This window comes from Melospiza melodia, chromosome 27, assembly GCF_035770615.1.
Source record: "Melospiza melodia melodia isolate bMelMel2 chromosome 27, bMelMel2.pri, whole genome shotgun sequence".
In the NCBI taxonomy this organism is placed as follows: domain Eukaryota; kingdom Metazoa; phylum Chordata; class Aves; order Passeriformes; family Passerellidae; genus Melospiza; species Melospiza melodia.
In genome coordinates this window covers 4,044,759-4,116,559 of record NC_086220.1, presented here as the reverse complement: position 1 = coordinate 4,116,559, position 71,801 = coordinate 4,044,759, and positions in this window count along the sequence as shown.

Genomic DNA, 71,801 nt, shown 5'->3' with positions numbered 1-71,801 from the left:
AAAACAACCACATGAGACCAATCCCAGATGCACCTGTTGCATTCCACAGCAGCAGATAATCATTGTTTACATTTCCTTTCTGAGGCCTCTCAGCTTCTCAGGAGAAAAATCCTAGCAAAGGATTTTTCAGAAAGTATGTCTGTGACAAGGGATGAAATCAGGAATGTCTTCATCAGGTCCCGGTGACCCTCTGGCATGATCCAAGAGACCCTGCTTTGTGATGGATTGACAGTCTAGGTTCTGGGCATTGTTCTACTGGTTTCAGTACATTCCTACAATGGTTCACTCACTCCACTTCCTTCTACAAATGAGTTCATAATATAACAATTAGCTTTAGCTTAAGTGTCTAACAATCATTAACCTATCGTTGGTGCATCTAACTTCAATATGAATTGGTTCTAACCCTCAGCTAAAATCTTAACCCTTTAAAATCACGATTCACTGGCTGGGCAGAACATCTGCAGGAATGCAGGGCTGGCTTCTGAGAGCCTGCAGGATTTTCAATTAAAGCAGTTTCCAGGCAGAGAATTTCACTCAGTGTGGTGATGGCTGCTCTTGGAGGGCTTTATTTTAGCTGGGAGAAGTGACTGGAACAAAACTTCAGTGCCAGCACCTGTGGGAGAGCAGGTGTGGAGGAGTGATTGGGATTGGGCACCACAATGGAAGTATTTAATGTAATCCTCAGTTAAAAAGTAAATTGCCTGAATAGCTACACTCCCATTAGCCCTCTGTGTAAGTAATAATGTTCCTCCCCTCCTTTTTAAAGCAAAGGATGCTCCTATAAAGGCATAATTTTCATAAAACCATTCCAGGGAAAAAGAAAAAAAAAAATCCCAAAATACCCTGCAGAACCTTTTGCGCTTACCCAAAGAAATAATATTTTAAATTATACAAATGATTAGGACCTAATTCAGCATTAAGGGAAATTACAGCACAATGCAGAAAATTGGAGATGCTGGCGTTGATCTGGAATTATGAAAAATAAGCGTGAGCTGCCTGGAGTTCAGCGCTTTCCATTCTCATGCTGCTCTGTTTCTCTCCTGTTTTTCTTCCCACTCTGTCATTGTTTAGTGTGGACAGCTCCAGTCTGGAGGGAAAGTTGCACATGGGAAGTTTGCTCTAAATGAGTTGTCCATGAGCAGAAACAGCCAGGAAAACATCCCAGTGAGTGAGGGGCTGCTCCAGCCTCTGCATGAGTGACGAATGCTTGGATAGCACCAGGAGCTGCTCCGAGCTCCCAGCCTTGGCCAGGGGCTGCTCAGACCCCCTGGTTCATCCAGGGGTCACCAAAGGAGTTGCAGTGGCCCAGGATGGCAGGGAACGGCCTCAAGGTGCTCCAGGGGAGGTTTAGATGAGATATGAGGGAATATTTCCTCACAGAATAGCTGGAAATCACCGGGACAGACTGGGCAGGGAACTGGTGGGGTTCCATCCCTGGGAGGGCTCAAACACCGTGGGTGTGGCACTTGGGGACATGGTCAGTGGTGACCACAGTGGTGGAGATGGGTGGGTGGATTTGGGGACCTTAAATGGTTCAGTGATTCCACGGATCTTCCTGCTTCTCCAAGAGGAGGGTTTGGGGTCTCCTCTGGAGCCATCAGGCCGGGTGTCCTAGGGTGAGGTTATGATGCTGTATCCCCATTCCTGTGTTCTGTTCATGCTGGATATCATGTTCTGTGCCTTCCAGACTGGCTCTGAAGAGCGAATATTTTGTTTTGGTTTTGCTCTCAGCCGCTCCCCCACGGCTGGTGGGACACACAGACAGGGCAGTGCATGGTGCTGCTTTTGCTTTTTGCTTTGCTCTTGCTCCTGCTTTGCTCTTGCTTTTTGATCCTGCTCATTAGTCAGTTTAGCTCAGCAGTCCAAATTTTCCCTGGACTGTTTCTCCTTTCCCTTTTTTGGACCCACTCGAACCTGCTCCAGCCTGGGGCCTGGGAACACCGAGAGTTTGCACCTTGGGCCTAGTGGGGCCTACTCTGGGCAGCAGCTGCCCCAGCACAGGAGGGACTGAGAACAGAGCGACCACCCCCAGAGAGACTTTCTGAATTTGTCATCTTTGTCAGAGCGGTGACAGAGTGGTGTCACCTGGTATTGTTCATTCTGTGTGCTGGGGGTGCTGTGCCTGTTCAATAAACAGGTTCTTTCCACTTCTCTCCAAGGAATCCTTCCCAACCCGGTTGTGGGGAGGGGCCATGTGGGTTTGCTTTCTGGAGGGGCCCCTTTGGATGTTTTCTCCCAATTTTGCCCTAAACCAGGACACTGGGTGCAGCTTTAATTCCCTGTACAGGTTTAGTTCCCCGTGCAGTCCCTGGAAACCCAGCAGGACAAAAAGAGAGGTAACAACCCTGGCAGTGACCATGGGGGCCCAACCAGTGCTGCCTGAGCTGGCCCCACAGGCACTGATATCCCTCTTTCGTCCCCAAGGAAAGCTCCCAGACTGCTCCAGGGCAGGTTTAGATGAGATGTGAGGAAATATTTCCCCACAGAGTGGTTGGAAATCACTGGGAAAAACTGCAGGGAACTGGTGGAGCTCCATTCCTGGGAGTGCCCAAACAACATCAATGTGGCACCTGGGGACACGGTCAGTGGTGACCACGGTGGTGGGGCTGGGGAGGGTGGATTTGGGGGCCTTAAATGGTTCAGCGATTCCATGGATCTCCCTGCTTCTCCAAGAGGAGGGTTTGGGGTCTCCTCTGGAGCCATCAGGCTAGGTGCAGCTTTAATTTCCTGTACAGGTTTAATTCCCTGTGCAGGTTTAGTTCCCTGTGCAGTCCCTGGAAACCCAGCAGGACAAAGAGAGGAGACACCCCCGGCAATGACCACGGGGCCCACCCAGAGCTGCCTGAGCTCGCCCCACAGGCACTGATGTCCCTCTTTTGTCCCCAAGGAAAGCTCCCAAATTGCTCCAGTGCTGTGGCCTCGCTGTGCCCAGCTCGGACCGGGCACTGCCCAGGGGCTGTGGGCACTCATTGCTGGCACCAGAGGGACACCTGGGTCTAGGGGGATAACAAACAGCCTGTGGAGGAGCTGGGAGTCTGCAGCACCACAAATGGGGGCAGGCAGCCCCTGATTCCCCTCCGCAGCTGAAGGAGAATGGGTTTCAGTCCCTAACAATGGATTTCAGTCCCTAACAATGGGTTTCAGTCCCTAAACGTCCCCTCCCTAACTCCTGCGTTTATCGGCGGCTGTGCTAACACAGATACAGCGCCTTTGAGCCGTGCTGATGGGGGATGGCACTTCCATCAATACCTGGTGGCAGTTTTATTGTGCCAGTCTCAGCCGCGATCCGTCCATTGTGCTCACGAACTCAAATGAATGCAAGAATTTATGGGTGCGTCTTCAAGTGCTGCTCCCTTTAATCACGGCAGATAAAGAAATTCCTGCCCGGCAGAGTGGGAGTGTCAGCTGGTTAATGAGCAGGTACTTAGCAGATGCGAGCTGCAAAAATCCTTCACTTCAATGGCTGCAGGTGGACAAAGGGAGCTGCGGGCCAGCAAGGAAGAAAGGCTGCCAAAGGAAAGAGAAAATATCCTCCGCTGGGTGCACTCCGGCAGGAGGAGGGTGATTTGCAGAGCCTGTAATGTAACTGTGCGATATTTTATGGGTTTCTTCTGCCTTTATTGCCTTATTGTGGGATGTGGGACAGCATCAGCTGCTGCAGAGATCGTGGCGCTGATCTGCTGCTCAGTGAGAAGCACCAAAGGTGGGTTTGGGGTCAGAGCGCATGTGGGGACATCAACTCTGGCTGAGTGCTCAGCACATCCCTGTGGGAAATGTCTGCTCTGACAGTGGGGAACGTCCTCCATGGAGAGCTCCTTTCCCTTTCCCTTTCTTTCCCTTTCCCTTTCCCTTTCCCTTTCCATGCCTCCATAGCCAACCCTCCCCTGGTGAAGAGCAATTATGCTTTTGCCAATGTTCCACATTCACTTTCCCCCAAAAGCAGGAGAAAAGCAGTTTTAAAAGGCTGTTTATGAGATGTGAGCAGTGTCAGGAGGAACACCCAAACTCAGGTTCTCATTCAAAGGATCGAAATTGAATTTGCAACAGAGCTAAGGTGTTGAAATGCTCTGAGGATGTCTGTCCTCCTCTGGAAGAAATGAAGAAAGCTTGGGTGTAGCAAAAGCTGTTCCCTCAAACACAGCTCTCAGAGACATCCAGGTGCCTCAGCACATAAAGCACAGAGCCACAACTACAAACAGTTTATGAAATACCTGAGGAGAGAATGCGTCTGAGCGATGTGAGAGCACAATGTAAACAGTCATTAGGATATATTCACCATTGTGCTGCCTGATCTCCAGATGAGCCACTCCAGGAACACTGAGCCTGTCATCTCCCAGCAAATCAAAGCTCACTGCCATCCCAGGAGCCCCCAGAGCAGTTCAATCACCAACAGCTCCCGACAAAACGGGCTCCTCATGCTGCCCCGAGGAATTCAGCTCTACAGAACTCCGGGACAGCCAAACCCCCACAGCAGCGTGAGCTCGGTTTGACAGGTGATAATTAACTGCTGATAATATAATTGCAGTTTTGAGGCAAAAATGGGTTTCATTAAAAACTACTCAGCATTTGCATGGCGTGGGACAGCCTCCTCCAAGCAGGAACGTTCAGAGTTCAGTCGCTGCTGGCGTGTTTACCTCGTGTTGAACATGGATCCTGCAGGGGAAATCCATGGTCCCATCTTCCTATGGAGCTGGAGGTGTTTTGTCACCTTCCAGGGCTTGGATCCGAGGGCTGCAGTGGCCCAGGCAGTGTCCCTGGGAGGGAATTGCTGTGCCGGCCACACCAGGCTCCAGGAACCTGAGGGAATTAAGACAAGTCCCTGGAAGGAGCCCTTCCCTTCAGGGGGGAGGATTGGCTCTTTTCATGGTCTTGGATATCTCAGGGTGGGTCGGGAGCAGGATGTGATACCCTGGGCTGGTTCCAGGGGACTGCGCTCAGTACAGGGGACACAGTTAGAAGGGATCAGCTCATTGCCTCTGCGGGTCTGGGGCACATCCTGGCACAAAGTTACCATTGGGCATTCCAAGTTCCAGAGAGGAAAACAGCCAGGGACCCCTGGGACCCCTCCCTGACTGCCCAGGGATCCTTTAATGCTGCAATTCCTCATGGGCTGCAGCCCTGCTTTGCTTCTGCCTCCAGGTGGGGAGCAGCCAGTGTGGAGCTGTCCCCAGACCCTTCCTGCCTCTGTTCCTGCTGACCAGGGCTGTGGAGCTGTCCCCAATCCCTTCCTGCCCCTGTTCCTGCTGACCAGGGCTGTGGAGCTGTCCTCAGCCCCTTCCTGTCTCTGTTCCTGCTGACCAGGGCTGTGGAGCTGTCCCCAGACCCTTCCTGCTCCTATTTCAGCTGACCAGGGTTGAGGAGCTGTCCCCAATCCCTTCCTGCTCCTATTTCAGCTGACCAGGATTGTGGAGCTGTCCCAATCCCTTCCTGCTCCTATTTCAGCTGACCAGGGCTGTGGAGCTGTCCTCATCCCCTTGCTGCCTGACCATGGCTGTCCTTGGCATTGGGAAGTCCCAGCCTGCTTTTGGGAAGGAGCAGAACAGAATCACAGCTTCTGCTCAGAGCCTCTGGTGCTGCTCATTGCAAAAGAGAAAGTCAAATTACCCAGATCAAGGAGAGAGGCTGTGGCCAAGACCTGAAAAGAATCAGACTCATTAACTTGCAGATTTCTCCACTTTCTGGGTTTCCAAACATGCAAGTGTTCTCTAGTAAATTATGCTTCTCAAAGGTTAATTTTTAATAAGGCAGTAAATGTATTTAAACAATGATTATTAACCAAAAAATGTGTGAGGTTTACAATGTAAGAGGTAATTATCTTCTCCAGAACAGTTCTAACAATGCAGCTCGTTCTTGTCTGCAGTGATCCTTTGGTATTTGTTTAACCTGCAGTAAGACTCTTATTAAACCCAGCTGAAATGGGTGTAACTCGAGGCATCACAGCACATTTCAAGGAAAACAGCTCTGGCTGAACCAAGCTCCTTTCCCTGCCAGTTACAGCTGTCTTTTATGTCACAGTGATTTGTCCCCAAGCTCTTGAGCCCCACCAGAGGCAGCTGCAGAGCAGTGCCCAGGTTTGGCACTTCAAGCTCAGTCCCAAACCAACGAAATCCCCACTGTGTGTCCAAATCCCCTGTTCCCCATGGGCATTTCACCCAGCAGGGCAGGAGCTGCTCCCCTGCTGCAGATGGACCTGGAAGAGTGGAAATATCCCAGTCCAGGGGGATGATCACAAATCCCTCCATTCAGAGACATCCCAGAGCTCTTGCAGCAGAGGGAGGCAGAGGCAAAGCCCTTCCCAGCACCCTCTGAGCAGGAGGCTCCTGAGGGGAGGGGGGAATTTTCCCTGTCCCACGTGTGTGTCCTGTGGTGACCCCACCAAAAGCTGCAGCTCCAGCTCTGCTGGTGCTGCTGTCTCAGCCTGGAGTCTCTGTGAGGGATTTTTCCCCACAATAGCGTCTCTTTCATGGATGATTGGTAATAGAAGTTCCATTATGAGATCACAAAACACTGGGGGATATGTTAATGTGCTTCAGCGTGTAATCCAGAATAATATCATTGCAAGGAATTGCATTTTGTCTGCAACTGAGGCAGCAAATAGGAGCTGCTTCTTTTCCATCATTAATATCCATTGCTGAATTAATGCTTTCCTTCCCACAATTCTGGGTAAAATTGCCCAAATGTGCGTTGTGCTGATTGATACAGGTACAGCCCCATTTGCTATAAACAACCAGCACAGGGAGGGGGTTGGAGCTTTCAAATGGATATTCTGAAGCATTGGGGTTGCTGTGAGAATCTCAACTCCCATTTGTGGGGAGCGCAGAGCACTTGTAACTCCTCCCAGGAGGTTCCACCTGCTTTTCTCTGGGGGAGCAAACCTTTGGGGCTGAGCAGTGCCCCAGCAAGGCCCCTCTGACCTCACCACAGGCTGCTTTGGGTGAGCAAAGTTCTGCACCAGGAGCTTGGACCAGGGTCACACAAGGACAGGCTCTTCTCCTGTGGTAAACTGAAGATGTTCCCTTCTCCTGTGGCCTGATCTGTTATAAATTGAAGAAATAGCCCAAATCCTGTGGCCTGTCTGTGTTAAATTTCAGAAATGCCCCTGTCTTGGTTTGGAGAGACAGGTGCCTGCTAAGGAAGGGAGGAGCCTCCTCTGAAATGGAAAATGTAACCTGCCCCGCTCTCCAAATTGCTATAAAATTTAAATTAAGGGACTCTCAGGCAAAAAAAATTATGGGAGCAGGAAATAACAGTTCTTTTTAGGGAAGAAAATAAAAGGATAAAATAAACAATGCAGTGAACCAAACCAACACTGGCAGAGTCAGAACCCAACCTGACACCCTGTGGGTCAGGCTGGTGGCAGCAGTGCCATTGGAATTGTGGCTCAGCCCTCCTGCAGTGTCAGGGCTGGTTCTGCTGGAGCAGGGATCCTGGAGAAAGGTGCAGTCTCTGCCTCTGAAGATGCAGGGGCAGAGGCAGCTGCTGTTCCTCTGGGCAATCCAGTGCAGAAGCCGTGCTGGTGTTGCAGAATCTCCAGATTCTATCCGGGTAGGAATGCTTGGCTCCTCCCTCTGGGCTCCCATCTCCCAGTGGGATGCTGTAGTTCTTATCAGCCATGCAGGGACATTCAATAGCTGTTATCAGCAGGTGCCTGCCTGGAGGGAGGGGTGGGTGTGGAAGAGATAAGGAAAACTGCCCACTGAACAGAAGGTAACTGCCACACAGATGGCAAATGGAATCCATCTTGCCTTGCAATCTAGGACAGCCTCCAATCCTGTGGCCTGTCTCTGTTAAATTTCAGGAATTCTTCAATCCTTTGGCTGGTCAGTGTTAAATTTCAGAAATGCCCCAGTCCTGGGGCTGTTCTTTGTTAAATTTCAGGAATTCCTCTATCTTGGGACTGTTGTGGTACCAAAGCCCTGCTGGGCTCCCAGCAGCAGCTCCACTCCCATCGATTGGTTCAGCTCTGTCAGACAGAGCCTTGCTCCATAAAAAAACACTGGGATTCTCAGCTGGAAAGCATCCAAGAAAGACTAAAAGCTTTTTTGAGCATATTTTATTATTTTTTGGTAGCAGAATTCCCACTCCTCCTCCCCGAAGTGCTATTTATCTCTCCAATGCAAATCCCATCAATCCATGAACTGTCCAGCCCAACATTCAGGGAGTCCTGCATTGATCCATCCCTGATCTGTGACAGCTTCAGCCATATTTCAGATGATCAGGGAAGCCTTTATCCTGTCCTTGCTCTGAAAAAGCAGCAGCACATTTTAAATTTCCCGTATTCTGTGGACAAACCAGCTGGAATTGTGAGCCACAGATGCTCACTTGACAGATGGACTCCTGGCCATGCTGCAGTGTTTGAAACCTTTCCAAACCCACCAGATTGAATCCTGGTGGCCAGCAGGTTCCCAGGAGGGACCAAAAGATGTGGAAGTTGATGTTTAAGGGTTGCTGAGCAGGAAGAAACCTGCAGAAATCTAATTAGCAACAGGAAGGTAATGAAGAGAGAGGTCTCAGGGAGCAGCTTTGCTGAAAGCTGCACTCTGAGGTGGAAAATAACTTGGATTCACGTAGGTCAGGGAAAAGGTGAGTGCCAGGGGCCAAACACAGCCAGGGGGGTTCTGATATTTCACTTTATCTTAGACGAATCTGAAGTCTGTAAATCTGGGAAGAGGGAAGGGAGGTCAAGCCAGAGCCTTCCTGGTCTGACCCCAGGTGAGAGGTGAACACAGGACTGGGGCAGAGGTGAACTCTGATCTCCTGATATGAGGAGAAGAGTTTGCAAACATGAGAAAACACAGGAAGTTTCTCATGTAGCTATTTTGTACCTGCTGAGGTACCAGCAAATCTTCCCCAAGAACTTTTTTTCTCCTTGCATTTCCTGCCTTTCCCACAGTCTCCTGCTGGCAGCCCATCCCACAGGGTTCACCCTTGGATTCTCTGGTACCTCCACATCTCTGTGGCTCAATCACAGAGTCCCAGAATGGTTTGGGCTGGAAGGGACCTTAAATCCCATCCAGTGCCACCCCTGCCATGGCAGGGACACCTGCCACTGTGCCAGGTGCTGCCAGCCCCAATGTCCAGCCTGGCCTTGGGCACTGCCAGGGCTCCAGGGGCAGCCACAGCTGCTCTGGCAATTCCAGCCCAGCCCCTGCCCACCCTGCCAGAGAACAATTCCCAATTGCCAAGATCCCATCCAGCCCTGCCCTCTGGCACCGGCAGCCATTCCCTGCCTCCTGTCCCTCCATCCTTGTCCCCAGTCCCTCTGCAGCTCTCCTGGAGCCCCTTCAGGCCCTGAGAGGACACAATGGGGTCACCCCAAAGCTTCTCTTCTCCAGGCTGAACAGTCCCAGCTCTCCCAGCCTTTCCTTTCAGGATGTCACCAAACAAATTGAGGGCACCTCTGTGGAGAGGGCATTCCTCTTGCTGCAGATGTTTCACTGTCACTTGGGGTTCAGATGAGTCCTGCAGTGGGGGAGCTCTGCCTTGTGACCCCTCAGGGTGATCATTCCCAAAGGATGGAGCAATCTTTGCCTCAGGAAGGAAGAAAAGATGACATTTTCCCATGGCAGATTAACCTCAATGATTTTTGCATTTGGCAAATTATCTGAGAGTCGATTTAGGACAAGGAGTTTCTGTTATCTCTGTCATGCCTGTGTTAATATTGATGGTCCCCTGTGGGAGCCTTTGGATGTCCAGTGCACGCTCAAGCAGCCTCACTGTGCTCGTTCCTCTCCACATAACCTGACATTTTAAGGGAGGAAAATTTACACACTAAGCAGGGCAATGAGCTGGAAACAGAGAAAAGCAGCTGGGAGATCTCCTAAGGGAAGTTTGGCTACACCCTCCCTCCCCTTCTCAGCACCAGCCACAAAGCTTGAGGCCAGGCCAGGGACCAAGTTTTGATCCCTTTTTAACTGTTCTTGTCTGGACTCCTGCAAAATTCTGGATTTCCTAAAAGACCCAGCAGGAGATTTCCTGGTGGGGAGTTCAGCCCATGAACTTTCTCCAAGTTTGTTTCTCAGCTCCCTGTTTATCCATTAAAGGAAAACTCTTTCAGGCTTGAGGAGTTAATGTTGTTATTTGGGCAATGGCATCATAGAGATAAGAACCATGGAACCACAGAATGGACCAGGCTGGAAGGGAACAGTGTCTTGGTTTAGAAAGACGGGTGTCTGCTGAGGAAGACAGGAGCCTCCCCTGAAATGGAAAATGCAAACCCCCTCCCTCCAAATTGCTACAAATTTGAAATTAAGGGGCTCTCAGGCAAAAAAGTATGGGAGCAAGAATAACGGTTCTTTACTAGGGAAGAAAATAAAAAGATAAAATAAACAATGCAGTGAACTAAAGCAACACTGGCAGAGTCAGAACCCAACGTGACACCCTGTGGGTCAGGCTGGTGGCAGCAGTGCCATTGGAATTGTGGCTCAGCCCTCCTGCAGGGTCAGGGCTGGTTCTGCTGGAGCAGGGATCCTGGAGAAAGGTGCAGTCTCTGCCTCTGAAGATCCAGGGGCAGAGGCAGCTGCTGTTCCTCTGGGCAATCCAGTGCAGAAGCCGTGCTGGTGTTCCAGAATCTCCAGATTCTATCCGGGTAGGAATGCTTGGCTCCTCCCTCTGGGCTCCCATCTCCCAATGGGATGCTGTAGTTCTTATCAGCCATGCAGGGACATTCAATAGCTGTTGTCAGCAGGTGTCCCCTCCGGAGGGAGGAGTGGGTGTGGAAGAGTTAAGGAAAGCTGCCCACTGCACCAAAGATAACTGCCACACAGATGGCAAATAGAATATATCTTGCCTTGCAGTCTGGGACATCCAGCCAGGGTCATTGGTCACTGCTCCCTGCTCCAACAGGGCCATCCTAGAGCACAGGATGTGTCTGGAATATCTGCAGTGCACCTGACCAGGCAGCAGCCCTGTGATGGGAAGGGATTTGGGGTTCTGTCCCTGTACATTGGGAATATCCCAATTCCTTTGCTTGGGGAAGGGCTGAGAAAATCCTTCTGTGGCTAGGAAGGCCTTTCTCCATTCAATAAATCCTGGATCTCTCTGGCCCCTGAGGAACCTCATCCTGCTGCTGACTGCACTTGGGTCAGACATTTCCTGAGGGTGGGAGAGAGGCATCAGGGGAGCAGATAGCCCCTGCCAGGAATGAGGGAGATGTGCAGGCAAGGAGAATGTGCTTTATTTCTCTCCATCCTGTCAGAAATGATTGCCTTTACTGGGATCAATCCAAGCATCCTTCAAAACCTGCACAGAGGACTTTGCTAGATTTATTTTCTTAGCCTGCTTGTTCAAGCCTGTTATTAATCCCCTCGTCAGCTCGGCTCACTGGAAGAAAACAGAGCTTCTTAAAGAGTTCTTACTGCAAATAAATGCCTCATTAAGTTAAACACATTTACCTGAAAACAGTATTTATGTCAAACAGACTAATGAATGCCACTCTGTGGAACACACTTGGAGCCTGCCCAAGCTCAGGTTTCAGGCGCTCTGGGCCCCTCTGAAACACCCACACGGCCAAGAATTCACCTGCAGGGAGAGGGAGGTGAGGAGGGGAGAGCAGGACCCTGGGTGATGCCTCTGCATTGTTAATTCCTATGGTGAAGGAGATTTAGGGAGACAGGAGCTTCTACCAAACCCTGAGAGCTGTACAAATCTACCCAGGCCCTCTTAGGTGGTAGGAGAGAATATTTTTTTTATTTTTAACAGATTTTTTGATTTTTAACATTTTTTTTTCTCATTTTGCCCCTCCTCAAGCATCAAACACTCATTACAAAGGATCTTTCTCAGTGCTTGGTTTAGGTGCTCATAATGGAATTAAATCTGTTCCAGACCACCCTTAGCAACCTGGAGCAGTGGAAGGTGTTCCTGTCCAAGAACTGGATGGGTTTTACAGCCCCTTCCAACCCAAAACCATTCCAGGATTCCATGAAACACCCCATGAAGAAGGGACTGGGAACTCCCTGAAAATGCCCCAGACTTCCCAGTATAAAACAGTATCAAAGGCTTTACTGGGGACTGCCTTTTCCTTGCCCTGCACAGCTGGGGCCACCTCTCCTTGGGAAGAGATGAGCACCTCACACAGAGGCAGGAATGTTTTTAAGAGTTCAGGGAGTGAGGACAAATTCTCTGGTGTGTCCCAGAGGTTGGGGACATCTCCCATGTCCTGAGTGACCTGCAGAGTGTCCTTGGGAAGCAGTTTGGGCAGGGAGATGAGCCAGGATGCCATCCCAGGTTGGGCAGAGCACACTGTGTGTGCCTCCCATGGAGCTGCCATCCCACATTAACATTCCAGGCCACAGCTCTTCCCTCCCTCACACCGAGCTCTGCTCTGAACCCAACATCATTTGAATGCAGCTCAGAAAACCTCCTGTAATTCACCCAAATTGAGAGAGAAGTAGCCAGGAGGGGCTGAAGAGAACGACAGCAGCAGTCTCATACTAACGAGAGATTGTCCTTAGAGGTGTTTAATTGAAGCCTTCTACAAATCAGGCTCAAAACTTGATGCAGCAAGAGCTGCACACCAGGAAAACACAGAGGGTGTGGAGCACTTAAACTGTGAGGTGTGAATGTCAATCTGCACTTGCCGTGGAGCCAGAGGGGTGAGTGAGCCCAGCAATGGACACTGGAGTGGTTCTGATGTGCTGTAGGGAGGTCTCTACACTAAACAGCTCTGGGCCCTATGTGGGGCTCAGGCCCAGCTGCTCCTCCCAAGGAGGAGCCATGAACAGCTCTGCTCTGTCAGAAACACCAATCCACAGAGCCATGATCTATCAGAAACACCAATCCACAGAGCCATGAACGAGCTCTGCTCTCTCAAAAACACCAATCCACAGAGCCATGAACGAGCTCTGCTCTATCAGAAACACCAATCCACAGAGCCATGAACAGCTCTGCTCTGTCAGAAACACCAATCCACAGAGCCATGAACAGCTCTGCTCTCCCCAAAACATCAATCCACAGAGCCATGAACAAGCTCTGCTCTCCCCAAAACACCAATCCACAGAGCCATGAATGAGCTCTGCTCTCCCAAAAACACCAATCCACAGAGCCATGAACGAGCTCTGCTCTCCCCAAAACACCAATCCACAGAGCCATGAATGAGCTCTACTCTCCCAAAACCACCAATCCACAGAGTCATGAACGAGCTCTGCTCTCCCAAAACCACCAATCCACAGATCCATGAATGGGCTCTGCTCTCCCAAAACCACCAATCCACAGATCTACGTGGCTGAACAAGCTGGGAGGCCTGGTTGGCACTCCAGGAAACCCTGGGTAATGGGGTGGTGGCAGTGCCACAGTGCCTGGTGTCACAGGGCCACCCCTCCTGTCCCCTCGTGCCTCATGCTGCACTGAACCATGGAGCTGGGACACCTGGCCCGAGTCAGGGGCAAACTGCTGCTGGCTCTGTCACCTCAATCCCTGAGCAGGACAAATCAGGGACAAACTGCTGCTGGCTCTTTCACATCCATCCCTGAGCAGCACCAGGACCAGGCCTGGCTGACTCCTCTGGGATTTTCCCTCTGGACCATCCCTGGAGGGTTTGAAGAAGGCCGCGGGGCTCGGGCTCTGGGGACAGTGGCCATGGGAACACTTTATCAAGCGCATTGTCAAATCTGTGCTTTAGCTCTCACACAAACCCACCCAGGGCCCCAGATGTGCCCAGGGAGCTGCCACTGCCTGTGCCCATCACCCTGAGGGCCCAGGCCGAGCTCTGGCCTTGACTGGAAATGCCAGGGGGTTCAAGCGGCTCCAAAGCTGAGCCTGGGAAAAGGGCCTGAGCCCAGCCCTGCCCTGGGGTCTCATCCCCTGGTGCAGATCGAGGGGCCAGACCCACACTTGGCACCCCCTGGCTGTGTTCAAGTGCCACCTGATGCCAGCACTTTGCCAACTTTCCCAGGGATCTAAACCAGAAGAACCAGGCCCTGCTCCTGTGGCAGTCCCCATGGAATGTTCACTGGGTGACAGGAGCATTTCTGGCCCCAGTGCTGGGTGACAACATTTGTTCCACCCCACTTTGGCAACTCCCCTGGCACAAGGCAGCCAGTCCAGCAGCCAAAACCTCGGGAGAAGGGAAGTGTGTCACTGTCATATTTTCTGAAAAATCCCTTCGCCAGGATTTCTTCTCCTGGGAAGCTGAGAAGCCTCAGAGAAGAATGAAAACAATAATTATCTGATTGCTTCTCCTGTGTTGTGCTCTTTCAGAATGTAGTCTGGAGGTTGTTTATCCAACAGGTGAACGTTTGATTGGTTTCATGTGAATTGTTTTGACTTAATGACCAGTCACCACCCAGCTGTGGCGGGACTCTGGAAGAAGTCACAAGTTTTCATTATCATTCTTTGTAACCTGTCTGTATCCTTTCTCTATTCTTTAGTACAGTTTTAGTACAGCATAATATAATATAATATAATATAATATAATATAATATAATATAATATAATATAATATAATATAATATAATATAATATAATATAATATAATATAATATAATATAATATAATATAATATAATATAATATAATATAATATAATATAATATAATATAATATAATACAATACAATATAATGTATAAAATTATATATATTAATTATAAGATATATTTTATATTTTATATAATATAATATAGATGATGTAATAATAAATTATTCTCAGAACATGGAGTTAGGTTCTCAATTCCTCCTTAATCCTGGGGACCCAGCAAATACCAGAGAAGTTTTTTGGAGAGGGATTTTTGGGCCGTCTGTCCTGCACTGTTTCCTTGGTTTCAAAGCAGCATTGTCTGAGCAGCAGAGAGGATTGAGGGACCCGAGGAGCTGCCTGAAGTGGCACAACATGACTTTATCACACGCTGACTTCCCCAAGTCCTCGTGGCTGGGCAGAGTGCTGCTTTCCTCCCAGCACGGTTTAATTTGCCCCTCGCTCTCCCTGTGATCAGCCACTCAGCCCTTGCTAATATATCTCATTTCCACAGGCTCTAGGTGGTGTTTAAAAAAAAAAGAAAAAGAAAAATTTGATCCTTGCATGCAAAATATCCTTCTGAGCAAAGAAATAACTATCTGCAAGGCCTAACTGAATTATCCCCTTATCAATGGAAGGAAATAATCCACTTGAAACATGAAGTACAAGTGGAATGAAAAGCCTTTGCAAGTGGCAGGGGAAGAAGGACACAGTGTGAGTCTCAAATAGCTCTGCTTTTCCCATATGGAGAAATAAATTTTTCTTGGAATCATTTCCTCTTTCAGTGCATAATGAAGTTTCTCAATTGCTCACCCTTCCACCCTCCTTCTAATACAATAAAAGGGAAATAATCCCTCTATTTGCAAAAGTCCTGAGAAGAGAGTTCAGGCTGCTTGGAGCTCAGCAGGGGCACCTTCTACAGATGTTGATGAGATTTCTCCTGTGTTTCGCGGGACAGGAGCTGCATTTGCCGATTTGTGCTTCAGGGTTTAATTAATTCTCATTATTTGGGCTCTCCGGTACAGCCCAGCAGATCCCCTCAGCCAAGATATCCTCAAAATCCTGCCTTTCTCCCTGGCTTTGCTTCTCCTTGTGAGTAGAGAAGGCCTGGAGGAAGGAGGAGGTTTATAAATAAAAGCCACAGTCCACATGGATTCCCTTCTGGGAAGGTTAACTCAGGGTTCTGGTTAAAGACTCTCGTTCCTGTCTCTTCCTGTCTCTCTCTCCTGCTAAAGACAATCCTTTATCCTTTGTAATGGAGCTGTTGAGTCCCGTCAGGTCGCATCAGCAGCTCCTGGGAGCAAGCAGGGACTGAGAATTTGGCAGGATAATGACTCAGAGCTGGCAAAGTCCAGCCAGGACAGGGCTGCAAAACCTTCTCCAAAAACAGGGCTGGATCCCACCTCAGCCCGGTGTCCCTGGGGGGCTCACCTGCACATCCTGCCTTTCCTGGTGCTTTTAATTTGATTTTTATTCTCACTATCCAGAGCAGAATTGCAGAGGTGAAAGGTTTCACCATGCTGAGCTTTCCAAAAGCCCAAATCAGGAATTAGCCAGGTTTGCTCTCCAGGAGGAAACCCAGAGCACAAGAGAGCCCATCTCAACACTGCTGGGGGCAGGCTGTAGATCTTGAATTAACAACAGCCCACAGTGCTTATTATTCCTAAAACAAACAAACCAAATTCCCAGATAAATGAAACTAATTAAACATGCTGCTATAAAAATTAAAGCTTCCCTTGTTTGTTTGGGGATTTTCTTTTTGGTGACTCATGGATATTTTGCAGCTTTGTTTTTGTTTTGCCTTTTGTCATATTGTTCTTTTCCAGTGCTGCAGAAAATCTGAGAATGGATTTGCCAATAGACTGCAGGACAGGCCTGGCTTTTGGTCTCATGTGGAGCAAATGTTGTTACTGGGCTTTAGAAGGCTCCATAGAAGTCACAAAATCATGGAATGGTTTGGGTGGGAAGGGACCCTAAAGCCCATCCAGTGCCACCACTACCATGGGAACTCCCCCTGTGCCAGGTGCTGCCAGCCCCAGTGTCCAGCCTGGCCTTGGGCACTGCCAGGGCTCCAGGGGCAGCCGCAGCTGCTCTGGCAATTCCAGCCCAGCCCCTGCCCACCCTGCCAGGGAACAATTCCCAATTCCCAAGATCCCATCCAGCCCTGCCCTCTGGAAGTTTGAAGCCATTTTCCCCTGTCCTATAAATGACAAGGCCATCAGTGGGGTTCATCACTTGGAGTTTGTGGCTTTTCTCCCCTCAGGAGGTGACAGAGCCTCTTTGGGTCTTTGCTGCACTCTGCCTGGTCCGGTGCCAGCCTGTGCCTCAGAACTGAGGAGCAGAGAGGGACCAGGCAGAGCCAGGAGAGCTCTGAGGCAGCTTAAATGGAGGGGAAAATCCCAGTGCTCCCAGACGGCAGCACAAGGCAGGGACTGATGGTATTCCAACCACTGCAACTGGAACGCGACAGACTCCAGGATTCACCACATGGAACATGAATGTGTCACATGCTTGGGGTTCCACAAGTGTAATTTACACAAGTGCAATTTGCACAAGTGTAATTTGCATGAGTGTAATTCACACAAATGTAATTTACACAAGTGTAATTCCCAAGAGCTTTTCTGCTGGGATAAGAGATCGTGTCCCAGTTTCCCGGGATTGCCGGTGGAGCCTTTCCACACAGGAGCCTTTGAGTCACTCCCACAGGAGTGGGGAGTTTTGCAGAGCAGCCTGGCACATTCCCAGTGTGTGAATACCTGTGCTCCAAGGAAAAGCCATGGGATGGGATGGGATGGGATGGGATGGGATGGGATGGGATGGGATGGGATGGGATGGGATGGGATGGGATAGATCCATGAGATGGGATTGGATGGGATCCATGGGATGGATCCATGGGATGGATCCATGGGATGGAATGGGATGGGATCCTTGGGATGGGATGGGATGGGATAGATCCATGAGATGGGATTGGATGGGATCCATGGGATGGATCCATGGGATGGAATGGGATGGGATCCTTGGGATGGGATGGGACGGGATGGGAGTAGTTGGGATGGGATGGGATGGGATGGGATGGGATGGGATGGGATGGGATGGGATGGGATGGGATGGGATGGGATGGGATGGGATGGGATGGGATGGGACGGGATGGGATGGGATGGGATGGGACGGGGCTGCTGGGCAGGGAAATTGTGCATTGGGGAAATCAGAAGAGACCTCCAGAGCCGAGGAGCGGCCGCCCTGTCTCTGCTCTCACACACAGTAAATAGCAGGGAGCTCAGGGTAGCTCAGGGAGCTGTGAGCCATTATCCAGGCTGTGATTAACAGCACTGCTGACAGACGCCTCAGGGCAGCAGGGAAACGTGGCCAGAGGCACTCAGCACTTCAGCACTTGGACATATCCAGGCCATTCCAAACAATCTCTTTTGGCACAGCTGCTGCAGATGGTCCCGACAAGAAGGAATTTGTCTGGCAGACTTGAGGAGTGCTTTTTGTTTGTTCTCTCTCAATTTCATGATGCATGACCTTGGGCTAGTCCTCGGGGTGGGAGTGCAGCTCTGAACTGGGGAGAAAGATGTTTACCAGCACTTACGGACTCTTGAAGATCTGTCACCACGATATTGTTAATGAATGTCACTGTGAGAACTCCAGCCCAGTGCCCACATCAGGTTTGTCGCAGCTCTGCCCGGAGAGGCTGGAGCTGACAGTGAATGAGACCCTGGAGATGCTGAGGCTGACTCAGAGCTCTTTGCACCAGGCTCTCTGTAATTTGGCTCATGCCTGACGGCAGCACTGAAATTCCCAAACAGTCACCAGCCAAGCCAGCCATTATGGGAGAGGAGACTGAAATTCCCAAACAGCCACAATCCAGTCCAGATTCTGGGAGCAGGGACTGAAATTCCCAAACAGCCACAATCCAGTCCAGATTCTGGGAGCAGAGACTGAAATTCCCAGTCACCAGCCAAGCCAGCCATTATGAGAGCAGAGGCTGAAATTTCCAAACAGCCACAATCCAGTCCAGATTCTGGGAAAGGAAACTGAAATTGCCAAATGACCACAATCCAATCCAGCCATTGTGGGAGCAGAGACTGAAATTCCCAAAAGGCCACAATCCAATCCAGCCATTCTGGGAGTGGAGACTGAAGCTCCCAAAAAGCCACAATCCAATCCAGATTCTGGGAAAGGAAACTGAAATTCCCAAAAAGCCACAATCCAGTCTAGATTCTGGGAAAGGAAACTGAAATTCCCAAACAGTTACAATCCAGCCATCGTGGGAGCAGAGACTGAGCCCTGCACAGTTTCTGGAGGCTGATGGGCTCCCCACAGCCAGGCCTGGCTGCTGCTGCACTGGCACTCTGGTGCAGCCCTGCAGCGTGGAAAGGTTGGTGCCCACAGCTCTCCTGGGATTTCTCAGCTCTCCAGGGGATTTCAGCTCCCACCTTTCTGCCCAGCTGGTGGAAAGGAGCAGCACAGGCTCCCCCTGAGCCCCTTGTCCCAGCTGCCACGAGGGACCAGCCCAGCACAGAGCCCCTGAGCCCGTGGGTGTCACAGGCAGAGTCCTGCCCCAAGTGCGGGCAGGGGACAGGGCAGGGACATGTCCGAGGCTGGCACCGCAGCCATCAACACCCTCGGCTGCTCCCGGAATGAATCCACTCTCCCTTCCTGAAATGTGTGATGAGAACTCACCAGAATGGAGATGGGATTCGCAGGTCTGGAGTGGGGTTCATGTTTTAATTAACAGTGCAGGAGAGGGAACAGGGCGGGACTGAAAGTCCATCCCCAGACAGGCAGAGGAGCTTTGCTTTCCCGTTCCATTCTTGTTTTCATTTCCTGGTGCCATCGGAGAGCAGCTCCATCTCATTTTCAGTTTTCAGCCCACAGGGCTGGGAAGAGCTGAGAATGACATCACAGAGTGCAATTCTGTGGCAAAAGCTGGAATATTTCTCATTGATGGTGTCAGCCACGGCCATTCCAGCCAGAGCTGGAATTGATTGCTCAGCCCTGGGATCTGGGGAGTGCTCCAGAGGTCCTGGAAGGAAACTGTGCCTGGATTCATCCTGAACTGCAAAGCACAGGAACCAGGCTGGTCCCTCTCAGGGCTTGCAAGGGCTGTGACAGCAGCAGACATTGCAAACTCTACCTGTAGTGGAGCTGTGACACCAGGAACAGCCCAAATCCATCCAGGATTCAGGGAAACACTGGGAAAAGAAGCAATTTTGGAGGAGGGAGAGAGAGACAGAGGGGAACTGCTGTGGCTGTGCTGCTCCCTGGCCATCCCCACCAGGGACAGTGGGGTCAGGGTGGTGTTATCCCAGGATTGCCCTGCTGCAGCCTCCCCACTGCAGGGTGGATTTTGCTCTGAAATTCTCCATTTCCCATTCCTGTTCTGCAGCAGGAATTTGTGCCCAGCTGCTCCCCACACCAATGCTGTACTTGCAGCTCCATGGTGGATTTCTCCCTCACTCCCATCTCCCTCTCCATTGTAGCGATAAATGAATAAATCTGGGAAATTCTGAGATGCTTTTGAAACCCCATTTGCTGACTCCAGCATTACTCACAAGCTGGATTTTTCTGTTGTTGTTATTTTAAGTGGGTTTTTTGCCCGAGAGAGAGACAGCAAATAATTGAACAAATAGTTCTGAGCTTTTCCTATTTGGCATCTTTTAAAATGAGGGCATTTTTTCACTGCTTTTGAAGTGTCTGTGAGCATTTTCATTGATAATTGTATGAAGATACCAAAATAATCATTGAAGATTTTACATTTAATGAAGACTTTGTTACAAGTAAACAGAAAGTGTCAATAGGATACTAAATAATAACTCAAAAAAAAAAAAAAAAGAAATTTAACAACCATTTAAAAAATCTATATTTTCCTCATATTTTTGGGAAAAGAGCCACTACTTGTTAAAAAAAAATCAATAAGCACAACTACTCCTTGAGCCTCTGATTATCTCATTTTGCAGCAATTTTTGCCAGGGCAGAGCTTCAAAGAGCCTTCAGTTAATCAGGAAAGAATCCCAAAGGCTTTGGAAAGCTGCAGGGTTAACTGAGGTCCCTGGAACTCCAGACAGAGTCATCCCTCCCTCAGGTACATCCAGGGGAGTGAGGGAGGATTGGAAATGGGAGGGCAGGAAATCCCATCCCCTTGCTCCCAGCTCCCAACAGGCCAGGAAAAGCTGGGATTTCATTCCCAAAGGGTTTTTTTTTTCCCACTACCTGTGCTGTCAATTCTGCACCTCCCTATAAACCAAGTTTTTTCTCCAGCAGCGCCTCCAGGGATGGAATCTCTCACCCTGGGCTTGTCCTTCCCTCGTGTCTGAGGCTGGAAATGGGGCTGTGTGTTCTGTGCCCACCTGTCAGAGCTGGGGCAGTTCTCTGCTGTTCTTGGGGCAGTTTTCTTCATCTCTCCCACAGCCAATCCTCCCTGCAGCAGATCTCTGCTGTCCATGGCCACTGAGTGTCCCTGCAGGGCTGATCCAATTCCAGCATCCCATGGGCAGATGCTGCGCCCAGGGCAGGAGCCAAGCATTCCTGCCTGAATGCAATCTGAGCCTGGCACAGCACAGCAGCCTTTGCCCCCTGCACTGCCAGAGGAGCAGCTTTCTGCTGCCCTGCATGGCCAGAGGGAGCCCAGGCCCATCTGCAGCAGCCCTGGAGCTGCAGAGGAAAACTCCCCCCTTGTGCGGGATCCCTGCTGCAGCAGAGCCACAGCTGGCACTGCAGGAGGGCTGAGCCCCCATGGGATGGGGCTGGGACACCCCCCTGACACACAGGGGGACAGGGCCTGCTCTCACACTGGCAGGGCTTTGTTTCGTATTACTGCATTTTTTAATTTCATTTTTTTATTTTCTTTCCTAATATAAAGAGCTGTTATTCCTATTCCCACATCTTTGCCTGAGAGCCCCTTAATTTCAAACTTATAATAATTCAGAGGGAGGGGGTTTTTTACATTCTCCATTTTAAGGAGGCTCCTGCCTTCCTCAGCAGACACCTGGCTGTTCAAACCAAGGCACCTCTGCTGCTCCCACTCCAGGCTCTGGGAGGAATCAGCTCAGGTTTAGGCTGCTCCTGGGGTCTCCATTCAGGTTCGTAAAACAGGAGGAGTTTCCCCACAGTGACAATTCCAGCACATCCTGGAGCTGTGGCTCCCAGAGGCCTCAGGCCTCTCCCTGCAGTGTTCAGGGCAGCCAGAGGCTCCTCAGCCAGGGCTGCATCCTGAATTGATGGAAGTGAATCCATCCCTCTTTTCTTCATTCCCTGGTGCTTCTCCAAGCAGGAATCTCTTGGGAATTGGAACACACATTCGCCCTTCAAGCAGCCTCTCTCAGTGATCTTCTAGACTCAAACTAACCTTTTTGGATGCCCACCTGAGGAATTTCCTCCTGGATAAGCATGGAGCACTTTCCCCTGGAGGAATTCAGAACAGCCCAAGGGGACACAGAGGTTCTGAGGCACCCTGTTCCCATCCCATCCCAGGCGCCAGACAGGAGGAATTACTGCTCCAAATGCATTAAAGGCTTTTGTGTTCCAAGCTGGGAGCCACCGGTGGCTGTGATTGAAACTCCTGTCACCGTCTGAGGGGAGGGAGCAGTGCCAGCCACATGATCATCCATATGCTCGGCTAAATCCACTCCAAATTGATTAAGTTCCGCTGAAGGAGACCTGGAAATCAATCTGTTCAGGCTTGCTTGGAGAGAAACGACAGCCTGGAGGTGACACAAGTCTGTTTTCATCGCCGGCCCTCGTGGGAGCTCACGTTGCACCTCCCATGCCTTCCCCCAGGTGATTCTGCTGAAAGAGATAATCAGCTGCCCTTGGAATCAGTGCAAAATACTTTGTACCAGCCTCGTGCATTTCGGGGGCATTTCAGGCACTTTGGGCTTTCCAGCCAAAACCAAGCAAAAAGGAACAGGTTTTTAGGAACAGAACAAATGTTCCTGGTGTGTGGATGGTTCCCAGAGGGGGCTGGAGTCTCCTCCCTGGGACATTCCAGAGCCACATGGACACAATCCTGTGCCCTGTGCCCTGTGCCCTGAGATGGCCCTGCTGGAGCAGAGAGCGGCACCAGTGACCCATTCCATGAATTTAACATCCCATATTACAGAATTCCATCTCAGCACTCCCATTAATGCCCCTGGAGCTGCTGGGAGTCATCAAGGTCTTTCCAGCTGTCCCACTGTCATTTCCCACCCATGTTTTCTGCTGCTCCAGCAGCCTGGGAGGTGCTGCAGCCTTGTCCTCCGTCTGTTTTCCGCCTGTTCTGACTTCATTTGTTGAATTATCCAGTAATTCATTACAACTAAATTTCATTGGGCTTTTGGCCAAGGTTTCTCATCAAAAATGACATGAAGACAAATATTGTCGTTATTTGCCCAGCTGTGCAGCTCCATTGATATTCCCTGCAGGGCCCAGCCTGTTATCAGAGCTGAGTAACACTGATAATAAACCCATATCTCTCCCCTGCAGAGCATCCAGTGTCAACACAGGCACCTGAGCAGTGTCCAAACCTCGGGGCGGGTTTAATCCCCCTCCACACTCTGTTCACATGGACTCACTCTCTAATCTTCCAATTGAACATTTTTCCAGCCAAACCCAGGCAGTTTTTTAAAGCACAATGTTCCACATGAGCGTGCTGGATTTTGTGTATTCATATTTCAGGCAGGGAAAAGAAAGAGCCAGGCTGCTTCAATAATACATCAGGATCCTGTTCCCACATTGCCAAAGCAGAACATTTGTGTTTGTTTTCTGAGTGACTTTTTGTTTAGAAGTATCTTTATTTCCCAGCATAAATATTCCTTTAAAAATACACAACCAGCCTGAAACATTTCTCATTCATCAAATGAAATATCTTCATTATCCCCAAATGCCTGTTTATGAACACTCCCAGCCCTGGCATTTCTGTTCTTCCCTCTGCACTGCTCAGGAGCAGCAAACACAAACTCTGCTAATGGAATCCACGAGTGCTGCCCGCCCTGGGAAGGAGCAAACAGAGCTGAGTGTGAACACAGGCACTGAATGTTTTTATCATGTTAATGTCAACTCGATGTTTTTATCCCCCGCTGCAGGAGGAACGCGCTGGGGGTGCTGCCTCGGAACAACCTGGTGCTCCAGGAGGAGGGGAGGGCTTGCAATACCCAGCACAGGATCCTTGAAAACCACCTGGAGTGCTCTGGGAGGTGGCAAAGGCACAGGACACGGAGCATCCTCTGCTCTTCCTGCACTGTGAGACTACAAGAGCATCTCTGCTATAATTCGTGCCTCTGATTTACTGCTCTGCTCCCTCTCAGCCCTGGCAGGCAGAAAAGAGCTGTAAATCACCTAAATCCGAGGATTCCCCCCTCCCAGCCAGAGACAGGGATGGCTGTGGTGTCCTCCCTCAGGTAACTCTCATTTCTCTCTGGATGCCTCTTCAGGTAGGGATTTTAAAAGCTTGGTGAGATAATGGGATATTTTAATAGAGATAATCCTCCCAAAACCATCACTTTCATTCCAAACTTTAATGGATGTGCTCCCCAAGCCCCTCCCCACACATCCAACCTAAATTTGTGGGAATTAAAGGATAAAACATCCCAGCTCCCTATGACCAAACCTGCCTTTGCTGGCTCTGATTCAAACAGCCCCCAAGTTTAGACTGAGATTAAATATTTTGTGTGTGTTTTAAGGGGGAAAGATTAATTGAGCTTTATTACCGGTTTAATGCCTCAGCCTCCATTTGCATTTTAAGAGGTGTGATCTCATCCTGCCCCAGCACCCCGTGCTCCGTGTTTACCGCCCAGAATTGATCCCAGCTTTGATAGGCTGTAATTAAAGCAGGCACATGAAGAATTTAATAGGGCTTCTTATTGTGAACAAGGATTAAAGGGGTGGTAGAATTCACACTTAAATTTAATAACTTTGATTAAACAAGGGCACAAAGGGATCTGTCAGTTCTGGCTCCTGTTCTGACCTTGGAAAAGTCACCCGGGCCTAGGTCTGGTCTCTGTAAGCCCAAGCTCTACTCTGAGTGTGTTCTACAGAGCTGGGCTTAACTCCTTTACACCTTGGTCAGTTCTCCTCATCAAAATTGCAAATCCCTTCCAACTGCAGACCTGGCTTTTGGGATCAGTTGGGATTTCTTGGAGTTTTCTCTGGTCAAGCGCTAAGTACAAGGGACAGGGCAAGAGGAAAGAGCCTCAGGTTGTGCCAAGGGAGGATCGGGTTGGATATTGGGAAAATTCCTTCATGGAAAGAATTATCCAGCCCTGGCACAGCTCTCCAGGATAGTGGCTGAGTCCCCATGCCCCTGGAGGGATTATAAAACCTGCGGAGGTGGCCTTGGCAGTGCTGGGTTAAAGGTTGGATTCAATTATCTCAGAGGGTTTTTCCAACCTGAACAATTCCATGGAACATCATCTAACTCAAACAGCAGTGACAAGGAAGAGCTCAGTCTTGTGTTGAACGGGCAACTTTCCATTAAAATGGGGAAAAATTCAGCTTTTTTTCCTTTAAAAGTTACTTCTGTGAATGAGGAACCATGGACTATTTCCTCATTCAGTAACTCCTCTCGCTTTTTGCAGGATTCTTCCAGAACTGGTGGCAAATCTTCAGCTGTGATGTGACACTACACCACAAAGGGGAAAATCCAGCCCAGAATTGAGGGAATGTTTGAGAGCAGCTCAGCAAAAAGCAGAGAAATCTTTCAGCTCAAAATGTGTCAATCTGCTCCCTTCACTTCAAAAATGTCTCGTGGAAACTTCTGGAGCTTAAGTTCAGTAACAAACATTCCCTTCTCTCCCCAATTTCAATGAAAATAAAGGATTGAGCCACAGGGATTTGCCACAGAGGAGGAATCCCAGTTTTTGCTCAACTTTATCCAGATGGCTTCTGCTTTGTGCCCAGAGTACCTGAATTGAAATGAGAGAGGATTGATTTGGGAACAGTTGCTCCATGGGGTGAACAGCAAAAGCTCCTCTATTCCCTGTAATCCTTCTTTTCCTTTTTTCCCCCTCTTTTTCAAATCATGAGCCTTTGATAGGACTGTGTGGTTTGAGGCCATGGATTGGCTTTCTGTGCACTGATTTTTAGGGCAAAATGAAAATCCACACTGGAAGGAACACGGATCAAAGAGCTTTTCCCAAAACAAACTCTGAGTCACTGCTTGTTTGGAGAAAATCAGGAATCATGCCTTGAAATGAACAGGTGGGAGGCAGAGATATCTCCTGGGAAGATCTCAGCTGATTCCTGCCAGGATAGGGGCTGGAATCAGGAGCTCAGGGCAGAGATAAATGAGATGGAGTTTGGTTGCCTCTTGTCACAGCCCCAGCATGGGCAGGTCCCTGATTGTCAGCGATGGGGAGAGCCAGGGAGACTGATTCAGTGATCAGAATCTGATTTTATTGTGGGATGCAAACACTTAGGTACCATTTTGGGGAGACTGGCAATGTGTACTGCAGTGATCAGGTTAAAATCACACACACAAACTTATGCATATAACAACATCTCTTGCTTGCTGAGTTTAATGGGATTTTCTTTTTCTGGTAAATCCATCTGATTGAATCATCTTGCAATCCAGGTCTAATTTTCAAAGTTCCGTTTGCTTTTGCCAAGGCATCCTGTTATCAAATCTCTTGTGTCAGCCAGGTCCAAAGTCCATCATCTGTCTTGTGTCCCCCAATATTCCAACATCTCCCCCTTTCCTTTCAACCAAACATACTCTTTTAATGGCCTTATTAATTAATCTCTGCACACATCGAAAGTTATCATGATGAATACAATTGTTATCAAAATTACCACATACATACCTATCCTAAAAAGAATCTTTTAGTTAAAAACTCCAGCCACCAACAGGCTCAGGCTTGATCTTTATAAACTCAAAACATTCCTGATGGCAGCTGCATTACTGGATTTAAAAAGGCTGCCAGAAGTGTAATTGTACCAAAAGTTTTGATTTTTATACACAGGGTAATAGGGAGAAACATTTTAAGACTGATTCCTTCCCATGTAATTAAAATTAACACAAAAATCCAATTTCACAGAACCCAGGAATTCTAGCTCTTGAGGTTCCACCAGTGGTGTTTCAGGAAGGTAAGGGATCCAATTTAATATGATTTGGTTTGCTTTAAAAACATTTTAGTGTATAAATATAGTGTAAATAGTGTATAAATATTATCATAAAATAGTTATTATTCTATTCTATTCTATTCTATTCTATTCTATTCTATTCTATTCTATTCTATTCTATTCTATTCGTGTAGAAATATTAGTGTAAAATTCTAGAGGAGCTATATTTCCCCTAAATTTTTTGTGTAAATATTAGCGTAAAGTTCTGCAGGAGCTATACCTGATAAAGGGAAATCTTTCCTGAGGGGAAAGCTCAGGTCAGCTTTGGCTCCAAAGCCCACCTGTGGATCCCCAGAGGTTCCTGGGGAGATCACATAATGGAAAACGGGGATTTCAGTCCAGGAGAGCACCTGGCAGTGGTTCAGCACTGCTGATTTCCATCACCTGAGCCTGCCCTGCTCTCATCACACCCCTCCTCTGCAGGGCCATGGGCCGGTGGGTGCCTCTGGCTGCCATCAATTATTCACCTGCAGCAAGGGGGGATGAAAATTTCATGAGGAATTGTTGAGAAGGCTGGAATGCAAGGAAATGGCACGGAAGGGCTGAGATTTAGGGATGCAGCACGAGCCCCTGTCTGCAACCAGCCTTGTTACACTGCTCTGATCATTTGACCACAATGTACTTGTAGAACAAATCTTTTTTCTCTATGTGTGGAAGAACAGCAGTTGTTTGAGGAGTTTAAGATTTGAGGAGTTTAAGATTTGCAGCCTATGAGATTTCCCCACATTTGGTTCCCCACCCTGAGCTCTTTGTCCCTCAGCACAACCTCTCAAATGGCTGAAGGGTTTTTGAGTTTCTTGTAAAAAATGCACCATCATCACACGTGTTGAAAGCAGAATGCTAAGTGTGGTCATTAATTAACTTATTAATTTATGATACAATTAATTTTTAAAATAGATCTGCCCACTTTTACCACTGCTGCATGTAAATGTCCGTTCTGCAGAGCTTAAGTTGAATTTTTTACCCAGTCTACCTGCAGCCTTGATTCCAAATGCACTCAGAATTGACTTGGGGATGAAGAATTCTCTGGGAATAGCAAAGGAAGAAATTCATTTCACCTGCCTACACGAGTCTGTGGATGCACAGAGGGGACAAGAAACCTGTGCCCTGTCACACCCACACTGTTCTGCACTGGGGTTCAGCAGTAAAAACCATCCCATGGGAGCAAAAAGGGCTGAAAGGGACATGGAGCTGGGGAAAGCACCCAGAATCAGGTGATGTGGGGCTGATATTTTTGTTCCTCAATCTCTCATCTCTCCTCACACTGCCATCTGTACAAAGCACACATTGTACATATGGGATTTTTATTCACACGCTTCGGGGAGCTGGATTATTCCCAGTGATTTCAGCTCCTTCCCTTCAATATCTAGGAAAAATAATGCCTTTCTGGAGAACATTCTTGTCAAAGCATCAAAACAATGTTCACTTCCCATTGTTTCTGTGCATTTCTGTTGCACAAACACTGCTTTTCATCTCCCTTCTGTTTCCTGTGCTTCTGCCTGGCTTTGCATGATTGCTGAGCCCGACTGTGCCTGGCCTGGGCACTCTGTGCCCACTGCAGGATCACAGAATGACCCAGGGACTCTGCAGAGCTGTCCTTGTTTCAGAAGGGGCCAGCAATGTGTCCTCTGGGAGGTGCTTCAGTGCTGACCACACTCCAGGCTGAAAATCTTCCAGCTCTGGGCTGGTCCAACAGCACAGGCAGCAGGAGAGGGATTGGGGCTCTGCCCCTGTGCTCAGGTGAGACCCCACCTGCAGAGCTGCCCCAGCCCTGGGGATTCCAACACCAGGAGGAGCTGGAGCTGCTGGAGCCAGTCCAGGGGAGGCTCCAGGATCATCAGAGGGATGGAGCAGCTCTGCTGGGAGGAAAGGCTGGGAGAGCTGGGGGTGCTGCCCTGGAGAGGAGAAGGCTCCAGGCAGAGCTCAGAGCCCTTGCAGGGCCTGAAGGGGCTCCAGGAGAGCTGCAGAGGGACTGGGGACAAGGATGGAGGGACAGGAGGCAGGGAATGGCTGCCAGTGGCAGAGGGCAGGGCTGGATGGGATCTTGGCAATTGGGAATTGTTCCCTGGCAGGGTGGGCAGGGGCTGGGCTGGAATTGCCAGAGCAGCTGTGACTGCCCCTGGAGCCCTGGCAGTGCCCAAGGCCAGGCTGGGCATTGGGGCTGGCAGCACCTGGCACAGTGGCAGGTGTCCCTGGGCTGCAATCAGCTGCCATTGAAGATCCCTTCCCACCCAAACCACTCTGGCATTCACATTCCTGAACCAAGGATGGAAACCAGCACCAAAACCCATTGCAGCAAATGGAGAAAGGAAAGGAAAGAATGATTTCCTGGCTGGTTCCAGGTGCCCCCAGTGCCATTTGCCACAGGGGGTTTGTAGCCTGGCAAGGCCTGGTTAGAGAGGTTTGGGCTGTGCCAGGGTGCCCAGAGCAGCTGTGGCTGCCCCTGGAGCCTTGGCATTGCCCAAGGCCAGGCTGGGCATTGGGGCTGGCAGCACCTGGCACAGTGGGAGGTGTCCCTGCCATGGCAGGGCTGGCACTGGGTGGGCTTTCATGTCCTCCCCAAGACAACCCACTCTGGGATTCTGTGATTTAAAATCGGAGCTGTGGAGGTACCAGGGAATCCAGGGCTGGGAGGTGTTTGCCTGCAAGAACTTCCCAGCCTCGGAAATGAGAAGAGATGGGAGGGGATCCTTTGGGCCCCCTCAGAGGCAAGGCCAGCAGCAGGAGCCCCTGAGAGCCGCTGCCACCCTGGGCTCAGCATTGCCCTGCCCTGGGCAGCCACCAGTGCCACAGAGGAGCAGCAATCTGCCAAAACCTAAATAGAAACATTTCTGGGGAACTGGAGGGGAAAACAACGCCCCAGACAGCGTTTGTGGAGTCCATAAATCCACGTGCTGATAAATTACCATGGAAAGTGCCTCTCACAGACACAGAATCCTGATCCACAGGGGCAGCTGATGATAATGACTGCACAGGTTGTTGCTAGCCGAGCACAACCAGTCTATTTTTCTCTTTTATGACTCTCCACTCTCAGGAATGCATCCATCAGGAAAAGAACTCCTGTTTAATGCCGATCCCTTTGGTGGGCAGCCAAGTGGCAGTGCCACACTGGCTGTGCCTGTGGCTCAGGAGCTGAGCTCAGGATTAACAACAAACAGCTTTGCTGCTCTGTCTCCTGCTCTGTGCTGAGCCCTGGACAAGCTGCAACTCCTTCCTTCCTTCCTTCCTTCCTTCCTTCCTTCCTTCCTTCCTTCCTTCCTTCCTTCCTTCCTTCCTTCCTTCCTTCCTTCCTTCCTTCCTTCCTTCCTTCCTTCCTTCCTTCCTTCCTTCCTTCCTTCCTTCCTTCCTTCCTTCCTTCCTTCCTTCCTTCCTTCCTTCCTTCCTTCCTTCCTTCCTTCCTTCCTTCCTTCCTTCCTTCCTTCCTTCCTTCCTTCCTTCCTTCCTTCCGCCACTTCCTTCCTTCCTTCCTTCCTTCCTTCCTTCCTTCCTTCCTTCCGCCACTTCCTTCCGCCACTTCCTTCCGCCACTTCCTTCCGCCACTTCCTTCCGCCACTTCCTTCCGCCACTTCCTTCCTTCCGCCACTTCCTTCCTTCCTTCCGCCACTTCCTTCCTTCCTTCCGCCACTTCCTTCCGCCACTTCCTTCCTTCCTTCCTTCCTTCCTTCCTTCCTTCCTTCCTTCCTTCCTTCCTTCCTTCCTTCCTTCCTTCCTTCCTTCCTTCCTTCCTTCCTTCCTTCCTTCCTTCCTTCCTTCCTTCCTTCCTTCCTTCCTTCCTTCCTTCCTTCCTTCCTTCCTTCCTTCCTTCCTTCCTTCCTTCCTTCCTTCCTTCCTTCCTTCCGCCACTTCCTTCCTTCCTTCCGCCACTTCCTTCCGCCACTTCCTTCCTTCCTTCCGCCACTTCCTTCCGCCACTTCCTTCCGCCACTTCCTTCCTTCCTTCCTTCCTTCCTTCCTTCCGCCACTTCCTTCCTTCCTTCCTTCCGCCACTTCCTTCCTTCCGCCACTTCCTTCCTTCCTTCCTTCCTTCCGCCACTTCCTTCCTTCCTTCCTTCCGCCACTTCCTTCCGCCACTTCCTTCCTTCCGCCACTTCCTTCCTTCCTTCCTTCTGCCACTTCCTTCCTTCCTTCCGCCACTTCCTTCCGCCACTTCCTTCCTTCCGCCACTTCCTTCCTTCCGCCACTTCCTTCCGCCACTTCCTTCCGCCACTTCCTTCCGCCACTTCCTTCCTTCCGCCACTTCCTTCCGCCACTTCCTTCCGCCACTTCCTTCCGCCACTTCCTTCCTTCTGCCACTTCCTTCCTTCCTTCTGCCACTTCCTTACTTCCGCCACTTCCTTCCTCCCTCCCTCCCTCCTTCTTTCCCTCCCTCCTTCTTTCCCTCCCTCCCTCCTTCTTTCCCTCCCATTTGGTGCTCTAGGAGTGACAAATCCCCTCCCACTGCCTCTCACCCCAGGAATTAGCACAGGAGCTTCCTTCTGCTCCTCTGTTCTCCTCCCTGAGATGGGTTGAGGTGATGAAAGGGGAGCTGAGCAGTTGCTTCTGACCCTTCAGACCTTCTGCCCCTGCTCTGGGTGATTTTTCCAGCCCTGTCCGTGGGGATCAGGAGGAATGTTGGCATCACTGCTGCCTTCACCGCTGGTTTGTTTAATTAACAGCTCTCGTTTTGGACTGCTCTGCACCAAAAGCTCCCTGGCTTGGGTGAAATGGTGTTAAAAACTCTGACAGTTGTTCAGCAGCAGGGTGTCATGTCCAAAAGCACTGAGAAAAGAGCCCTAGCAGGCTGTTCATCAGCCTGCTCTGCCAGTGCTGTGTTTTGGATGGATTTTGGGTGGATTTTGGATGCTGATTCATCACCCCATAGATTTTGGATGGATTTTGGATGCTGATTCATCACCCCCACAGCAGGGACCTGCAGGCCCACCCTGTTTGAAGCCCAACTTGAGCAGCACCATGAGAGAAACACCTCCAGCCCAGTGGCCTCCCCAGCCCCGAGGGGAGAGAAGTGTAAGGACGAATTTTGGGATGAATTCTGGAGGGGCAGCTCCAGCTCCTGAATGCATTCAAAATGCATCCCCAAATTTCCTTCAACAAATCCTATAATCACAGGATGGTTTGGATCAGAGGGGACTTTAAAGCCAGACTCTTTCCACCCCTGCCATGGCAGGGACACCTCCCACTGTCCCAGGCTGCTCCAAGCCCTGTCCAGCCTGGCCTGGGCCACTGCCAGGGATCCAGGGGCAGCCACAGCTGCTCTGGGCACAGTTCCAGCCCTCCCCACCCTCACAGTAAATTATGAGTTTACTTTTCCTTTTATTGGATTTTTCTCTGGCATTTCATATTTTTTTCTTCACCTTCTGCTGTGTGGTCACCTGTATAATTTCTTCTGCTGCTCTGGGAGGGCTGTGAGGAGCTGATGACTTGCAAAGGAAAGCTGTGACTTCCCTGGACACAGAGGCATGAGGAGGAGTGGGGGATGATGATATGGATCATTATCAGCAGGCTTGTAGGAGAATCATGGGAGCTGACAGTGGTGGATTGGAGAAGATGTTTACAAGATAAATAACAGCAACAATTGCATTGGAGCCACTGACTCAGAAATAAGAACAGGGATATTTTTCCAGCCAGGAGATGACACATTTGATGTTGGCTCCCAGTTCCACGTGCACGTGGCACAGCACTAGGGTGAGGCTCTCTCTGCCTGCTGCAGCAGAGTGCTTTGGTTTGATTTCATTTCCAAGCCAAGAGGAGCTCTGGGATGAGCTCCTGCTGCTGACCCTCAGCTGAGGGACACAAACTGAGCTCAGCCTGTGGAGCTCCAGGTCCTGCCCAGACCTGGACAACAAACAGATCTGTCACAGATATATTTTATGAAAAATTATGAGATTTTTCATTTTGAGGAGCTGAGAAGCTTCAAGAACAAAATGTAAACATTGATTATCTGCTGCTGTGGAATGCAACAGGTGCATCTGGGGTTGGTCTCATGTGGTTGTTTCTAATTAATGGCCAATCACAGTCAGCTGGCTTGGACTCTGTCCCAGACACAAGCCTTTGTTATCATTCTTTCTTTTGCTATTCTTAGCCAGCCTTCTGATGAAATCCTTTCTTCTATTCTTTTAGTATAGTTTTAATATAATATTAATATATAATATTATTTATAAATTTAATAATATTATTATTAAATTATAATATTATATATTATAATATTATAATATATCATAAAATAATAAATCAGCCTTCTGAAACATAAAGTCAGATCCTCATCTCTTCCCTCATCCTCAGACCCCTATAAACACAGTCACACAGATCCCTGTGCCAGTGCTCAGGTGTGTGCTGGGTCTGTGCTCCAGCTGATGTTTTATTAAATCCCAGCTGCAGGACAGACAGAAAGCCCAGCCTGGCTGAGGCACAGCTGAATTCTCTGTTTCACAAGGGCCAGAACCTCAGGGTATTTTTTTGTTACCGTTGTTGTTGCTGCTGCTCAAATCTCAGAAGCCAAAGCCAGTGACCCATCATCCCCCTTGTAAACATTCCCCTCTCTGCTGCTCAGTGCTGACACAGGACTGAGCCCTCCAGGCCTCCCAGCTTCTGAATCATCTTTGTTTTCCCTGCAACCTTCTCCTCCTCCCAAAACATCGCTGTGGGCTCAGCAGAGAAGTTAAAGATTGTTGAAATGTAGGAATGAATGGTTTATCTACTGCTGCTGCAGCCTGTCCTGGACGAGCAATTCTTAAAAATGTATTTTTAACATGGCTTTAAATGTGTTTTATGTTGGACTGAACCTACTTTATGTGGCATTTTTTGGATTTGGGATTGCTCTGTTCCATCCCATTCTCTGCCTCAGCTCCTTTTCATTAATTTCACCTCCACAGGGTTAAAGAATGTGTGATCCTGGACAAGAAAGCAGCAAAAATTCTAAAAAATTCTAATTAAAATCCTAATTGATAATCAGGGAATCCTGGAATGGTTTGGACTGGAAGTGACCATAAATCCCACCCAGTGCCACCCCTGCCATGGCAGGGACACCTCCCACTGTGCCAATGTCCAGCCTGGCCTTGGGCATTGCCAGGGCTCCAGGGGCAGCCACAGCTGCTCTGGCAATTTCATTCCATGGCCTCACCACCCTGCCAGAGAAAAACACCCAGCCTAAACTTCTCTGTTTAGTGTGTTTATTACTTTATTATTTATTATCAGGAAAGATCTTACAAAAGGCAAAGCAAATCCAACACGTTCAGCTTAGAAAGGAGTGCTGCCAAACCAGGGCACTCACTGGCTGGAAATGGGTTAAACCCCTGGAGCTGCAGCTCTCCCCCAGCTGGGGCTTGGACCATCTCCTCAGGAGCGGGGTGGGAATTATTTGCCTGGCTGGAGACAGCCCTGGTGCAATTCCCGCTGCTGTGAAGCAGGACATGAGCGAGGTGTCAGTAACAGCTCCTTTGGCAGGAAAATTCCTGAGCTGGAACAGAGCTGACAAATTCTGAGGCAGCTCCGTGCAAAGCAGGATCAGGTTATTGTGCTGAAGGAGCAGGAGTCCAGGGGAGGAGCAAAGGGGCCAATTCTCCTGCAATTCAAATAAATGAATGTTCTCTCCAAGGCTCAGATCCTTGTGAGCAGTGCCTGGAACATCCCGGAGAATGGATGGCACCCCAGGCACCACAGAATGGCCCCCTGGAAAGGTGAGTGACACAGAATCCCAAAATTATTGGGGTTGGAAAGGACCTTTGGGATCACTGGGTCCAAGCTGTGACCTGACACCCCCTGGTCCCAGCCCAGGGCACTGAGTGCCAGATCCAGGCCTTCCTTAAACACCTCCAGACCTCCCTGGGCAGGATGCCCAACCACCATTTCTGGGAAGGAATTCTTCCCAGCCTCCAGCCTAACCCTGCCCTGGTGCAGCCAATGACAGCCCCATGTCCTGAGCCCAAATCCTGGAGGATCCCAGGCCCTCCTGCAGCTCCCATTTCATCCTGTCTCAGAATCTCTGCTGCTCACAGTGACTCTGAGATCCCTACAAGTCTCTTTTCCCAGCCCAGCAGTTGAAGAAGGAGTCAGGATTCCTCGACTCTGGTTCTCAAGGTTGTTTGTTATTTCTTATCTATAACATTCTTTCCCTGGCCTGCTGAGCTCTGTCCAGCAGGTCAGACAGAGGCACACCGACTGCCCTCAGAGGCAGTGTTGTCTTTTATACTAAAAACTACATGTACATTATTTACAATAACTTCTCAATACCTATCACCTGTGTTAGACAGTGAGTTCCTACCTTAAACCAATCCAAAAATGCCAGCATCACACAGAACATGGAGGCTGGGAAGAAGAAAGAAGAATGACAGAGCACACCCAAATTCCTTCATCTTGGGACCCCGAGGTCCCCTTCTAAAAACCCCAAAAAATCTACTTTTCACCCTGTGACAAAGTAACTATTATGCTACTTAGACTCTCTTGACTTGTAATTCTTCATGTAAAGGTGGTAATTTGCTCCATGGGTCATAATCAAAGCCACAGGTGTGTCTTGGGCTCTGTGCCAGGGTCTCTGAGCCCCCTGGCAGGGGCTGGAGCCATCCAGGACAGCCAGAGGGATGTGCTGGGTTCTGACAATCCTGGGCTGGGCTCTTGGTGTTCTGCAGCCCCTGGTGGCACCCTGAGCACTGCCAGGGACTTGCTCTGCTCTTCTGCCCCTTCAGCTGTGGGGAAATAAAGCTGAGCCTGGGCCTGTCTCAGGAGCTCTGCTGTTTGTGGAGATGAGGATGTGAAGCCAGAGGGAAATGTCTTTTCCAACAAGCACCCAGATGTGTCCCTTACAGTTTTGTCACTGGAACTCATCAGCTCTGTTAGAGAACAGGGACCTTGGTGTGGGGGACAGGCAGAGAGGAAAGGCCTTAAAGGATAAGGGTAAGGTCCGAGACATAGAAATTCCCAGTCACTGGAACAAGATAAATTCAACTTATACAGGGAAAAACCAATGAAAGAAGAACTGTTGTACAAAGAAAGAATCAAAGAGGAGTCTCGGGCTAGAAAAGAGAGTTATGGATGTGACATGGCAAAACTTACTGCTTTCATAGTACTGCTTTCAGAAAAAGCCAAGGTAGCTTTAGAAGGAGACAAACAGGAGAAAATGCCCAACTACAGACCGTGCCCCAGCAGTCAGTAAGGATTTCTTCTCAAAACAGTTTGCTGTCTTTCACTTGTCAGTTCTCGGCACAGAGATTGCAAACACGGTCCACACTGCTCAGGGCTGATGAGCAGACTGGACTGGGAGGGAAGGGACCTTAAATCCCACCCAGTGCCACCCCTGCCATGGCAGGGACACCTCCCACTGTCCCAATGTCCAGCCTGGCCTTGGGCACTGCCAGGGCTCCAGGGGCAGCCACAGCTGCTCTGGGCACCCTGGCACAGCCCAAACCTCTCTAACCAGGCCTTGCCAGGCTACAAACCCCCTGTGGCAAATGGCACTGGGGGCACCTGGAACCAGCCAGGAAATCATTCTTTCCTTTCCTTTCTCCATTTGCTGCAATGGGTTTTGGTGCTGGTTTCCATCCTTGGTTCAGGAATGTGAATGCCAGAGTGGTTTGGGTGGGAAGGGATCTTCAATGGCAGCTGATTGCAGCCCAGGGACACCTGCCACTGTGCCAGGTGCTGCCAGCCCCAATGCCCAGCCTGGCCTTGGGCACTGCCAGGGCTCCAGGGGCAGCCACAGCTGCTCTGGCAATTCCAGCCCAGCCCCTGCCCACCCTGCCAGGGAACAATTCCCAATTCCCATCCATCCCTGCTCCCTTCAGCTTCAATTGCAGCTGTTTCACTTCCTGGGGAGCAGCACTGGTGCCTCTCAGTCATGGATTCATTCCTTGGAGGGAGGGAGGAAGGAAGGACCAAAATTGTGCCTTTCTTCCTGCACCTTCCCCCACGTGTCTTTCCACAGCTTTTCCAATTTCTCCTTTAACATTTTAATTAAAAGCATCATCATAATCATAACACTGGATGATGAGTGTGTTTGTGGCTGACTTGAAATAACTCCATCCCCAGCAGATAAACCCCAGTGCTGAACACCCCAGCTCTGCCTTTTAGGATTTATTTTGTCTATGATGTGGTTATTGCAGCCCATAAACAAGAAGCATCCTCAAGATCCCATTATAATAAAACTGTTACAATGCACTGCTTTTTATGTAGGAATTAGGGAATGTGTTTTTGCATGACTGGAAATTTATATATTTATTTCACAGATTTATATGGAGATTTTTTACAGGAGTTTTTAAGTGCAAAACTGCTGTGCTTGGGGCTTGTGAGCACAGGGCCTGTGCTGGGGAGGGAAATGAAAAATCTGCTCCAGAGTCACCTGGGTGCTTCAGAATCCTCGGGGGAGAGATAATTACAGAGGAAATTATTGTTTCCTGAATAGACAGGGATTTCTACCATCCAAAATTCCTTCACTCCACTGAATAAGACCAGAGAGAAAGCAGGAGATGTCCTGGTAGCAACACAGTTTGAGCATCTGGATTTTTGAATGTATTCCCACCTGCAGAGCTGCACCAGGTCTGGGAATTCCATCATCAGCAGCACCTGGAGAGAGCCCAGATGAACCCACAGAGCTGCTGCAGGGCTGGAGCCCCTCTGGAGCCAGGCTGGGAGAGCTGGGGGTGCTGCCCTGGAGAGGAGAAGGCTCCAGGCAGAGCTCAGAGCCCTTGCAGGGCCTGAAGGGGCTCCAGGAGAGCTGCAGAGGGACTGGGGACAAGGATGGAGGGACAGGAGGCAGGGAATGGCTGCCAGTGCCAGAGGGCAGGGCTGGATGGGATCTTGGCAATTGGGAATTGTTCCCTGGCAGGGTGGGCAGGGGCTGGGCTGGAATTGCCAGAGCAGCTGTGGCTGCCCCTGGAGCCCTGGCAGTGCCCAAGGCCAGGCTGGGCATTGGGGTGGCAGCACCTGGCACAGTGGCAGGTGCCCCTGCCATGGCAGGGCTGGCACTGGAGGGGTTTTGAGGTCCCTTCCAGTTTAAACTTTCCTGGGATTCACTGATTCCCTGCAGGATCTGGCATCATCTGGGATCCTTCGGGGTTGCCATCAACCAAGATTTATTTCCAGGTGCTGCTCTCCCACCCCTCATTCCCCACCCTGTCTGCACTTCCAGGATGTCCCAACCCAGGTGCAGAACCCAGAACTTTTCCCACTTTGTTCCACACAATGGGAGATTTCCCAGCTCTGGTTTGTTGAGGGCTCCCTGGCCCTGAAGGAGCCAACAGCTCCCAGATTTGCCAATTTGCTCTGTGTCCTCTCATCCCATGTCCAGTTTATTTATGGGATGTTGAGGAGCACAGGTGTCCTGGGTTGTAAGATAAGTGTGTGTTCTGTGCCCACCTGTCAGGGCTGGGGCAGTTCTCTGCTGTTCTTGGGGCAGTTTTCTTCATCTCTCCCACAGCCAATCCTCCCTCCAGGAGATCTCTGCTGTCCATGGCCACTGAGTGTCCCTGCAGGGCTGATCCAATTCCAGCATCCCATGGGCAGATGCTGCGCCCAGGGCAGGAGCCAAGCATTCCTGCCTGGATGCAATCTGAGCCTGGCACAGCACAGCAGCCTCTGCCCCCTGCATTGCCAGAGGAGCAGCTTTCTGCTGCCCTGCATGGCCAGAGGGAGCCCAGGCCCATCTGCAGCAGCCCTGGAGCTGCAGAGGAAAACTCCCCCCTTGTGCAGGATCCCTGCTGCAGCAGAGCCACAGCTGGCACTGCAGGAGGGCTGAGCCCCCATGGCATGGGGCTGTGCCACCAGCCTGAGCCACAGCGTGCCAGGGCCTGCTCTCACTCTGGCAGGGATTTGTTTTGTATAACTGCTTTTATTCTATTTTTATTTTCTTCCCTAATAAAGAGCTGTTATTCCTGCTCCCATATCTTTTCCTGAGAGCCCCTTAATTTCAAAATTATAATAATTTAGAGGGAGGGGGTTTGCATTTTCCATTTCAAGGGAGGCTCCTGCCCTCCTCAGCAGACACCTGGCTGTTCAAACCAGGTAAACAGGCCAAGGATGATGCCCTGTGGGACCCCAGGTGTGACCAGTGCCAGCCTGGTGTCACCCCACTGTCCCTCACACATGGTCAGGAACACCAACAAGACCACAGAAAACCCTGGAGCATCAGGGGTTCCTCTGCCTGATGCCCTCAGGAGCTGGAACAGATGGCGTTAAGGGGAATAAAGTGAATATTTGTTGCAGAGCCTTCAAATGCCACACCCCAGCAGAACCAGAGCCACAGTCGGGGCTCTGCCCAGATGGCTCCAAGATGGAAGCAAAAGAGACCTTGGTCACAAGAATTCACATTTTTATAAATTCTGCTCCATTTGCATATTGGAATTAATTGTCCAATTCCAGCTTTAGCCCATGCAGTCCCATCCTGCTTGTTTTTCTCTCTCCAGCCCACGGTGTTTGAGCTCTTGGGGCTGAGATTTGGATCATTTGTCCTTGGTGCCCAGCTGGAGCAGGAATTGTTTTGTCTCCCTACTTTGTGAAGAGAGCTTACCAACACTTAATGTGAAGCCCAGACCCACACACTGAAGCAGCATAGAACCTGAAAAATAGAAAAGCTAAACCTGAGATGTTGCTATAGGACACAAAATAAAATGACATGCATGTTGGAACCTCTAAGGTAAGAAGGAGGGAAGTTTATGTTCAGACTCCAACATTGATAGACTTTCAAAAGTGACAGTGGATTGGAGGATGACAGTGCCACCTCTCCAATGACACTAGACAAACCAACAGTCCATCAAATTTTTCCTCCTCTAGAAAAGAATGTAACACAACAATTATTTATAGAACAGTGTGTAAGAAACTTCATTACAAGAATGTAAGCATCAGAAGGCTTACAAGAACTTAGAACAACAGGGGGACACCTGAGTAATCATGGCATCAACCACAGAGCCATGGAATATCTCAGGTTCCACCTGCACCTGGCAATTCCTGTGCAGGGGAGGCTCCAGAGGGAGGGGAAATCCCAGAAACAAACCCAGGGGATCCAGGGGAGATCTGGGCTGGCAGCTCCAGATGTGATTCCCGTCAGCTCTGCAAGCTCACCACTTTGTGTGAGGGTTCTGTGCTTCCCTTTCTTGTGCCCAGCCTGGGGTCAGGGCTGTTCTGAGAGCAGCAAAAGCCACAGGGTAATTCAGGCTCAGGGGAAACGTTCCAGTCAATATTTCAAACCCAAGTGCCAATTTTCGATTAGCTGAGATTTAAAATGTCAGTGTGCATTTTTCCGTGGTCCCTAAACAAGATGGAAAGTAACTTGAGCAGAAACTTCCTGAGAGTTAATTTGCTGTCATTCTCCTGAGCTGTGTCATTTGATTTTTAAAAAATTGATTTAGTTAGCAAGATGGAAGAGAGAATTTAAGAAATATAAATAATTTTGAAATGGAGTAATTTCATCCCCAATTTCCAAAATTTCCTGAAAATGAAGGTCTTGGCTCTGGCATTATCTGGGTAAGGACTGAAATCTTTCATTAGAAATTACATCTTCCCATAAGAGCAAAGTTTAAAAATTCATTATTTCAGTGAAATCCCAGCATCTCATGGGAACTTTTGCTGTTTGGGATGCTGGGAGCGTTGTCCCATTGCATGGAGCTCCTGGCTGTCCTGGAGGAGCTGGGCTGAGAATAAAACAGACAAGAAATAATAATTAAAAAAATAAAGACAAGAAATAATAATTTTTAAAAATAATTAAAAAATAAAACACAGAAGAAATAACCTCCCCCTGCCCTGAGCTGATCCCAGTGGGCAGCAGGAAAGGGATTGGGGTTCTGATGTTGCAATGGGCCCCTGGCCAGGTAATAATTAGCATTGATGCCAGGACTCACAGAAGGCTGATCAATCTCTTTTTTCTATTATTATTATTAAGAAACTTATTGTTTTTATAGACAGTTACAATACAGCTGGACTTGATTGGTCCTCCAATTAAAACCCTTCACCACTGGCTAATTAAGACACCACCCTTTGGTAAACAAATCTCCATAACACATTCCACATGTGCACAACAATAGGCGCAGCAAGTGAAGATAAGAATTGTTTCTCATTCTTTTCTTGGATGATCTTTTCTCACAGCCTTTCTCAGGTGATGCCTGGGAAAGTTTGTGCTGTTCCCTGTGGCCAGAGAGCTGCTGCCACACAGCCCTGGGGATTCCAACATCAGGAGGAGCTGGAGCTGCTGGAGCCAGGCCGGAGGAGGCTCCAGGATGATCAGAGGGAGGAAAGTCTGGGAGAGCTGGGATTGTTCACCTGGAAAACAGAACAGGGTGATTGACTGTGGCCTTCCAGGACCTGAGGGAGCTGACAGGGAAGATGGAGAGAGACAATTTCCAAAGGATGAAGTAACAGGAACCAGGGAATGGCTGCCAGTGCCAGAGGGCAGGGCTGGATGGGATCTTGGCAATTGGGAATTGTTCCCTGGCAGGGTGGGCAGGGGCTGGGCTGGAATTGCCAGAGCAGCTGTGGCTGCCCCTGGAGCCCTGGCAGTGCCCAAGGCCAGGCTGGGCACTGGGGCTGGCAGCACCTGGCACAGTGGCAGGTGTCCCTGCCATAGCAGGGCTGGCACTGGGTGGGATTTAAGCTTTTCCAGTCCAAACCATTCTGTAATTCTGCGTTAACACCAGGACAGTCCACACTCATTTTGTCCCAGAAAACCAGTCCAGCCTGTATGACCCAATATCCATTGGGGCTATGGACTCCATTCCCAGTTCTGGAACTGCCACTGAGTGATTTCCATTGAAGTGAACTCATTTCTCCTCCCATTTGTCACATTCTCAATGTCTGGGGGCAGCTCTTGAAAAGCTTTGGGTCTGTGAAGATGAACTGGGAGGAGCTGAGGGAGCAGAAGGTTGTGGTGCCTTTCAGAGGGCCCAAAACAGGCTGGGAATGGGCACAGAGGCACCTCCTGGAGCCCAGGGAAGGGACATTTGGCTGTTCCTGATCCCTGCGCTTGCCATGTGCTGTGTTTTCTGAGACCCCTGTCCTTGGAGGAAGGAAATGATGAATCTGACTCCATGTTCTCAGAAGGCTCATTTATTATTTAAGGATCTATATTATATTAAAGAATATGAAACTATACTATACTAAAGTATACAGAAAGGATACAGACAGAAGGCTGGAAAGATACCAATGAGAAACTCGTGACTCTCTCCCCAGAGTCCAACACAGCTTGGCCCTGTTTGGCCACTATGTCAAAACAACTCACAGCAGAAACCAATGAAACAATCACCTGTGGGTAAACAATGTCCAAACACATTTCAAAGCAGCAAAACACAGAAGTATGGGTATCACCAATATTGCTGACAGGACATGCCTTGGCTTGTCTGGCCCTGTGGCTGAACCAAACAGCAGCACTGTGGTGTTTCACCCCACAGACACTTTTGGCTGTGGGTGTGTGGTGTTTCACCCCACAGACACTTTGGCCTGGCTGGGTGTGTGGTGTTTCACCCCACAGACACTTTGGGCCGGCTGGGTGTGTGGTGTTTCACCCCACAGACACTTTGGGCTGGCTGGGTGCTGCAGCTGGGCCCGTGGGGACAAGTGCAGGCCTGCAGGAGCTCTGGTGGTGCTGGGATGGAGCTTCCCCCCATAACAGGGGCTGCTCCTCAGGTTTCCCTCTGGCAGAGAAGCTTTAAGGCGATGGTGAAGGAAAGGAGTCGGTTCTGATGGAGGGTTTGGATGCAGAGCTTTATTCTGGCCCACAGGCCTCTGAATGCAGCACCAGCTCCAGCAGAACTCCCTGAGCCCGTGGTTGCTGCTCCTTTGAACCCGGGGAGAGGGGCAGGGAAGGGGCAGGGAGCCACCAAGCAGGGACAGGAGGGGAGGGACAAAGGGACAAAGGACACCTGGATGGCCCAGTGCCCCCCCAGGGGTAGAGGGCATCCTTTGGATCTGCCAATCACTCAATGCCCTTCTGGAATGCCAGGTTCTGAGGTAAACTCTGAAATCACACTGGAACAGAGAAGCAAATCAGATAATTATTGTTTTCATTTTTATCTGAGGCTTCTCCACTTTCCAGGAGAAAATCCTGGGCAGAGATTTTTCAGAAAATGTGATGGTGACAGCCACAGAGGACACACAGGAGAGGTGAGATGAGAGAGCAGGACAGGGCCCAGGAAAACCCCCCAGGATTTGGGGTGTCCAAAGCCAGCAGCCAAAACCCTGCCCAGGCCCTGCTCCAGTGCTGGGAGGGCGGTGGAAGGGCCAGAAAGTGCAGATGAATCATGGCAGGATAATATTGCCACAAATCAGCAGCATGGGCTCTCAGTGCTGGGGCGATGATGGAAATCACTGCTCCAAAGTGATTTATCCCCTCTGATCCATCTCCCTGCACATAAATCACAGGGCCATCCTCCAGGACCCTGCTCAGTCACCCTGGCTGCACAGGGCCTGTCCAGCGCTGGGATCAGGCAGGGAATGAGCAGAGTTCTGCAGCAGCCTCCTCCTTCTCCTCCCTCCCACCACACCTGGAGCTCTTTTCCCCACTCACCCTGCCCATCCCTGGTGCAGGGCTGGAGCCAGGAGCAGCAGGAGCTCCAGGGAGAGGAAAGCTCCAGGTTTTGTTTTCCTGGTGTTCCAGGAGGGAAGGGATGCCTCTGGGAAGCCCCAGGGCAGCAGGAATGTGCAGGAGGGGCTATCCAGGAGCACAGGGACTGTCACATTCCCCTCCTTCCATGTTCCCATCAGCTGATGAGTGCCCTGCTCCTGCACAAAGCACAGCTCAATCTGCCAGGGTGTATCAAACACTCTGAGGGGGCTCCTCTGCAATAAGGCATGGATTCATTTTAGCTGAGCAAACGTGAGAACACCACCACCAAATCTTTGTGAAACCAGAAGGGAGGAATGAGCTCCCCCAGCAGGAGCTGCTGCCATCTCAGCCAAGCTCAGCTGGGGCAGAATCACCTCCTTTGGAAGGGGCCACTTGTAAGAGCTGAAATGAGGGATGTGGGGCTCCAGGCAGCTCTCCAGATGCACTTTATTGTATCCAAGGTGTCACAGCAGTCCAGGGTTGTGAGTGACAGAGCTGTGCCCACAGCTGTCAGCTCCAGCTGCAGGCAGGCCTGGAAACCCTTTGGTTTTGGTTACAATGCATTGTAGACTTTTCTTTAGGTTACATTGCATTTTATACTTTTCTTTGCTGAGCATCTTCATACAGCAGAACCAATCTATACCTTAACTATTATCTACAGCCTATCATAACTGCTATAATTACCATATTCATGTTACTGTTCTCCAATCACTAAAAGTTAGTACATTACAGTTTAAGCCAGAAGTTGTTTTTCAGTTTTCTTGCACTAGAAAATTCTGAGACCTTTTTTATACTTACAACTTTGCTGCCTTGTTTGCCTGTGCTATCTTTCTGCTTGGTAAAAACATCTTCTTGTTTGAGGTGGGTTTATCCTTTGCTCTAAGCCATAAAACCACTTCTAACTAACACACCCTTTGCCTCCTTGGTTATCCAGTGAGACTGGCTCAGCAATTCTTTTCTTCTATATCAAAACTTGCTTCCATCTCTATTCCATTCTCAGGTTCTACATGCAGAGATCTTTCTGCCAAGCACCCATATCTGTGAGACTTTCTTGTCAAACTTTCATCCTTCCCAACAGCCACTGAGTGCTGGACAAGGTGGGATGGGTCAAAGCTTGGGCTTGATGATCCTGGAGGTCTTTTCTACCCTACAGTGTTCTGTGGCTGCAGAGGAGTCTCTGGCAGATGGAGCTGCTCATCCCCTAAAATGAAAGGAGGTCCATTCACTTTATTTTCTGAGTGCTCCGTTGGACTTCCTTTGAATGTTCTACCAGTGTTTGTCAGGGAGAACAAAAACCCTCCCAGGGAGCTCTGCAGCTGCCCAAGGTGGGACAGGGATCAATTCCTGGTCTTGAAGGAGCTCCCAGCTGCCTCCTTCGTCTTCCCAATTAATAAAGAGAAAAGAACACTCAGAGAGATGCTGTGTGCCTTGCCTTGCTCCCTGGGAACCAGATATTCCTCATGTTTCAGTGGATTCACATATTCAGGCTTCTCAGCAGTAACCCTTGAGAAGAAAATTCAACTGTGTCTGCACAGACTCTGGAATTTTCCAAGGGCCATGGAAGGGCTGTGCCTTCAACAAACCCATCAATCACCGTGGGTACAGCACAGGGTGGGTGATTCTTGTCGGCTCTCATTAATTAGAAAAATAAAAATGAAGCTTGGAAAACATTAGGGGAAATATGAATCAAATAATCATTTGAAAATGTGCAGCACAATAAATCCTAAGTGTTTGTCTGACTGAGGGGATTTGGGCAGTTTGAGTGATGAGCTGCAAATTTGCAGTTCATAAAATCATAAACAACTGCAGGAACAAGCACTGAGCTTGATGCATGTGGCTGAGGGGGCAGTGACAGGGACAAAGGCTCCTCTGGAGTTATCTGGGGTCTCAGAGGCACACAAGAGGTGGCAGGGAGCTGAGGAAGGAGCACATCCTTTCAGATCTGCCCAGCCACTCCTTGCTGTCTGTTCTGCCTCTGTCTGGCTGGGAAGACCCCAAACCACCAGGATTTGTGCTGGGGCTGGTGGGTGATGCAGGCAGGAGGGGTCACAGGACCCGGGGCAGCTGAGGAGCAGCAGGACTGGCCCAGATTTGTGTTTGTGCCAGCCCTGCCATGGCAGGGACACCTGCCACTGTGCCAGGTGCTGCCAGCCCCAATGCCCAGCCTGGCCTTGGGCACTGCCAGGGCTCCAGGGGCAGCCACAGCTGTTCTGGCAATTCCAGCCCAGCCCCTGCCCACCCTGCCAGGGAACAATTCCCAATTGCCAAGATCCCATCCAGCCCTGCCATTCCTCTGGCACTGGCAGCCATTCCCTGCCTCCTGTCCCTCCATCCTTGTCCCCAGTTCCTCTGCAGCTCTCCTGGAGCCCCTTCAGGCCCTGCAAGGGCTCTGAGCTCTGCCTGGAGCCTTCTCCTCTCCAGGGCAGCACCCCCAGCTCTCCCAGGGATCATGTGCAGCCTCATCACTCAAGTGACCCCAATACCAGCTGAGCTGAGCTCAGGTGTTCTCCCACCCTCTGTGGCACAGCTTTCAGGCATCCCTGGAGCTTAGCAAAGCCCCAGAACAAACCTGGCAGGAATCCCCTCCTGCCACTCCTCTCTCCATGGAATCACTCACTGGCCCATCAGGACACCCAGGAGCAGCAGAGGACAGCTGGACAGATTGTGTCCACGTGTCCCGTTATTAACTCTGAGATTATCTCTGCCTCTGCCCTCCAGGCCAGGTGTTAATATTTCACTGGAAGTTGTTGGGGACGATTAATTAGGAAAGCCTTATAAATATGATTGTCTGGCAAAAGATTTTGAGAATATGGAAACTATAATCGAGATTGAAATGAAAGCAAGCTTTGAGATCCCTCAGTTACTGGACAACTGGAAAGCAATGGCAGGGCCAGCTGAAGGTGATCCCCTTTGGATCAAACAATCCCCTCTGCTTGCAGACAGGCCCAAGGCTCAGAGCAGACCCTGCCAGCTTGGCAGAAGGGCCCAAAGAGGAGATTTTAGGGTTTAAAATGTAACCCAGTGTGGGAATGTAATGATTCTTATAGGCTGTATGGAAATGCTGTAGGATTTGTATCTTGTGTGAGATTGGTTAGTGAGAATGAGAATGTTCAGCACAGAAGAAGATGCATGGTATTGTAATGGGAACTTGGCTCTCTTCCCCTTCTTGCCCCTCTTAGCTCTTGCCTTTTACCCCATTTATTCTCTTATCCCTTTTACTCTCTTACCCTTTTACTCTCTCACCCTCTCTCCCCCTCTCTTCTCTCATCCTGCTCTGAGCTGTGGCTGGCAGCTCCCAGCAGGGCCCTGCACCCAGGCCCTTTGCAATAAACTCCAAATTCCAGCCCTGGCTGCAGAGATCTCTGCTCTCTGTCCATCCCCACCATCCTACCCCCGGTGCTCCTACAGAAGGGAAATCCCTGGAGCAGAGAGCTCTGTGAGCAGTTTGTGGCGCAGGGAGGTTCCTGCCTGGTGTGACAGATGAGCTCCTCGTGCTGCTGGGGCCAGCACAATGAAGATCTTTACTGGGAGAAACTGGGACCAGTTTCATGAGGGCAGTGGTTTTGGGGAGGCACCCAAGGGAGGGAGGGGGGTCTGCAGCACCCCTCGGTTCTGGCCCAGCCCAGGGGGCTCCAGGTCCCTGGAATTGCGGTGATGGTGGCAGTGGCAGGAGCTGACACACCCAGCTGAATTCCCGCTGCTCTGTCCTGCTGAGGGAGGGAATTCCCACTCGGGCCATGAGAGCCCAGTGACATCCACTGATTGAACTCACTGCTCATTAAGCCCTGATTGCCTGTCCATGCCCGGAGTGCCCAGGTGGGGCTGGGTTAATGAGTGACCTGAGCTGGCCTTGCCTTGGTGAGCACAGCCCAGCCTCCCCCTGACCCTCCAGGAGCTGGACCAGCACCACAGGGAAACCCTGGAAAAACACCTTTTTCTCCTCTTTATATGAATTTTTTCATCATCAGGGCACACTGACCTTTAACACCTCCTGCAGCCTCTCCTGTGCTATTTCCATTATTATTCCTTAAGGAAATTCCATCTGAATCACGTCTGGCTTCCAACCGGCTCTGCCTCCTCCTCACAGAGACCAGAGCAGCCTCTCCATCCTGGGGCTGGATGCTGAGGTGAGGTTTTGCTGGGCATTTACAAAGATTTGTTTTTCTTCACCGGGGTCTGAGCATTAAGGGCAGGTTTCAATGGGATTGAACCAAATCTACCTGCTCGCTTTTGTGCCTTCAAACCTGCTTTGTTTTCTGCGTGCCTGCTGAAATCAATGCCCTTCCCAGCTGAAACTGTGCAGGAACCACTTAACAGGGAAGTCCTTCTGTTTTAGAGGAACAAACTGCACAAAGAAAGCTGCAGGAGGCTGTGCTGGAATTGGGCTCTGGCTGCTCCCACCTGCTGGGGAGGCAAAAACTCTCCACTCACAAGCAAAGCACATTGAATTTGAGAAATACAGTTAAAAGTGGAGCTCCCATTTCATCCCCTGCCCAAATTCCCAGCCCAGGCCCCAGCACAGACCCGCAGGCTGCTGTGAAATACTGCAGAGCACTGAGCATTTATTGACCAAACCCAAGCCCAGGTCCAAGAATACGAAGTTTTATTGATTTGTTTGCTTGTAGCTGGTGCTTCCCCCTGAAAGCTGCAGCATGGCCATGATTTGTTTTCATCTCCAACTTTTATATCTCTATTGATTTAGGACAGACAGGAACAAAAAGGAGAGTTGAAGCTGGGCCTTCAGATCTGTCCCTTCTTGTGCTTGCCAAGAGCTTGAGAGCTCTGAGGGAGAGTGCAGTTATCAGGGTGGTGTGGCTAATGCACGGAGCAGAACGCTCCCAAGCAATTCATTAAAGATGCTTTTTGTATCCCAAGGAAAGGACACAGCCATCCCTGTGCCAGCCAGACATGGGTAAGGTCACCCTGTCCATGAGCAGACCTGGAGAGTAGCACAGGCTCCCAAATTCCTCAGGAATTGTGTGGCCACCCACTAATACAGAAAAATATGGGCTTTTAATTTATATATACACATGAAGCTCTTATGATTAGATTCCAATCAAAGTCCCCACGCTCCTGCAAGGCAGTTCATTTATTCAGATCAATGAGCACAAGCCAATGTATTGATCCAGTATAGAAAATGTTATTATTTGCTGAAAGATTTCTGTTATGGATGGCTGGGAAAAGAAATTGTGTCAAGGGTAAGGATGGATTAAAGCATCAGGTGGGGAACTGCCCTCAGTGGAACTCTCCAGGTTCTGTCCAGAGTTAAGAAATGAACCCTGGCTTTGTTCCACAGAAGTTTCAAATTCTCTTTTCTCCCATTGAAGAACAAACCCAGGATATTTTCCTGACATATAATTTTGAAAATCTGGGGGTTTTTTTCCTGCCATCTCTCTCTCTGTCCAGCACTTTCTCCCTCTACAGCCACAGAAAACCCCCATCCTCAAGGCCAGTGTGATTGCCTGGGAGAAGCTGGCTGCAGCAGCGCAGCAGCTTTTGGTGGCAGGAGCAGAAACGTTCTGGACATCAGGGATCCCACTGCAAATTCCAGATGCTGCAAATTCCAGATGCTGTCCAAAGCCTCAGGGAAATCCAATGGAGGAATTCTGCCAGCTGGTAAACCTGGGAGTGAAATTCTGTTTGGAATTCTGCTTCCCAAGATTGAGTACAAAACTAAAGCTGGGAAAAGAACTGTCCCTCCTGCCAGGGAGTTGTGCAGAGCCAAAGGACACCCCTGAGCCTCCTTTGCTCCAGGCTGAGCCCCTTCCCAACTTCCTCAGCCTCTCCTGGGGCTCCAGCCCCTTCCCAGCTCCATTCCCTGTCCTGGGGAGCTCCCTCAGGTAGGACCTGAGCAAACCCTGAAGGGTAACTCTGGTTTTTCCTGCTGAGGGAGAGGGACACACACCTCCTGCTCAGCCTGAGAGGATTGTGGTGCCAAACTCCACAAAAATTCTTATCCCAGTGATTCCCTGGTCTGTGGGAATGGCAGCGGCTGCTCGGATTCCCAGCGCTGGCACGGGAGAGGGAAGCGCTGGGTGCAGGGACTGCCAGGGACCCACTCAGCTCTGCTCCTTCCTGTGCCAAACACCTCCTGCCCCATCCCAGATCCTGTGCCAAACACCCTCCTGCCCCATCCCAGATCCTGTGCCAAACACCCTCCTGCCCCATCCCAGATCCTGTGCCAAACATCCTCCAGCTCCATCCCAAATCCTGTGCCAAACACCCTCCTGTCCCATCCCAAATCCTGTGCCAAACATCCTCCTGCCACATCCCAGATCCTGTGCCAAACACCCTCCTGTCCCATCCCAAATCCTGTGCCAAACACCCTCCTGCCCCATCCCAAATCCTGTGCCAAACACCCTCCTGTCCCATCCCAAATCCTGTGCCAAACACCCTCCTGCCACATCCCAGATCCCGTGCCAAACATCCTCCTGCCACATCCCAAATCCTGTGCCAAACACCCTCCTGCCCCATCCCAAATCCCATGCCAAACATCCTCCTGCTCCATCCCAAAATCTGTGCCAAACCTCCTCCTGCCACATCCCAAATCTTGTGTTCTCCTGCCCCATCCCAAATCCTGTGCCAAACTCCCTCCTGCCCCATCCCAGATCCTGTGCCAAATACCTCCTGTCCCATCCCAAATCCTGTGCCAAACATCCTCCAGCTCCATCCCAAATCCTGTGCCAAACACCCTCCTGTCCCATCCCAAATCCTGTGCCAAACATCCTCCTGCCACATCAGAGATTCTGTGCCAAACACCCTCCTGCCCCATCCCAAATCCTGTGCCAAACACCTCCTGCACCATCCCAAATCCTGTGCCAAACACCTCCTGTCCCATCCCAAATCCTGTGTTCTCCTGTCCCATCCCAGATCCTGTGCCAAACACCCTCCTGCCACATCCCAGATCCTGTGCCAAACACCTCCTGCTCCATCCCAAAATCTGTGCCAAACATCCTCCTGCCACATCCCAAATCCTGTGCCAAACACCTCCTGCCCCATCCCAGATCCTGTGCCAAACACCCTCCTGTCCCATCCCAAATCCTGTGTTCTCCTGTCCCATCCCAAATCCTGTGCCAAACACCCTCCTGTCCCATCCCAAATCCTGTGTTCTCCTACCCCATCCCAAATCCTGTGCCAAACCTCCTCCTGCCCCATCCCAGCTGGGACAGGCCCCACTCCATGTTTTCCCTGCCCTCCTTCCCTGGGAGGTGCCAGCAACATTCCCAGAGCTCTGAAAAAGGGGAATTTTGGCATTCTCCATCAGAGGCTCCCAGCTGGATCCCTGCTGCCAAAGGCCAGGATGTGACAGGTTCCAAGGTGCTCTGCTGGAAGGGGTTGCTGGAGCACAGAGCTGCCTCTTTATCCTGGGCAGCAGGTGCACAAACCTCCATCCAAAAAATATGAGCATGGAATTGGCATCACCTGTGGAGGCAGAGCCTTGTTTTGGGGTGGGAACAAAGGAAATGGGAAAATTCCTTCCTGCTCAGGCCGAGCAAATGGCCACTTTTATAACCCCTCGCTGCTAATCCACCACATCCAGGCCAGCAATCAGTGCAGACTCTGTTTTTCATCTTCTGCTCAATGCAGAAAAAAAGAATAAAAATGAAGTGAGACAGTATTATATTTCAATTAAAATGCCATGAAATTTTTGGCTGTGCTTTTTAATGTGATAATGTTAATTAAACCAAGCTCTCGTGTTCTGGAGTCTTATAAAATGTCTTGGAAACGGATAAAAAATAATAGTAGGAATAAAATTGGGCTATTTATCTACCCTGAGATTAAAGGGCTTCTTGTTTCCTTTGTGAATTTAGATTTCCAGAATTAAATGAGTGTGAAGTAATGATATTTTTCAGTAGAATCATTATCATTTTTATTGCAGTGGAATGTGTGCAGCATTTCACTGTTATTGTACTTAACTCACCTAATTGGGCCTCTCCTCTCCCTCAGCCGTGGGCTGGGCTCTCATGGGGAACAGGCCCTAAAATCCAGCCTTTTCCACCAAATTCTTGCCAGTCTGATTTTTCTGGAAGCTCTTCTCTCCTGGTAGTCAGTGCAGAGCTGTTTCTGCTTAAATATTCCTCAGAATGGCCCAAAAATGCTTTTCAGGCTCTCCACAAGGCCTGGATTTGTAGTACATCCATATTTATGAAGTGTAATACATAAAAAATATACCTAGACCATAATTTATGATATAAATATATTAGATGTGAACCACAAGGGGAGTCCCCAGCATGGCCAGGCCCAGGTGTGGAGCAGAAATGGGGAAATTTGGGGACAAATCTGTCAATGTCCTTGGGATGCAGCAATGGCTGCTTGGAATTGCAGTGGGAAAAGTGAGAAAGGAATATTGAGGGGCTGCTGTGGGCTCTGAGCCTGCACAAACACAAAAACCTCCACAGAAACAAGCCTGGCAGGCGTAGAAGTCGATCCGAAAATCCTTCATTTTTTTGCCTTACAATTGTCATGAGAAAAGACTACCGAAGGGTTAAAGCTGCTGAGCCGGTTGGGAAAGAAAGTCTCCTGCTTATCTAGTGTGCTCACAAGTGATGTTTGCAGAACACACCATGCTGTACTCGAAGGAGGCATGCTGCCCTTTTCTGGACAATTGAACTGGACTTTCTTCCAAACTCCTGAGCTGGCTGGACTGAGCTCTGGGGTGGTTCCCCTCTGCTCCATGAGAAGACCCCTCTTGCCTGTATTCAACCACCGTGACAGACCAACAGAGATGCGAATCCCCTCATCAAGGAACCAAGAACCCCTCTGGCACCCTATTGACACCCCCATGGCACCCCCATGGCAACCTCCTTCCAGAGACTGGGACTGTACCCCCTCCCAACTCAGGGAGGGGGAAAACTTAACGTACATGTGAGCATTCGGCCATGAAAACAATGGACTTCTCCCTTCCATGGAAACCTAAATTCAGCCACCCTTCCCCCAACCAAGAACAGTATATATATTGGGGTTCGGCCCGACTGTCCTTTGAGATCTCCCCAAGACGTGTACCAGCGAGTTTCGGCGGCAGGACCCCGAAGACATCACGTCTTGGTAGCTATACCCCATTCCCTGACCTCCTTTCCTCCCTTTTTCCTTGTCTTACCCTTCTCTTCCCCGGATCCCTTGACCAAACGCATATTTAGCTGTGGTTATAATCAATAAATTGCACCTTGTTGATTTGTTACTGCAAAACCCCTGTGCCTCTTGTTGGTTATTTTTGCACCCAAAAATCATTCGTCACCCGTTTATTTCGGGCGGACCTTCACAGCAGGGCAGAGCAGGGCTGGGATGCTGTGGAGAGGACTTGGGGAGAGGGAAGGGCTCCTGATGCAGATCCCAAAGGTGCTACTGGAGGTTCATGGAATCTCAGGGCTGGGTTCATGGAATCTCAGTGGTTGGTTCATGGAATCACAGTGGTTGGGTTCATGGAATCTCAGTGGTGGGTTCATGGAATCACAGTGGTTGGGTTTATGGAATCTCAGGGCTGGGTACATGGAATCACAGTGGTTGGGTTCATGGAATCACAGTGGTTGGGTTCATGGAATCTCAGTGGTTGGGTTCATGGAATCTCAGTGGTGGGTTTATGGAATCTCAGTGGTGGGTTCGTGGAATCACAATGGTTGTGTTCATGGAATCTCAGGGCTGGGTTCATGGAATCTCAGTGGTTGGGTTCATGGAATCTCAGTGGTTGGGTTTATGGAATCTCAGTGGTGGGTTTATGGAATATCAGTGGCTGGGTTTATGGAATCTCAGTGGTTGGGCTCATGGAGTCTCAGTGGTTGGGTTCATGGAATCACAGTGGCTGGGTTTATGGAATCTCAGTGGTGGGTTCATGGAATCACAATGGTTGTGTTCATAGAATCTCAGGGCTGGGTTTATGAAATGTCAGGGCTGGGTTTATGGAATCTCAGTGGTTGGGTTTATGGAATCTCAGGGCTGGGTACATGGAATCTCAGTGGTTGTTTCATGGAATCTCAGTGGTGGGTTTATGGAATATCAGTGGTTGGGTTCATGGAATCTCAGTGGTTGGGCTCATGGAGCCAGCCTCAAGCCCTGGCACTGCCCAGCCTGGCTTGGGCTCTTTGAGCACATCCCAGGCACTTTCTGTGCCCTTCTCAGGGTTTGCAGAAGCAGCTCCAGGTGTGGGCACAACTGGAAGCACCAAGGCAAACACAAGTCCTGGGCATTTCCAGGCATTTTATTCACATTTTGAGGCCATTTCCCCACAGGTATGAGGAGAGCAGAGGATTCCTTCAGGGCAGGGCTTTCCCAGCTGCAGGGACGCTGTCACTACAGGACATGAAATAACACGACGTGCACACGCAGCTCTTCCAAGGTAAAAAGAGCACTTTTATTTTTTCACTCTTGTTGGGAAGGATGAAAGTTTCACAACAAAGTCTCACAGATATGGGTTCTTGGCAGAAAGATTTTTAAATGTAGAGTCTGATGAAAGAATAGAGATGGAAGCAAGTTTTGATACAGAAGAAAAAAATTGCTGAGCCAGTCTTACTGGATAACCAGGGAGGCAAAGGATGTGTTAGTTAGAAGGGGTTTTTATGGCTTAGAGCGAAGGATAAACCCACCCCAAACAAGAAGATGTTTTTACCAAGAAGAAAGATTCCACAGGCAAACAAGCCTGCCAATGTGGCGAGTAGAAAAAAGGTCTCAGAATTTTCCACTGCAAGAAAACTGAAAAACAACTTCTAGCTTAAACTGTAATGCACTAACTTTTAGTGATTGGAGAACAGTAACATGAATATGGTAATTATGGTAGTTATGATAGGCTAGAGATAATAGTTAAGGTATAGATTGGTTCTACTGTATTAAGATGCTCAGCAAAGAAAAGTCTATAATGCATTGTAACCAAAACCAAAGGGTCTCCAGGGCCTGCCTGCAGCTGGAGCTGACAGCTGTGGGCACAGCTCTGTCACCCACAACCCTGCACTGCTGTAACCTCTTGGATACAATAAAGTGCATTTTGGAGAGCTGCCTGGAGCCCCATATCTCTCATTCAGGCTCTTACAGACTCTAACATTTCTAGATTTCCAAAAGTGACAGTGGATTGGAGGGTGATAGTGCTACCTCTCCAATGACACTGGACAAACCAACAGTCCCTCAAATTTCTCCTCCTCCATAAGAGACTGCAAAACAATAAGTTATTTACATAAAGTGTATGAGAAAGTTTGTTACAATAATGTCAACATCAGAAGGCTTAGACAAACTTAAAAATCAAGACAACAGGACACCCAGCAGGAATCCTGCCCTGGAGTGAGCTGGGTTGGGAAAGCCCTCTGGAATCATGGAGTCCAACCATCCCCAAACTGACTGTAGTAAGAGCCTGAATGAGGGATGTGGGACTCCAGGCAGCTCTCCAAAATGCAGTTTATTGTATCCAAGGTGTCACAGCAGTCCAGGGTCATGGGTGACAGAGCTGTGCCTACAGCCAGGCCTGGAGACCCTTTGGTTTTGGTTACATTGCATTCTATACTTTTCTTTTTGTTACATTGCATTCTATACTTTTCTTTGCTGAGCATCATAATACAGCAGAACCAATCTATACCTTAACTTTTATCTCTAGCCTATCATTACTGCTATAATTACCATATTCATGTTACTGTTCTCCAATCACTAAAAGTTAGTACATTACAGTTTAAGCTAGAAGTTGTTTTTCAGTTTTCTTGCAGCGGAAAATTCTGAGACCTTTTTTCTACTTGCAACATCGGCAGGCTTGTTTGTCTGTGGAATCTTCCTGCTTGGTAAAAACATCTTCTTGTTTGGGGTGGGTTTATCCTTTGCTCTAAGCCATAAAACCACTTCTAACTAACACACCCTTTGCCTCCCTGGTTATCCAGTGAGACTGGCTCAGCAATTCTTTACTTCTATATCAAAACTTGCTTCCATCTCTATTCCATTCTCAGGTTCTACATGCAGAGATCTTTCTGCCAAGCACACACATCTGTGAGACTTTCTTGCCAAACTTTCCATCCCAACAGACCCTGTCCCCAGTGCCACATCCACAGAGCTTCAAATCCCTGGAGAGATGGAGACTCCACCACTGCCCTGGCATCTGTGCCAGGCCTGGACAACCTTCTATGTGGAGAAATGTTCCCAATATCCAACCCACACTGAGCCTGGCCCAGCCTGAGGCCGTTCCCTCTCCTCCTAGCCCCGTTCCCTGGGAGCAGAGCCCCACCTTCACCTCACCAAGGCTTCTGTCAGGTGTGGGAAATGGATTTGTAGAAAATGTTTAAAGCCTGACAGAAGGTTTACATAGTATGTATTTGTACATAAACTTTGAGATAAGAAATGTTGATTCAGAAATGTTATGGAATAAGACAGATGTTGAGAGAGAAATGGAATTTAAAAGATGGTTTTAAAGAAAAGCATTTTAAAGAAATGCTTATAATGTATTGTGTAGCCATGATATTTTCTGAAAAATCCTTTCCTTAGGATTTTTTCTCCTGAGAAGCTGAAAGGCCTCAGGAACAAAATGTAAACAATGATTATCTGCTGCTGTGGAATGCAGCAGGTGGATCTGTGATTGGTCTCATGTTGGATGTTTCTAATTAATGGCCAATCACAGTCTGGCTGTCTGGACTGTCTCGGTCAGTCACAAGATTTTGTTATCATTCTTTTTCTATTCTTAGCCAGCCTTCTGATGAAATCCTTTCTTCTATTCTTTTAGTATAGTTTTAATATATTATATAGAATAAAATAGTATATCAAGCCTTTTGAAACATGGATTCAACATTCTCATCTCTTCCCTCATCCTGGGACCCCTGTGAACACCACCACAGTATTGTAATTAGGAAATAGGTGGCTTCTGATTGTAATGACATAAATTTTAACATCTGTATTGTCTCACTCTTCACATGAGACTAAAAATAGAATAAAGGTTTTTAAAACAACTCTCAGTTCCCCATCTCTGGGTAAGAAAAGGGTTTAATCCAACAGTCAGGGTGTTGTGGGGAGCCAGAAGGACGCCCCTTATCACATCCATCTGATTTCTCACCCCACATTAATGCACACCAGGTTTATGGGAGCTAAAGACCAGGAGGAAGAAAGGAACCCTGTGTATTGCATTGTCCTGGTTATTGTTTGGGGACTTCATGAACAAGCTGGAGTGGTAATGATCCCATCATTATCACCATGAGGTAGAATGGGACTTTTCCTGCAGAATTCTGCATTTCCAGATGCACCAGAAATTCAGTGATCATACAAATAAAATACAGAAAAAAAATATATACACAGAAATACACAGAAATAAATGCATGTCCTTTTCCTGGCTGAGATGTTTCCTTGGCACAGTCCAGGATGTGTTTGGAGCAGCTGCTGTGCGTCTCCCCACCCTGAAATAGGTTTGTGGCAGAATCTGAAGTCTGACATCCAGGATTTGATATCCATTTGTGTCTCTATTACCCTGAGTCAATGCCATCATTTATATTTTCCTCCCTTCTTAGCAATCTGCTTTGATTTTGTCAGTCATTGACCTTTGAAGATTTATCCAACCAAATTTGTAATCCTGGAGTGACAGCTGAGCTGGGCACAGAGCTGCTGTGGAGCTGCTGGTTCCTGTCTCTGAGCTGGAGCAGAGAAATCCCAGCTGCAGGCCCAGAGAGGGGCAATACAGCTGGGCAATCATCCTGGCCACTGCAGAGGAGATCTCTGCTGATGGCATAGATTTGTCAGCCTGACATTCTTTATTGCTCTTCCAAGTCCAGCCCTTACTGGGGACTCTGGGGCCAGGAGACTTTATGATGGTGAGCAGGGATGGGTCAGGAGTTCTCTGCCCTCCAGGCTTTGCTGCTGTTTTTCCTCCCACTCCACGCTCTGAGCAGAGGAAATGAAACTGAGGAGATTTATATCTTAAAGGAGAGGCTCCTTGGGCTTCTTCTGGCTTTCCTCCTGACAAACACTCCCCTCACTCCTGACCCTCCCTCCAACTTCCCAAATGGCACTGGAAGATGAAATATTCAGTCAGAGGGGTCCCCAGGGGGGACTGGCCCAGACCTGATGATTTCAGGTTCTCACTCTTTAATTGCCTTGGCAAGGGGCACGTGGGGAGCTTTAGTGACAGAGGCACCGAACCAGAACAGATCTTCCTGTAATGCCCAGATTTTAAAGCAGTTTTGCAATTCATGAAGCTGCTGCTCAATATCAGACAGGGTTTATAAGATTTTCCCCCTCTGTAAGGGCCAGAGGCTCCTGAAGCTGAGCATGCACAGAGCAGGGGAGGCCTGGGACTGGCCCCAGTGGCCCTGTGTAAGTCAGGAGTGACAGCAGTGAGCTCAGGGAGGGGTTAAGGTGGGTGACAGGGGCACTGGGGTGAAGGCCCCTGTCTGAGGATGTCCTGAGTGGCAGCTGAGACAGACTGGGTGGGCTGGGTACAAATTTCACCTCAAAAGGGATTCTCCATACCCTGGGGAGCACCTCCAGCAGGTCAGGAACTCCTTCCTGGGATTCCCACCCTGCCTCCCCAGAGACCGTGGAATCTCAGTGGTTGATTTTATGGAATCACAATGGTTGGGTTTATGGAATCACAATGGTTGGGTTTATGGAATCACAATGGTTGCTTTATGGAATCTCAGTGGCTGGGCTGATGGAATCACAATGGTTGGGTCCATGGAATCTCACTGGTTGGGCCCATGGAATCGCAGTGGTTGGATCCACGGAATCACAGAGGCTGGGTTGGAAAGGATTTGGAAGATCATTTCATCCCACTCCTGCCATGGGCAGGGACACCTTCCACTGTCCCAGAGTATTCCAGCCTGGCCTTGGACACTTCCAGGGATCCAGAGGCAGCCACAGCTGTTCCGGGGCCCTGTGCCAGGGCCTCCCCCCCCTTCCAGGGGAGGATTTTCCCCCAGTATCTGCTGCAGGAATCTTCCCCTCAGTGAACCCAGAGCCTGACACCAACGCTGTGCTTATCTGCACCCTCCAAGCACAATCAGCCCTTTCAGAACTTCATTCCCAGCGGTTCCTGTGGTGATGTCTGAGCACTCAGCAGTTAGTAACTAAAGCCTCGTACCCACTTTTAATCACACCCAATCAATGCTCCATAAGGAGGAGGTTTAAAACGCATTTTTTATGCATTGCTGCCTACACTGGAAGGACTCATTAGCACCCAACTCATCAATAGAGCCTGAACTCCAGAGAAACTCCTGGATGGAATCAATGATGCCAGTGGAGCAGGGGAAGGATGGAACAATGAGAGGGAGGAGGAGGGGGTTAAACAAAACAAAGCCTTTTGGAAATGTTTTGAGTTTCCAAGACCGACAGTCTCCTTCAGTGTGTTGGGCTGTGATTTCAGAGAATTGTCGGGGTCTGGGGAGGTTTTCAGCTGAGCTGTTGCTCCAGCACCACAAGAGGGCAATGGAGAATGGAGCCAGGGCCATGCCCGGGCCATGAGGGAAGCAGGAGAGGCCTCGGTGCTCTGCCCTGACAGGACCCAGAAATGCCACCAGCAGAGGAGGTGCCAGTCAGAGCTGCTCGGTGTCCAGCAGGGCTGTGTGGGAATAAGTGGGGCTTTATTCCAAACACAACACCTGTGTGCCAGGGAGCCCTCACATCCCGCCGAGCCCGGCAGCCAGGCGCTCTCTGAGGGGTGACTGCAGCAGGATCGATCTGCGGGCTGAGTGTCCTAATGAAACACAAATGTGCTGTCATTCGCAGAGCCATCTGTCACCAGGAGACGTGACAAGTGCCACAAGCAGAACAATCACTGTAATTCAATTGGGGAATCCAACCCCTCTCAGCAGGCACAAAGCGCTGGGCCCAGTCCCGGCCTCTGGGCTCGATGGTGGATTTGTGTTACCCCTCATCAGAGGGCAATAAATAAATCAGCCAATGGAGAATTAAAGGAATTTCCCATTATGGGCAAGGTACCTGTTGCACAGAGCTCTTTATCCTGGTGTGGTGATTCAAAACCATCTACATAGATAGAGCAGGGCTGTTTAATGCTCATGTGTGGTGGTGTTTGAGGGTCCCAAGGACGAGGGAAGAGATGAGAATTTTGACTCCATGTTTCAGAAGGCTGATATATCATATATCATATATCATATATCATATATCATATATCATATATCATATATCATATATCATATATCATATATCATATATCATATCATATCATGCTATAATTATATACTAAAACTATCCTAAAGAAAGAGAGAGGAGACATCAGAAAGCTAGCAAAGGAATGAAAATAAAATCTTGTCACTGACCAGAGAGTCTGACACAGCTGGACTGGGATTGGTCATCGAGTAAAAGCAATTCACATGAGACCAATCAAAGACGCACTGCAACATTCCAAGCAATCAGATAATTATTGTTTACATTTCGTTTCTGAGGCCTCTCAGCTTCTCAGGAGAAAAGTCCTAGCAAAGGATTTTTCAGAAAACATGTCTGTGACACTCATGGTGTTTTGCTGTCCCACAGAATGGGAAAACTGCTGGAGTAGGAGAGCGCAGGACATGGTGGCACTGGGTAATAGAGAGGGCACTGTGCCAACACTGCCCAGGCCTCTGGTGATGCAGGACTCCCCTGCTCAGGAGTTTTCAGGGAAATTAATCCAAATTACTTCTCCAGAGGATGGTTAAACCACATTAGCAGCTCATTCCCAGTGAAAATGGGCTTGATTCAATTGAGTTCAGTTTAATTCTGGTTCATCAGAGCACTTCAACCTTCGCTCCTGTGCCTGAGACACGGCTCAGACACAGAGCCTGCAGGGCTATGCTGAGGGCTGGGGCAGTGAGGGGACACCAGAGTTCTCCAGAAGTGGCTCCTAGTGCCATTTCTAGTTGTTTCTTTCTGAGTTGCAGCTTTCTGGGCATGGCTGCACCCAGGCTGTGCTGCTGCTCCCTGCTCAGCCAGGCTGGGACATGGCCCCCAGGCATCTCTGGGTGCTCTCTCAGAGCAGCTGTGACTGCTCCTGGAGCCCTGGAAGGGACTGACTGGATGGGGCTTGGACCCACCTGGGACAGTGGAAGGTGTCCCTGCCCATGGCACGGGTGGGATTTATGATTTCCATGGCCCCTCATGCCTGGTGCTTCCATCCCTCTTAATCCTTCTGTTCTGCTCCTCCACCACAGACCTGGGAGGGCCAGAGCAGTTTCAGCACAGCTGGAACAGCTTCTGGGGCTGCCCTTGGTGCCCCCCAGTTGTGCTGCTCACCCCCAGGAAACAGGAACAGCAGAATCCCTCCAAAATCCCCAACTTCCTTCCCTCGATCCCCCTGTCACTGGTTTGTCCCTCTGTCTGCCCCCTTTCACGCAGCAGTGACCAACAACCCCACCCCATCTTAGAGGGCAGCAAAACCTCATCAGGGTGAGATTTCTGAGCAGCCTTTGGCCCCTCCCTGGGGGAAATTCTAGGAGAAAGGGACCTGTGTCCCCAGAGCTGAGGACAGGGGCTGGGATTGAGTCTCCAGGGAGGGACCAGAGCTGCCTCCGCAGCCTGAGGGACCAACCTGGCCATGGGCACACCAGGAGGAGCACTGGCACTGCCAGGAATTATCCCCTGGCTTATGCTGGGGTTTATTTTCTGTAAAAAAGATAAAACCACCGTGTCTGTGCAGAGGAGCCAGAGGAGAGCTCGGATCTCCACAGGGCTGATAAACACAACTCAGAGCAGAAAAAAAGGGGAGAACCACTCTGATAGTGCCTCAGCCTCAAAGCCAACCCTCTGCAGCCACAGGCTGCCTCCTCTCCCTGCCCCATTGTTTCATCCCTCCCCAATCCCATATCTGGGCTTTGCAGTGCTGCCACTTGGGCCCAAACCCCTCTGGAAGCACCATGGGAACGCAGGAATGCAGCTCTGCTGGGCTGCCTGAGATAATGGATGTCCAAATTATTTCTTTGGAAGCTTTTCCTGAAGTGTTTATCTGGCAGGCCCAGGCTGTGGGATCGATGTGCTGCCGGGAGCTCGCTCGTTTTCCATTCTCAGGGAGAGGCTGGGCTGGCCTTGGCTGGTGACAGGCCCTGATGAGCCAGGTTCTGCTCTGACAGCTCTCCAGAACATCCTGCGTCGCTTTCCTGGCCATCAAAGCTTGGACTCCCTCATAAAACCAGGATATTTTCTTATTAACAGAGGGTCTCTCTCATCCAGCTGATGATCCCTGTTAATGACCCCACACCTGGTACCAATCCAGGCTGTCCTTTTTCAGGGAACCAATTAGTGAGGATGGATTTGATTAATCTTCCTCTGGCACAGGAGAATCACAGTGTTGGGTTCTCCTGGACTGGGGTGCCTTGAGCCAGGTGGGGACTGATGGGGCTCCAAGAGGAGAGGAGAGGGTTGGAGAGGCTTACCCTGACATCCCTAAAACTCCTGGATGGAGCACCTGGATCCCTGTGACAGCCACACAGGGAGGAGAGAGGGAGCTGGGCTGTGCTGGGAGGGAAGGAGGGCTCTCATTTCAGGACAAGGGGCTCTGGTGGAGCCATGCCAGGCCCACAAGGCACCCTCTGCCTCAGCCCAGACCCTTTTCCCTGGCATATCCACAACTGGAATAACTGCCCCATCCATGAGAGATCCATCCATGGAATAACTGCCCTTTTCCTGGCATTCCATCCATGGAATAACTGCCCCATCCATGGCAGATCCATCCATGGAATAATTGTCCTTTCCCTGGCCTTCCATCCATGGAATAACTGCCCTTTTCCTGGCAGATCCATCCATGGGATAACTGCCCTTCCATGCCATTCCATCCATGGAATAACTGCCCTTTCCCTGGCCTTCCATCCCTGGAATAACTGCCCCATCCATGGCAGATCCATCCATGGAATAACTGTCCTTTCCCTGGCAGATCCATCCATGGAATAACTGCCCTTTCCCTGGCATTCCATCCATGGAATAACTGTCCTTTCCCTGGCAGATCCATCCATGGAATAACTGCCCCATCCATGGCAGATCCATCCATGGAATAACTGCCCTTTCCCTGGCATTCCATCCATGGAATAGCTGCCCCATCCATGGCAGATCCATCCATGGAGTAACTGCCCTTTCCATGGCAGATCCATCCATGGAATAACTGCCCTTTCCATGGCAGATCCACCCATGGAATAACTGCCCCATCCATGCCATTCCATCCATGGAATAACTGTCCTTTCCCTGGCATTCCATCCATGGAATAACTGCCCCATCCATGGCAGATCCATCCATGGAATAACTGCCCCATCCATGGCAGATCCATCCGTGGAATAACTGCCCTTTGCCTTGCAGGTCCTTGCCTTTGGTGCAGGACATCCCAGCCAGCCCCAGTGCTCAGCCCCTCTCCAGAGACTCCAGCAGAGGTTCAGCTGCACCATGGCTGGAAATTCCATTTAATTCCTGCGTTGTTTGTCAATATTTTCCTGTCTGGTATTAAATGAACATAATTAGTGCAGCTTAAAAATGAGGGAAGCTTTTTAATGCAGCTGCTGTCCCAGTATTTCCCCCTGAGTTTCCAAAGCTGTAATTCCCTTCTCTCCTGCCATTGGTAATAATCCCTTGAAAGCCTGGAAGTGGAATGCATTGCCTGCCTTTGCAATTGTTTTTCTTTGTTATGTTGCTCAAACAAAGAGTAAAACATGCACTTGAAGGCTCTGTGACTTTTATTTTAGATTAAGGGAAATAAACAAAGGATGAACAAATCTTCAACACTCTGAGAGGGGAAGCTCTGATCGGTACCTAAGCCAGAAGCTGCCACAGCAACAGCTCTGCTGCTTTCACAGCCAGCCAAAAATGAAACCCCAGAGGTGACTTTGCTCCTCCTGAATATTCAGAGCCTGCTGAGACTCCCCCCAGGGGTCCTTTGCTGTGAGCACCTCCTGCTGCCCCCCTCACCATGGGGCTGGATCCCACATCCCCAGATGGGTCCCAAAACCAGGAGCTGGATCCCACATCCCCAGATGGGTCCCAAAACCAGGAGCTGGATCCCACATCCCCAGATGGGTTCCAAAACCAGGGGGTCATTCTGGAAGCCACAGCAAGGCTCTGCTTGGGGAGACATCTCAGCAAACCCCGAGCACACTTGGCCTTTTGCACCACCCCTTGTCTGTTCCCAAATGCCCTGGATCCACTGGAGTCTATAAAATCTCCAGGAAAACGAGAGTTGCCTTAGAGGAGCTGATGCTTGGGGTTTTTGGAAGCCAGCAATTGTCTGCTGGATCTGCTGGAGCCTGGAAGGGGCAGGAGCAGTGCGGGGGCTGCTCTGGGCAGGGGGTGCCCTCCCTGCCAGCCCCAAGGGCAGCCTGAGCTCACAGCCAGGCTCTGGAGCAGCTGAGGCAGCCCCTGAACCCGGGTTTATCAAAGCTGCCAGGGTCTGATATCGGAGGGGCTGGTTGCTCTGATGGACTGATGTCCTTGTGGGCTGTGCTGGGTTACAAACACCAACAGAGGAGCTGACTTTGTGAGTGAGGTGCGAGAGAACCATCAGATGTTACCACGTGTGGCTCTGCCTCCTGACAGCTTATCCTGAAATCCCCCTGCACCTTCTAAAGCTCAAATTTATGCTGCTTGAGTTTTTTCAAACAATGTTATCTTCATTATTCTGCTGCTAACAAGCTGTGGCCTCACTTTCTGGGGTGCCACAAGCAGGGACAGGCTCCCTCCCTTGCCCAAAACCTTTTTGTTCCCCTCTGATCCCCTCCATCTCTTTCCATAAACTCTAAGCCCATGATTGACAGCCTAATTTAAACTTAATGTTTAATATTGCAATCAGGAGTGATATTTTGTGTTTGCTTTTTGAAGTGAGGAGAAAGGGTGGCAGCATTTGCCTCTTTGCAATCATTTCACCCTCAAAAGGGAACACATCTAGCAAAGTGAAATTTTGCTGGCGAAGAAGAAAAAGAAAAGGAGAGGGGGGATAAAAAAGAGCCGAGATTAACATCCTTTAAAATGTTCCTGTTTACTCCTATCGTCTCAGAGCTAACTTTAAATAGGATAAAATGATCCTTTAATCCCCTTTATCTTCTTAAGAGCTGCTGTAAAAGATCTACTTGACATTTGAGAAACAGGGGAAAAAAAATAGGAGGTCTCGTAATATTCCTCAGAAATGGTGGATGGGAGAGATTTGACTTTAACAAAACAGGAAGATTTGGCTCCTCAGCTGGGCAGAAATTCCTGTGGGCTCTGCTCTGATCCCACAAGGCAGGAGCACATCCTTGGAGCTGCCTGGTTTTTCAGGACAGACCCAGGGCAGGGAGGGGGATCCTGAGGTCCCCTTGGAAACCCATGTGACAGCAGGAGAGGAGGTTGGGAGAGTGTCCTGGGTTGGAAGATGTGTCTGTGTGTGTGTTCTGTGCCCACCTGTCAGAGCTGGGGCAGTTCTCTGCTGTTCTTGGGGCAGTTTTCTTCATCTCTCCCACAGCCAATCCTCCCTCCAGGAGATCTCTACTGTCCATGGCCACTGAGTGTCCCTGCAGGGCTGATCCAATTCCAGCATCCCATGGGCAGATGCTGCGCCCAGGGCAGGAGCCAAGCATTCCTGCCTGGATGCAATCTGAGCCTGGCACAGCACAGCAGCCTTTGCCCCCTGCACTGCCAGAGGAGCAGCTTTCTGCTGCCCTGCATGGCCAGAGGGAGCCCAGGCCCATCTGCAGCAGCCCTGGAGCTGCAGAGGAAAACTCCCCCCTTGTGCAGGATCCCTGCTGCAGCAGAGCCACAGCTGGCACTGCAGGAGGGCTGAGCCCCCATGGCATGGGGCTGTGCCACCAGCCTGAGCCACAGCGTGCCAGGGCCTGCTCTCACTCTGGCAGTATTTTTATTTTATTTTTATTTTCTTCTCTAATAAAGAGCTGTTACTCCTACTCGCATATCTTTTCCTGAGAGCCCCTTAATTTCAAAATTATGATAACTCAGAGGGAGGGGGTTTGTATTCTCCATTTCAAGGGAGGCTCCTGCCTTCCTCAACAGACACCTGGCTGTTCAAACCAAGACAGAGAGGTTTTGCATGCCCAGGAAAGGAGGTTGGGAGAGGCTTTCCACCCTCAGGGAGGGAGGGTGTGAGATGTTTTCCAGACTCAGGTTGGCACTAAAGCCTCTCCCTGTTCTCGCTGCTGTTCTGCCTTTGAGGATCTGGCATCTCTCGCTGGCTCGTTAGCAGCAGCCTCGTTTGCACAGCATCTGCTTAGCCCTGGATGAACATTCCCTGCAGTTGCTGAACTCCTTCTCTCCATCCCCAGCCTGGCCAGAGCCTGGATCCTGAATAAATCATGGGAGTGCAGCTTGGAGCTGGGCAGTGTCTGCTCCTCACACTCGGCCTCTCGAGGGGAGCCTCTCCCTCCCTGTGCCCCTTTTCCACTGAGGAAGGACAGAGTGACAGAGGGACACCTCCAAGAGGGCTCCCAGGGAGGGACTGGCCCCTCTGCCCTGCTGGGAGCAAATCCTGGAGTGAGGGATTGAAGCTCCATGGCCTCGTAATTCCCAGCAGGATGAGCAGTGCTGGAGCTGTCCATGGAAAATGGGCTGGACCTGGGTGTGGGACAAGGAGAACACAGCACCCACAACTTTGCCAAAAATCTGCAAAGCCGAGCTCATCCTTGCCTGATAATGGAGAAACAGGACACGGAATGGTTAAAAACTGGCAGAAGACCTGGAACCCAATGGTTTCACCCCAAAGCTGCCCTGCCAGCCCTTTAGCTATGGTCACAATTCCCAGCCAGGGGATTGGGAATTCCAAAGGGAGTGATTTGGGTGCCAGGATGAAAAAAAAAGGAAAGGAACAAGGAAAGGAACAAGGAAAGGAACAAGGGAAGGTACAAGGGAAGGGAAGGGAAGGGAAGGGAAGGGAAGGGAAGGGAAGGGAAGGGAAGGGAAGGGAAGGGAAGGGAAGGGAAGGGAAGGGAAAGGAAAGGAAAGGAAAGGAAAGGAAAGGAAAGGAAAGGAAAGGAAAGGAAAGGAAAGGAAAGGAAAGGAAAGGAAAGGAAAGGAAAGGAAAGGAAAGGAAAGGAAAGGAAAGGAAAGGAAAGGAAAGGAAAGGAAAGGAAAGGAAAGGAAAGGAAAGGAAAGGAAAGGAAAGGAAAGGAAAGGAAAAAAGCTGCAGAAGCTACATCCCAAAGGCTTTGAGGAAAACAAGCTGTTACCCAAAAAAAAGGGATTTTTCCACATTAAATTCAGTGTGACAGAGATCCTGTCTGGCCCCTTCTCCTAAAAGCACTGCTGGGGTTTTATCTGCAGATAAACTCTCTGAGGCAGCACTGCTCAATCCCTGCTGCTCCTCTAAGAGCAGTAATTATGGATTGATGGAAGCAAAGAGGGGCTTTAACCCTAAGGCGAAGCAGCAAATGCTCCTCACAATCCTCCAGGAACAGCCCAATGCTGAAATGGGATTTTCTGCAGCTAACAATGGGAAATGGCCTTGGCAATACAAGAAGACAGTGGGAGCTGGGGAACTCCAGCACGGGGTCAGGAGGATTCAGGATTCCATCATGAGTGACTTGGGAATTTATCTGAATCCCACTTGGAAGGAGTAGAATTGTTCCAGCTGCTTGGCTGGAGGGGAGAAACAATGCTCCAGTGTCCCTGACAACTTCAGAGTGTCCCAAACACCTGCAGAGTGTCCCCAAATACCTCCCGAGTGTCCCAAACACCTCCAGGGTTTCCCCAACACCTCCAGAGTCTCCCAAACATCTCCAAATTGTCCATAGCTACTTCAGAGTGTCCCCAAACACTTCCAAAGTGTTCCTAACAACTTCAGAGTGTCCCAAACACCTGCAGTGTCCCTAAGTATGTCCAGGGTGTCCCCAAACACTTCCAGAGTGTCCCTAAATACATCCTGAGTATCCCAGACACCTCCAGAGTGTACCTAACAACTTCAGAGTGTCCCTAAACACCTCCAGAGTGTCCCAAACACCTCCAGGGTGTCCCCAAACTTCTCCCAGGTGTCCAAGCCTGGGCAGCCCCAGGCGTGGCTCTGGGTGAAGAGCTCAGGGCAGAGCTGTGGGGGCACAGAGGGGTGACAGAGGTGTCACCTCCTGTTGTGGTGTGCTGTAATGTCCCATTTTGGCCTTCCAGGTCATTCCCCCAGGTGTGCCCATGCCTCTCTCCCTTCCCCCTTGCCCCCATGCTGAGTGAGTCCTGTCAATCAGGCTGAACATTCCAGCAAGGCGTCGTGTGGTTGGTCAAGTTCAAAGGATGCCCCTGTGCCCAGAGGTCATTGGCCTTTCTGGGTGTCATCTTCCCCTGAGACCCTGCCCCTCTCACCTGGTTGGTGGCTCACCTGTACCTCCCCTCCCCCTGTCCCTGAGCTTAAAAAGGTGATCAGACCATGCGGCCGGGATTCTGTTGGAGCAGTTGCTCACGTTCAGACCTCTGTAACCATGGAATAAACCTCTGGACATTAAACCCTCCAGCAGAATCCTCTCCTTTTTCTCTTCACCATCGCCTGAAGCCATTCCTCCTGAGGTAAACGGGGTTCCTAACAAGCCTGGACTTGTTCAGTGCCCAGCTGCAATCTCCAGCAAGCCAAAGTATCTCTGGGGTGATACACCGCAGTTGCTGCCTTTGGCCCAGCAGCGAGGGTCAGACTGGCCCAGGCACAATCTAACTGGGAATATTGGGAGCCTTTTTCCAATAACCTCCCAGCCGTGGCTTGGTGTAAGCTCTGCCATCCCCCATCCCAGCCCCTTCTCACCCATCCCAGGAGCACGGGAAGCCATTGCCATGGGGATGGATGCAGCTTTAGGATCTCCTGTGATTCCTGCCCGGCCAGATGGGATCAGCCCGGAGCTGGGAGGAGCAGGCGGAGGGCTCAGGAGCCAGGATTGTCACCTCCTGCCACTGCAGGGGCCTGCCACCTCCAGGGAGGCAAATGCCCTCTCCACTGGGGTGTGAGGATGGCAAATGGGAGGAAAGCTTTTACCTGAGCCAGGTTTTCCCCCGGGAGAAGGTGAGGAGGCTCAGTTTGCACTCAGGGCTGGTTTGTTCTGGCACTCAAACACAGAGATTTTATTTTTGCAGGAGCTCTGTTGTCAGATTAAGCCCTTTTCTGATCCAGAGATGGAGCAACCGAGAGGCATTTAAAAAACTTTTATTCCATTTTCAGTCTCCTGAGAAGGGTGAAACAATACCGATGTTAAAATTCACATTATCACAATCAGAAGTCAACTGTTTCCTAATTACAATACACTGTAAGCCATCTCTAAGTGGCTACACTCTTACTCTAAGTCAGGAAAAAATATAATCCAACACGTTGTCACCATTTGCACCCTGGCTGAAAAATAATAATTGCAATCAGAACAAAAACATCTTGATTCCATTATGCAGGGGAAAAAAAGAAGGTGGAGAGTCCCTTTCAAACCCAATTTTTGTGCCTGTGTATCGATGCAGTGTGACCTCAACATAGAGAGTAATGTGCTGTGACTCCATGATTTCAGAAGGCTGAACAAATGCTGTATTAAGCTGTACTATGTTACACTAATACTATAGTATTAATTAAGTATTACACTAATACTTTAGTATCTCTTTAGTATAATACTATACTAAAGAGATACTAAAGAAAAACCCGTGACCCTTACCAGACAGTCACGACACAGCTTTGATCCAGTTGGTCAATCAAACAAGCGACCATCAGCAGAGTCCAATTAACAAATCCCTTCTTTGGTAAACAATCTCCATAACAATCCACATGTGCCAAACAACAGGCACAGCAAGTAGAGATAAGAATTGTTTTCTCTTCTTCTCTGAGGTTTCTCACTGCCTTTCCCCAGGAGAAATCCTTGGGGAAGTTGTGCCTGCTGCTCTCTGTGAAGAGAGCTATGGCCACACCTGGGGCTGCCTCTTCTACCCAGTGCTGGAGCTGATGGAATGAGGTGACTGCAGTGGCTGTCCCAGATTTTCTGCTCCACAGTGAGGCATTTCTTTCCTCTCTGGGCATCAGGAGATGGCAGGGGTGGGATAGGAGGAGTTTGAGGTCCCTTCCAACCCAAACCATTCCAGGATTCCACATGCTCTGTGCCCAGAGCACCTGCTGAACTGCTGCTTCCCCACAGGAGGATGAAAAGTGCCTCTGTTGGGTAAATGTGGAATTCCTCATTAGGAAAGCCTACCTGGAATTGCAGGGATGGCCCATCCATGTTGGTGCTCTCTTTATTCCAGCCTTTATTCCTTAAAACACCTCCAAAGTTTGGGTCCTGCTAACACCCCCCTTTGTGGTATTCACATTGTCTGAACAGAGAGAGACACGATTCTCTCTCCTAGCATTTCTCCTGGGGAAGGCAGTGAGAAAACAATTCTTATCTGCACTTGCTGCTCTGTTGTTTGGCACACGTGGAATGTGTTATGGAGATTGTTTACCAAGAGTGATTTATTAATTGGATTTATTAATTCCAGATTTATTAATTGGATGGTTGTTTGGATTGATTGGCCAGTTGGGTCAAAGCCGTGTCCTGACTGTCTCAGACACTCACAGGTTTTTCTGTTGTATTTTATTAGTGTAGTAATTTTTAGTGTAGTATCTCTTTAATATAATGTAGTATTAGTGTAATATAACCTAGCTAAATAAAGCAATTGTTCAGCCTTCTGAATCATGGAGTCAGAGCACATTATTCCCTTACTGACTCCAGTATTTCCCATCAGTCCCACTTGCTGTGGATATTTGATATTCCCTGTGATTTCCCAAGCTTGTTCCAACCAAACCCTGGTTGTTAAACCAGCCCCACAATGTCATTTCCTTCTCTTTCCCCACAGCCCTGCAGTTAACACTGCTTTGTTTACAGAAGTAGATTTTTCTGTCTGGGTTTTTTTTCTGGGGAACTCTGAGTGCAAACCCCCCCAGAAATCCCTCATCTGCTCTTCTTCATTCATGTCCCACAAAACAGCACAGGAAATTCTGATTCCTGAGGCTTTAGCACAGCAATGAGATCTTTAAGCCCAGCCCTGGCAGCTGGAATTTCCTGAACTGGGGCTTTGGGTGACATTTGGGGAAGTTTTTACCCTTGTTAATGGTTGATATCTTAGTTATTGCGAGGTTCAATAGAAGAAAAACTCAAAAAGTTTCTCTTCAAGGACTGAAAACCCCACTTTTGTAGTTTCTGGGTGAGCTTTGCAAGTGCAGCGGTTTTGAACTCAGCACAGCTGGGAAACAAAGGAAAGGAAATCCCCCCCAGCCATCTCCTGTAATTTGAGGCAAAACAGGCAAAGAAGGGCAGAACCAAATATAACTGTCCCTGTGGGGTGGGCTGAGGAGAATTATTCTGCTCTTAATGATTTCTTTGACTGGAACACCCTGTACAGGTGAGGAATTTTCTCTTCTCGTGGCACTAGGACTGACCTAGATGGGTTTAAATCCTTGCAGGAATCTGCTGCTCTGTCCAGGCCCTGTTTGTGCTGGGTTTGGTGTCAGTACTGCACATTCTGGGTTTTGTTCAATTTCAAATTGTTGAATTACTGACAGTTTTCCACAGCACCACCCCAGGAGAAAACTTGGACTTCTGAGAGGTGATACTAAAACTCAATGGATTCAACAGTCAGGAATTAATAAGGTCACCCTCCTCACACCTTCTTAATTCTTTGTTTCTCCCAAAAATCTTCATTAACACAAGAAAGGTGGATCCCTGCTGCTGGTGTTTGCATGGCAGGTCTCTGAGGGTGGGAAGTGAAGCAGGATCAGGAAATTTCATTCCCAATCTCCGGACAAAAAGATAACCCCAGCAGGGCCAGGCCAGGGGAAGTTCAGGTTGGATTTCAGGAACAATTTCTTGCCTGGAAGGGTGGTCAGGCCTTGCTGGAGGGAGTCCCCATGCCTGGAAGTGCTCAAAAACCTGTGGATGGTCCTTGGGGCCATGGACCAGTGGTGACCATGGTGGGGCTGGGATGAGGTTGGATTTGAGGATCCTGGAGGCCTTTTCCAAGCCCAGCAATTCCGTGGCTCTCAGGGCACACTCCCAGCTGAAGGACCAGCCAGGAGGTGCAGACAGCCCAGGGATGAACATTCCCTCCTGCAGGATAATCCAGCTCCACCTGGGGCCTCCTCCCTGGGCTGGGAGCTGAGGCTGGAACACTCAGTGGGGTTAGGAGTTCCACACCTGCAGGGGCAGGAATGGCACAGAATTCCTGATCTCCTGCTTGCATTCCTTCCCTGCAAGCATTCCCTGCTCACATTCCCTGATCCCTGCTCACATTGCCTGCTCACAATCCCTGATCCCTGCTCACATTCCCTGCACACCTTCCCTGCTCACATTCCCTGATCCCTGCTGCATTCCCTGATCCCTGTTCACATTCCCTGCTCACATTCCCTGATCCCTGCTGCATTCCCTGCTCACATTCCCTGCACACCTTCCCTGCTCACATTCCCTGATCCCTGTTCACATTCCCTGCTCACATTCCCTGATCCCTGCTGCATTCCCTGATCCCTGTTCACATTCCCTGCTCACATTCCCTGATCCCTGCTGCATTCCCTGATCCCTGCTGCATTCCCTGCTCACATTCCCTGATCCCTGCTCACAATCCCTGCTCACATTCCCTGCTCACATTCCCTGCTCACATTCCCTGATCCCTGTTCACATTCCCTGCTCACATTCCCTGATCCCTGCTCACATTACCTGATCCCTGCTGCATTCCCTGATCCCTGCTGCATTCCCTGCTCACATTCCCTGATCCCTACTCACATTCCCTGCACACCTTCCCTGCTCACATTCCCTGATCCCTACTCACATTCCCTGCTCAAATTCCCTGTTCCCTGCACACCTTCCGATCCCTGCACACATTTCCTGCTCACATTCTCTGCTCACATTCCCTGCTCATATTCCCCAATCTCTGCTCACAT